Genomic DNA, 72089 nt, shown 5'->3' on the forward strand with positions numbered 1-72089 from the left:
TAAAGATTTCCTCAACCATCTTCTCATACAATTCTGGAACTCATGCTAGCCATCCCAAAAATAATCGATGAAGAAGACGATAGATTTATAGCTGTATACATCTAATGATCTGAAAAATATGCTTCCTATACAGTAAAACTCAAATAGACATTAAAGTAATACAAAAAGCTCAGAATTTACAAAGGAGGTAAGCACATGACCGATGTCAACCACGAAATTCGAACCCTACCCCCTCCTGCTAGCCAACCAATCTCAAATACTACCTAATACAGTATAACCCACATTCCCACATACCTCAGCAACCAATGCAGATTTAACCAAAAGTTTACGAATCACAACCTTCTTGCCAACTTCGATTCCGTTAAAGTCAATCTATTCAATAAGTCCACCCTCCTTTTCACCAAAAACTTAATTAACACTCCAGCTCTACAAAAACAACTTAAATCGTACCAGGAATAACATTACTGTCTCAAACCAATCCGATCAAACTACCTCAGCTAAAACCCCGGAAATAGTTCAAAAACGTACCCAAACCAAACCACTTCCTACAACAATCCAATTCTACCCTCAAACAACTGCAACGATAAATTCCACACCACAGAATTCAAATCCAAATACACCATATATCCAAACCACCCCTACAATCCAACAAAGTCCATGCAAATACAAAATAGAAAATGTCCCTCCTAGAATTGGCCAACAGAGGAAATTCTTTCTACTCATAAAATCTAACGAGCTCATATTAAACGATATCTATAAATTAGATCTCGTTCCTTTTTATCTGGTTACAACGAACGATATAAATATAATATAAGTAGAATAACTTACATATTTTTTTCCTCTATAATCACAGGTTCACTACTTAACTAGAAGGTGGCATATGCTTGTATGATATATCATTTGACCATTACGATGGGACTCTAAGTTAGAGAAAACTATATTCTTATCTAAAAAATTCCTTATAAAAGGTATATTAATATAAAAAAAGCTATCGGGCTATATCACAGATCGTTTTCAGAATAACTATTTCATCATTAGTGCGATCCTAAAATAAGTATAAGACTTTAATTAAAGCAAATATGAAAGTTAAAATTTTGACCAAGCTTATTACAAAAATGTGGTTAATACTTGCTGGATTTCCGAAGCCACTAAATATATCGGTAAAACCCCTTTAAATTTAATTTGAATTACACATTTGAATTTGATATTTAAAAACTTTAATGTTTAAGTTAAAAAAGAAATTGATCACGTGATAACGTAGGACTCCAATGGGGTTGCTAGTCCTTAGAAGAAGTGTCTGTGGGACATAGCAACTGAATAAAATGACATATCAGGACTGAAGTCATAACAAAGCAGTCAATGTAACCGGAGGTGTGTGTCTAAATATGACAGTAGCCTAGTTGGTATAGTTGGTTGCCTACCCGCATTCATAACTTTTATGAACCTTACTCATATATATCCTCTTCACTCACGTAACCAGGTAATTCCATAGTTCATCTAAAGCCAAGCCACACATCAAAATATATTTTTATTACTTACAATACTGCAGTAACGTCCACACCATTTTTAACAACTGCTTTAACTAAAACCATCCTTCCTCAATTTTCTTCTAAAATATGCTTCATTTCCCTTATCTACTCATAATTTCCTTAGGTTAGTGTTTTAGACCCTTGTGGATCTCGGTGTTTTATTCAGTCATTTTTTCCTCTCACAATAACAATAAAACATTACAAACTAGAACTTTAGCCAGAGTTACCCTTTACCCATCAATTTTGTTGGTTTGCCATATTTTGTTAACATACATTAATATTTATTTAACCCTCTCCTCCACCTAACGTTCATAAACTTATAACTTAGACACCTTATATTTCTCAGGTACCAAATGTTGATTTTTAACATATAGGGCCTTTTTCTACTTAAGTTGTAAGTAATATACCAGCAGTATATTACACCAATTATTCTGTTCACCTTCTACATCAAATACACACTCACATATATCAATTAACATTTCACTCTGTAATAATAAATAAAAAAAACTCAACCTGCACACATCTGCTTTCTATATTCCAGGTACCAAATGTTGAAAAAACATATAGAGCATTTTATAAAAATCTTTAGTTCTCCACCATTGAATCAGATATCTGTATAGTTGGTTGCCTACCTACATTCATACCTTTTATCAATCTTCAATCCACCCACAATACAAAATACAATAATAATTGATAAATGTCATCCAATTTATAAAAATATTAAATAATCTGTTTAAATTTTTATGACACTTCTCGTTTTAAAATACTTTCATATAAATACAATGTTGGATTTCTACAATCATTGACTATTTTATTAACATATAGCTTTTTAAGTAACAGCTGTCACAGTTAACATTTGAAAGAGTCCACTTGCATTATATAACATGCAAACTTTACCAATTATATTAAAATCTCTAAAATTAATAAACACATAATAAAATTGCGTTATACGAGGATAGATTGATATTAAACTAGCCTTTGATAGATGGCGCTACTTGATACCAAATTTGTTTCGGTGTTGACATTTGCCATTCATGACATGACGTCTGTCAAAATTTTAAGTTTTAAAAACTTTTAAGTTTGGTTTTTACAGCCGTCAAAACCAAACAAATTTGGTGTTTTCGGAGAAATGGAAAAAGTCGAGTATCGTTTGGTGATTAAGTTCCTCCCCAAAAAGAATAAAACGCATGTGCAACAGTAAAATTTTGGAAACCTAAATTTGTTCGTGGCCGTACGAGTGTTTTTGATGATGAGCGTCAAAGGAGGTCAAATGAAGTCACCACGCCGGAAATGATCAACAAAGTCCATGGCATAATTATGGCAGATCGTCGAATTAAGCTCCGCTAGTTAATAGAGGTCCTAAACATTTCCTACGAACGCGTACACAACATCATTCACAATCATTTGAACATGAAAAAGCTACCCGCGCGATGGGTGCCGCGTTTGCTGACAATCGATCAAATGCAAAAACGTGTGACTACTTCACCGATTTTTTTCACCGATTTATCACCATTGATGAAACCTGGGTGCAATATTACACACCGGAAATCAAAGAACAGTCGAAACTGTGGCGCAAACGGAGCGAAGGGCCGCCGAAGAAGGCTAAGAGTGCACATTCGGCCAGCAAAGTGATGGCGACTGTTTTCTGGGATGCGAAGGGCATCATCCACATCGACTACTTCGATCGATTCGATGCCGAATTGTGTCGAATACGCTCCGGTTTGGAAGGCAAAAAAAGTGATCTTTCGCCAAGACAATGCACCGGCTCACCGATCCGCCGTCGCCATGGCAAAATTACATGAATTGGGCTATGAACTGGTTGAACGCCCACTGTATTCAGCAGATCTTGCCGCCAGCGGTTTTTTCCTGTTTCCAAACCTAAAAAACTGGCTCGGAGGACGCCGTTTCGCAACGAATGATGAAGTCGTCGCTGAAACTTCGGCCTATTTTAATAAAAGGGGACTATGTTGAGAAATAAATCGATTTGATTCCAAAAAACTTGTTTTTTATATCAATCCACTACAATTTTAAAAATATTATTTAAATTTTACAAATACAGAAAAAATAGTACGAAGCTTCGTGCTAGTCTACTGTACTTTTTTTATTATTTTACAAAATACAGCACAACATTCGACATGTCAACACGTTTTGCAAAATTTTTGCAAACGTAAGGTACTTTAGCATGGTAAATGTTTTTATTATCAATAAAAACAATCAGCTATCTATTGACAAATTTTCATCCTTGATTAATTATTTTTTTGAATTGTGACAAAATTTTGTCTTCATTGACTGAACTATTTTAATTCTGCACGGTATTAAATGCCTTAAGTATTTAAATGATGGGTATAATCTTTTAACAGATTCTTCAATTTCATTCATACTTTAAAACTTTTGATTTTTCATTTTTTTATTTATAGCAGAAGATTGTTCTCACTTTTATACAATTACTAGTAACTTTGCAAGGATCCAATCGATTGTCATCTACAGTCAGTCATTAAATTTTTAAAACAATATTTTTGCATATAATTCAAATAAATATAAAATATGATCTGGTGCACTGATGTGTTATATGCTAGTATTAGGCTAGTTGTTTATTTTGTAATCAGTCAGAGACCTTTTTCAGGTCAATAAAGCAAATTTACCTTATAGCTCCCTTATTTTTTATATACAGTGTGACCCGTTTAGATTGGAAACACCTCTATAAAATTGGAAGTTGTTAACCGATTTTAACCAATTTTTTTTTTTAATGTCATGTAATAAAAGGTCTATTGCGGGACAAAATATGAAATATTTAGTTAAATTTTCAGGGCATTCTATGATACTTTTTTCTCGTCGAAAATGGAGAATTTGTATTAGCGATTTTTTTATTAAAAAAATTTCTACGCCACTGGATTTAGATTGGCTTGAAATAGCTATGACAAAAATTTCATTAAGATATATTTATTAATAACAAACTTATGACAACTTAAAATTTTAAAACTCACTAAGAAAAAAACACTCTGTATTAACGTTAAAAAAACACTCTGTATTAACAGAAACATGGAAACATAATTTTAGTTTAAATCCTAGTTACCTCTACCAATCCACCATCTAATTGGATACATTTGGCGCAGCGTTTATGAATATTTCTAATTACATTTCTTAATTGTTGGGGAGTAATTTCTGCACATGCCTGTCGAATTCTTGCACGAAGTTCGTTTACGTCTCTTGCACGGGTTTGGTTAATTTCTTTGTTTAATAACTCCCCTAGAGAGAGAAGTCTAAAATTGTGAGATCTGGAGATCTGGGTGGCCAATCTATCAACGGACTACCCCGGCCTATCCAACGGTTCGGATAATTTTCATTTAGCCATTGCTTCACGGTTCTGGCGTAATGAACAGAACACTCATCTAACTGGATATAAAATGTAATCGTTCATTAATTGGGAGCTCATGAATAGCATCCCACAAGTCGGTGTTTAAAAATTCTAAAAAGTTCTGTGAGTTCAAGTTTTCTTCAAAAAAGAAAGGACCAATAACTCATTCAATATACCACACCAGACATTTATTTTTTGAGAATACTGGCTTTTACAGTTTATTACCCAATGGGGATTATCTGCTGTCCCATAGCGACAATTTTGTGATGATACTACTCCATTTGTAGTGAAAGTGGCTTCGTCGGTGAACAACACGTTTTTTAGAAAATTTATATTGTTTAAATATTAACCTTGAGCCCATAAACAATATTCTAAACGTTTTGCTTCGTCGCCTTCTTGTAATGTGTGTAAGAATTTTGGTTTGAAAGGTTTAATATTATTTACCTTAAGACATCGCCGAATACTCTCTCGAGGCACATTCAAATATAAACCGGCATTCCTTAAACTGGCATTAGGGTTATTTCTGAAATGATCTAAAATGATTTGATCATTTCCTATTCTTCTTTGTAACGGGTTATTTTTTAAAATTAGTTTTGATACTGCACCATATTCATTAAATATTCTATTAATTTTGTTTACCGTACCGCATCTAATATTAGGACGATCCACATGTCTATCATTAAATATTGTAAAAACTTCCCTGGCACTTCTATCGTTATCTCCCAAAAGACGTATAATTTCAATTTTTTCTCTCAAACTTAATCTTGCAGCCATGACAGAAAATATTATTAAAAGAATTTGAAGTAAATATTGTTGCAGATATTATGCATAAATTTATGCTAGCACTGAAATTTGTATGACACAAATAATGTTAAACAGTAATATAGTTGTCATGGCAACTGAGATTTAAGTTGTAGCATGTAAAGTTAATAATAATGTAAGTGCGTTACTTGCTTTAAATTTTTATGCTATTTTAAACATTTTTTATCTAGTAGTGGTTTTTTTATTAAAATTATTTGAAAAATAATTAGTTTTATGGTTATCTGTTGATACAGGGTGTTCTTTTTTGACTCGTAGCTTAGTGAGTTTTAAAATTTTAAGTTGTCATAACTTCGTTATTAATAAACATATTTTAATGAAATTTTTGTCACAGCTATTTGAAGCCACTCTAAATCCAGTGGCGTAGAAATTTTTCTAATAAAAAAATCGCTTATACAAATTCTCCATTTTCGACGAAGAAAAAGTATCGTAGACTGCTCTGAAAATTTAACTAAATATTTCATATTTTGTCCCGCAATAGACCTTTTATTACATGACATTAAAAAAAAATTTGGTTAAAATCGGTTAACAAATTCAAATTTTATAGAGGTGTTTCCAATCTAAATGGGTCACACTGTATAAAGCAAATATGTGTATTATCATGCATAGTTTCATGTGATATGTCGTATGTCGCTGTACGTTCATTAATAACGAAGACGATGTGTAGTGTCCTTTTGGTAGTCTCTTGGTTTGTTTTTTCTATATGAATATATTCGGTATATCCTCCCCTTTTATTTGCTGTGTCGCAAGTTAGGATTCGATCATTTGTTTATTTTGTGCTCAGCCTGATTCCTACTGTAAGTTAATAAATCAAAATTTGTTTTATAGTAAATCTATTTTTATCTAAAGTGCCCCATGATATCTCGTATGTCACTATACGTTCATTAATAATGAAGATACTGTGAAGCGCCCTTTTGGTGGTCGCCTTGTTTGTTTTTTCCATCTGCATATATTCGTTGTATCCTCCCCTTTCATTTCCTATGCCGCATGTTATGATTCGTTTAGTTGTTTATTTGTATTCAGCCAGAGGCCTTCTTTAAGTCAATAATTTAAAATTTGTCTTTTAGTTAAACTAGTTTTATCCATAGTGCTCTTTGACATCTCGTATGTAAATATACTTTCATTAATAATGAAGACATTGTGTAGTACCCTTTTGGTAGCTGCCTTGTTTGTTTCTTTTATCTTATATATTTATGATATTTTCCCCTTTCATTTAACGTATCGCACCAATCGGATCAATAACAAAGGAGATGTGGGTTAATGTAATTTCATATCTGCTTATTACTGAACTGTTAATCTTTTTTTATAATAATACCACACTTTTAAGTTCCTTAAAGTTTGAAAAACCTGAATTTTTCCTTTGAAAATTTTATTTAATGATTTTAGTAGTTTTCAAAATTTAGTAAATATAAAAAAAATCGGTTGCCTGTAAAGTCGGTTTTACGGGCGAAGATTTTACGTGACAACGTCTCTTTTCTCGGTAGAATATTTATTGATATGAATATTATTAAATTGCACAATAGGAACAAGGAATTGAATGAAAATAAGAATTGCACAAATTTTAACTATAGAAATATATTTTGTTTACTAAAACATTGTACATGTAAACTTAAACTTAACGCCAAGAACGCTCGAGAAAGACAGAGACACAAGCACGGAAGCACGCACCGATTCAACGCGCCTAATTCTCTAGTGCTGCGCGCGCAGCGGACCGATCATGTTTGAGTGGGAGAGAGACTCAAGGCATTCGCCGGTCCGGCGGGCCTCTCTCTCGTTCGGTGACTCATCGTAACAGACGTGAGCGGGCGTTACACTTTTTCATGAGTGACTCCGAGCCACAACCTAATTTAAGACGTTGTCACGTCAATAGAATTTATTCATCATTTACATTTTCATTATTATTTTGTAAGTATTTATGTTTAATTACTTCATATTGATTATCATTATATTTTATTAAAACGGTTTTAAAAAATCAAAAATTGATGTACGAGGCATGTTTGTTAAGTAAGTACCGTTTTGCGATTCCGCCGACGCAGCGCTACGGTCGACGTTCCGCGCATGAGCGCTGGTTACCTACATCTCTTGTCTACGCACTGACGCCATTACAGTCTGATTCTTCATTGTATACTTGTTTACTCAAGTGTTTAAGATGCCTCCAACAATCGTGAGTCACGCTGATTGTGAAGTACGGGCTGTTATACGATTTCTTAGTGCTAAAGGCGTAAAACCGATCGATATTCATTGTGAGATCGTTGAAGTTTACGGACAAAACATTATGAGTGATGGAATGGTAAGGAAATGGGTGAGAGCATTTAAAGATGGCCGCACAAATGTGAATGATGAAGAACGGAGTGGGCGTCCTTCGGTCGTTAATGAAAATTTGGTGCAGAAAGTGGACGAAAAGGTAAGAGAAAACAGACGCTTTACAATTTCATCATTGTCCGACTGCTTTCCTTAGTATTCTCGTAGTGTTTTGTATCGCATTGTTACCGAGAACTTGAATTACCGGAAATTGTGTTCACGTTGGGTTCCAAAAATGTTGACGGATTTGCACAAAACCCAACGTTTAGGCAGTGCATTGACTTTCGTTGAGCAGTACCACAGTGAAGGTGAAGATTTTTTAGACCAAATTGTTACTGGTGACGAAACGTGGGTGGCCTACGTCACACCAGAATCGAAACAACAATCCATGGAATGGCGACATTCATCATCACCCAAAAGAGTGAAGTTTAAGCAAACAATTTCTGCCCGGAAAATCATGTGCACAATTTTTTTGGGACAGAAAAAGAGTATTGCTAGTGGAGTTTCTGCCTCGTAATGAGACAATCAATGCAGCGTCTTATTGTGAGACATTGAAAAATCTGAGTCTTGCAATCCAGAACAAAAGACGTGGCAAGTTGAGTAAGGGTATCGTTTTGCTGCATGACAATGCCCGTCCACATGTGTCTAATCAGACCAAAGATCTCATCAAATCATTTAAATGGGAAACTCTAGATCATCCTCCATACAGCCCTGATCTGGCGCCCAGCGACTACCATTTGTTCCAGCACTTGAAGAAACACCTGGGCGGTCAGCGTCTTCAAGACGATAACGAAGTCAAAACATTTGTGATGCAGTGGTTAACAAGTCAGGCGGCAGAATTTTATCAGGAGGGTATTCAAAAACTGGTGCCACGTTATGACAAGTGCCTCAATATTCACGGAAATTATGTAGAAAAATAAATTAAGGTACAGGCTTTCATGTAAAAATAAAATTATTGCCATATCTTTGCACGTCTTTTTTTAATTCCAAAACGGTACTTACTTAAAAAACACGCCTCGTATATGTAATTCTTTACATGCGTGGAAGTATAGCTTTCTTATCATCTACGCACGTGAAAATGGTTTTTAATTTAATTTATTTTATTTTATTCAATTCGATTTAACTTAATTTAATTTACTTAATTTTGGTCAATTTGATTTTATTTGATTATATTTTATACAACTATTTATACAAATATTTTAAAATTAAAATTACCCTAGTCGATCCGGTAATTTCTCGAGTTGTTATAAAAAAGTTAAAAAAAAAATTAAATGATGTCTTATGAAATCGATATATTATGTACAAAAACCAGCACGTACCTTCTTGCATATAAACCACATAAATATAAACATAAATAAAGCTTTAAAGTATTTTACAAAATAAATCTTACCTTTAAGTTACAGCAACCTAGATTTTTGTCAATTTTGCGAAAAAAAAAATAATAGATATTTTTATTATTAATTATCTATGTAATTAATATTGTTAGCATTTTTAATTAGAATTAAACGTATCGTTTCAAGAACAAAACATGATTGACTCATAGATTGAAATGTCAGTTGGTATTTCAGATTTCTTTCCTTGGTGCCGCTAGAATTTTAAATCAAAACTAACACAACTTTAAATTATTTTGTATTAAATCGCACCTTAAAAGTAATAATAATATTATTTATTAATTATATTAATATGTAATTAATATTTTTTGTATTATTAATTAAACGTATCAAGCACAAAATATGAATGAAATATCAGATGTTGGTAGTTCAGGTTACTTCCCTAGATGGCGCTAGGATTTTTAATCTAAACTAACGTAAAGCTTCAAATTAAATTATTTTGTATTAAATTCTACCTTAAAAATATTATTATAATTAATTATTAATTATATTAATATGTAATTAATATAGTATTATTAATTAAACCTATCATTTTAAGAACAAAATATGATTGAAATGTTAAATTTTAGTAGTACATATTTCTTTCGTAGATGGCTTTGTTACCTTACTGGACAAACGGTGTGACTTGTCATCATAGCCTTTTATATAAATAGATTATTAAATATTCTCTGCTAGATATATTTCATAACCTTTTGATCCCAAATTATCTCCTACATTAAACCATCAACTCTATATTATTATAACGACTACAATATTGATACTACACCCTGGATATACTGTTTTGCACGAAGTTCACGGTGTTTGTCTCAGTAAACTAAAAGCGTTGTGAAAGGCAAACTTTCCACCAGATACTCTAAACAACTTGTAGAAGTTAGCAGTTAATTCGAGATAGTTGTTAAATTTACGGAATAAGCTCATACTTGTTTTATATCTTATGTTAAAACAATATACTCCATTAAATAAGTTTAATACCGTTAGATGGTTTGTATGGTAGCCGTTGCTTTTTAGCTTCCGGATCGTTGTTAATTTTACGGCAATTTTTTTTTTCGGTAGACTTTATATGAAAGGTTAGATTTCTTTTAGTTTTATGGTTTTTACTTAAAAATTCAACATCACGAAAATTTTTTTCATAATTTACATCAAGCTACTTCAATAAATGCTGTCTTTCTTATTATTTAGTATTCATTTATTTTTTTATTTAATCTTTATACCGATAATGACATTGGTTTGTTGACCATAGAAATTAAGATTTATTGCAGTCCCATCTCTAGAGTATATTTATTATAATGCTCTAAATCTATTTTTTTTATTTTTTAGCCTTAATAGCAATACAAATAAATAAGTAAGTAAATAAGTAATATGCTTTATTGTCACTAGAAAATTGTACAAATTTTATGGACAAAGCTTATAATAATAAGACAAGAAAGAAGAAAAAAAATCAGAACCAGAATCGTTTGTACTTTTAAATAAAAAATAAACAATACAATTCTTCCAAACCTAAACATAAAAAATACTACCTAATTAAGAACCTACAAACTTCGTAAAATGTACCCGATTTCTCCTCATATTTTGGAGTAGGGCTGGTGTAATCAGAGAAATGAAGGATTTATGCCTTTAATTCGACTAGGTTTGTGGACCTTTCAAACTGATGCCTATAAATGTTTTCTTTGAGAAAACCCAAAAAAAAATCGTTAGGTGTTAAGTCACAGGATCTAGCGGGCCATTTGATTGTACCACGTGTACTTATCAGTTGATCAGGAAATGTTTGATTGAGAAAGTCAATATTTGCTCTAGAGTTGTGAGCCGAACACCCATCCTGTTGGAAATAAACCTCCTGAAAATTAACGGGAAGAGGTCGAACTGCCGGAATGATCTCGTTCTGTAAAAGTTGTAAATATTTGGGCCCGTTTAGGTTTCCATCGATAACAAATAAACAAGATTTGTCATACAATAATATATGACATACAATAACAATAAAATATTTTTTAAAAAGTGTACATTTTCATTCTGTTTATCTAACATAATTTCACAAAACTCCATCCGCCTAAAGTTATCTTCCGGAAACAGTTCTTGTGTTGGTTGTATCTTAAAACAGTGATACCCATTCCTTTTGAGAACTCGCTGGACAGTTCGAGCATTCACGTTAACTTCCCTAGCAATTTGTACACATCCCGAAGTAAGTTTGAAAATGTTTAATGGTATTTTTAACTGTTGTACCACTTGGTGGGGGTCTATTTTAAAAGGCAACAATAAATAAATCAATTACTTCGCGTATCGAATGACCCTGAAAGTACCATGTTACAAATTGCACTTTTTCTTGCACGGTATACAACATTTAGGCATTTTATTAATTATTTGTTTGTTCTTTCTGAACTTCGTTTGAAATTTTTAATGTCAATATGACAATTATGTCAATTCGTACCTACTGTGAAATGCATATAGAGGTGGAAACGTGTAACATGTTACAGTGATTGCCATTGTAAAGTATAGTTTCCACCAGAGGAACATGAAGGAACTTTTGTGTTTCTGTTGCTTGTTGCTTAAAAATGTTTCGCAAAGTTCCTCAAAGTTCCTAAGTGTTTCTTCTTGTTTCGACAACAAATGTTGCATGTTTGCGATTGTTGGTGGTTTCCAGTTTTAGCGGTAAACTTCAAAAGAAATACGGCACAACAGGCAACATAAACATATTGTTGTCTGAGTGGAAACAGATACAGCAACTTGTAGTGACTTGTTTTTGTCTAGTGCAGCTCGACGGCGAACGTGGAATAATTTATAGTCGGTCGGACGTGTGAAAAAATAGAAAAATGCCGTTCATGTGGACAAATGAGTTAGTACTCGAATTAATCGAAAACTATAAGCTTTGTGAGTGTTTATGGAATACAAAGCACGCCCAGTATAAATGTAGAAATGCGAAACACGATGCTTGGACAACATTGGCAGAAAAAACAGGCTCAAATATAGAAGAAGTGAAAAGAAAAATGAAAAATGTTATTGCACAATTCTATAGAGAAAGAAAAAAATATCGTACGTTAAAAAAGTCGGGAGCCGGCGCCGTATTTATTTCAAAATGGTTTGCTTATGAAGTCTTGTTGTTTCTTGCGGGCAGGAACAAAGTTAGAAAATGTACTGAAAAAGGAATAACTACAAGTGAGGTACGTATTTTTTTGGTTTTATTTGTAATTTTTATACAAAGTTAAAAATTATTTTGCCATGGAACCATTCCTTCGGGTGACATAAAATATTGAGCAAATTCATCTCGAACTTGTTTAGCTTCCAACGTTGAATTACGTGCTTGTTTTTGCAGTGATGCAAACATATTGTTCTTTATTTCGTTTCTCCAAGAACCTGGGATCCTTTCGCCCGTATCTTTGTCTTCTGAATCAAAGGTGCCAGGAGGTGAGTATGACTTTCGGGAATGTAAACTGCTTCTCAGAAAATTATGGAGATATACACATGCAGCAACAACTAATTCCACTCTGTCGGGTTCAAGTAGCATGGGTTTTCTTAATACCCTGAACCTAGCAGACATGATTCCAAAAACGTTCTCAGAAATACGCCTAGCGCGTGACAAGCGGTAATTAAAAATTCGTTTTGAGGAACCTTTCTCTTGAGTGCCAGGGTAAGGTTTCAATAAGTTTGGTGATAGGGGAAAAGCGTCATCTCCTAGAAAAACAAACGGAACAGCTTTTGTTCTTCCTGGCAATGGTTCTAATTCAGGCAAATTGAGCGTGTTTTGATATAACATTTTTTTGAAATGAGTACTGTCAAACACTCCACCGTCGGATATACGACCTTGGCTGCCCACATTAAGATACATCACCTCATAATTTGCGTTGGCCACAATAAATAACACCACACTGAAGAAGGACTTATAATTATAAAATTCACTGCCAGTATGTTTTGGTGCTTGTATCATAATGTGTTTGCCATCCATAACCCCGGCACATTTAGGAAAATTCCAAAGATTAGCGAATTGATGTCCCGTAATAAGCCACTCCTCTCTACTCTAAGGCATCTGAAAAATTAAAAACCGGTAAATTTGTTTAATCAAAACTTCTCTCGCTTTAAATATAATTTGTATTTCATATTAAAAGAGTAAGAAGTAAAAATATATTTTTAATTTTCAGGGTGAAGATGATGGGTCAGACAGCAGTGCAACGGACAGCGGGGAAGTTGAATCGCAAGATTCCAATATAGCAGACGAGGCAGATGCAGTAACTGATTCTTCTTTTATTGTTGGAGAGGCGAACAATGACGTCGATACTCTGAACAAAACTGTTGCTGCTATTACTGAAACACCTACAAAGCCTAATGAAAACAGAACCAGATCTCCAACGCCTTCCACAAGCAGCACTACAAAAAGTAAACAGGGACCTAGGCTCTTTAAAAGTCCAAAAACAATGAAGAAAAGACAAGCTGATGTGAAAACTGACGAACGACAGGAAGAGGCATATGTATTGCTGAAGCAGCTACAAAATAAAAAGCCACGTAATCGGTTCCAAATTTTCGGCGAACTAGTTGCTTGTAAAATCGAAAATCTTCAAAATGAAAACGCTAAAAACACGGTAGAGCATTTGATCTCTAATATTTTGTATGACACATCTATGGGTAAATACGATCAGCCATTTCCATGTTATCAAAGTTGGCATACACCTTCGGCCAATAACAACACAGCAAGATATTATTCAGATAACCAGAACTATTACTCATCCAGTACCAATGATTCTGTAACATCACCAGCCTCAACAACACACACACCTATGCCATCCCCAAATAGCTCTTGTTATGAAACTAACTATCTTCCCCAAACAGAGACAAACAATTCGACACTCTCAAAAGAAAAGCAACCTTGTAGAAATCTTCAAGAATCATCTATATCTGATGCGATACGTCTGGCCATGTCAGATGCAGGACTTGATGTAAATTACTGATAAAATATTATTTGTTAAAAAGAATATCTCTTTAATTTTTTAATTAGATTTTTTAAATTTTTTATTTAGAATTTAAATAGAATATCTTGTTAATTTTTTTCTCACACTTCAAAAAATTGGTTTTTATTAAAATTTAATAAAATGTCTACTACTAATTACATTATGTCATTTGATTGAAAAGCTGTATATCTACCGAGGTATCTACTTACCTTAAGTTTATCCTTCAGAACTTCAGCGATTACTTTACATACTTCTGGTATAATTCTACTAATTGATGATACCGAAATTTTGAACAAGTACATCAAGGAATGGTAAGAATCGCCTGTTGCAAGGAATCGCAGTGTGAGCAGTAGTCGTTCCATTGGTGAAATGGCTTGTCTATAATTTGTATCTTCTTTCTGTATTTTGGGGAATAACCATTCAAAATCGGTGCTGGACATTCGTAAAAAATTTTTGACACTACCATTATTTTTATTATTTCCTATGTATACATCGTCTTTTTTTAATACATTGAGTAGATGCATGCCACCATATTCACTTCTATCACAGAGACTTGGTTTCACCCAACATTTGTGCTTTCTTTTTTTCTTTTTTGCCGACAACACTATATAGGCCGCCGCTGCTGCAGCTATTTCATCATCTTGATCCATGTTTACCAACCGCGGTGGAAACACTAAGTTGCTCTCTCTCAGTTATCAGAAACGACCGGAAACAAAAAGTTCTGTCAGTGGAAATAAAAAGTTTACATTTGTTGCTAATAAGTTCCTAAATTTACAAACAAGAAGAAACACAGGCAACAAAAATGTTGCTACATGTTGCTATTTGTTCCTCCGGTGGAAGCAATTTTTAATGTATGGTCAATAAAACAATGTCGTGATCTGTATATAAAAATCTCGTGGTACGGTGTTTGTCCAAGCTTATATTCAAAAACCACTGAATCGATTGCCATAAAATTGTATGAAAGTGTATTTCTTGTTCCTACTTAGGAGATGGGATATTTTTTATCTCGATAAAAAAAATCTCGGTAAATTTAAAATGTTTAATACGACTTCACATCGGGTAGACGTGTTTATTGATAAAGTCATTAAGCTCCCAGTTTTTGTGACAATTAGAATATTTTAATTTCGTCGTGTTTAAAAATATTTACATATTATAGTAAAATAGTGATAAAAAAGTGAAAATATTCTCCCCTGATGGGGGAGAATACCAATAAGACGCCAATGCGCGAACTAAATACTTCTGAAGTTGTTAGTGTTAGTGAACAAGATATGGATACAGGAATTAATACCACCGTTTCTCCTGCTACAAGGGAAGTAAAACTTTTTAATATTAATTCTAGTAATTACGATTTTCAAAATTGTTGTGTATATATTGAAAAGACCAATGATCAGAATATAGGCCGATTGCACCCTATGGTTGTGGGTAATATTTTACATCAAAAATTAAAGATCAACAATATTAAGGAAATTAAAAGTGTCGGAAGAAACCGTGTTAAAGTAATCCTCAAATCTATTTTGGATGCAAATAAATTAGTCACTAATAGTCATTTAAAAGACGACAATTTAAAGGCGTATATTCCCAATCACCTCTTAGAAATCAAAGGGCTGATACGTGATGTCGATACCAAATATAACATTGAATATTTGAAAAAATATATGACCTCTAATTCACAAATTATTGATATTAAAAGAATGCACAGGAAAATAGAAAAGGATGGAAATACAGAATATGTACCTAGACGTAATGTTATAATTACATTTGAAGGCAATTGTTTACCAAACTATGTTGTAATTAATTATGTATATTTTCAAGTTGAAAAATTGTTAGGTAAAGTTACACAATGTTATAAATGCCTCAAATTTGGACACATTTCTAGACAATGTAAAGGTACACAGGAATACTGCATACGATGTGGAGAAACTAAAACTGATACACATACATGTGATGAAAAAAAAATGTATTGCATACACTGTAAAAGTGATAAGCATATATCGATCTCTAAAAACTGTCCTTTTTTCGAACATCAAAAAAAAATAAAAAATATCATGATTGAACATAAAATTTCATATTTGGAGGCCAAAAATTTAAACGATTCTTCTTTTTCTGGTCTTATTTGTAATAACAGATTTGAAATATTGTCAAATTCAGATAGAGAATTTCCAAAATTAACTAACACATCTGAAGTTAATAAACCTGCTTATTCCAACCTATTGAGGCCTCATTTACAGAAAACCAAAAATATTAGTCAACCAAGTTGTAGTAAATCAAGCACTGATTATAGAGAAAATAAAAAAAGAAAAGTATCATCTCCAACTTCCGAATATCCTACATCTCCTCACATCCCTTTCAGATTTGGACCATCTCAACCTTTACCACCCTTAAACAAGGAAAGTTTTTCAACTATAGACAATGATAAAAATAAATTAGTAGATTCTTTAGTAATTCTTTTCTCAGATTTTATTCAAAATATTAATTGTTTAGAACAGGCAAAATCACTTGATATTAATATGTTAGCCAAAGGTATTAATAATGTTCTAGATAATATTTTTAAAAAATAACTAATCTAATTACTTTCAAAGCTAAACTCAAAATAATACAATGGAATGCTCGATCAGCTGTTGCTAACAAAAACAGCCTTCTCAACTTTTTAATAACCGAAGATATTGATATAGCTTTAATAAGTGAAACCTGGTTTAAACGGGATGTTGTTTATAGTTATAAAGGTTATAATGTAATTCGCGAAGATCGGGATGACGGCTATTCCGGAGTTGCTATTTTAATTAAAACTGGTATTCCCTTTGAAAACATAAAAATTAAAAAAAATTATAATAAAGAATTGCTTGCTTGTGGTATTAAAATCAACTATAACAAAAGTCATTTAACTTTACTCTCTGTATATAGGTGTCCGAAAGCTAAAACTAACACCGAAGATTGGGATAAGTTATTTTCTCAATTAAAACACCCTTGTATCATTGGAGGAGATATGAACGCACATAATTCTCTGTGGGGCTCATCTAAAAATGATAAAACAGGCCATCAAATTGTGGAGACAATTCAGAATCTAGATTATGTGGTAATGAATAATGGACAACCAACTTGCCAAACGAGACCAGGAAACACAGATTCCATGATTGATGTCACATTTTGCTCACCTTCTCTCTTTGATAAAATTTCGTGGTCTGTAGATACTGATACTTTGGGATCAAATCACTTCGTTATAAGGGTTGTAATCGATATCTTGGGAACTGATGCGAATATCATTTATCCCAGCAGTAAGTGGAACATTAAAAAAGCCAATTGGTCAGTATACTCTCAGTTTATTGAAACCTTATTAACTAACAACCCTCACGCCTCCTCAGACATGCAAGAAAAATATAATTTCCTTATTGACTGTATTAATGAAGCTTCTAAACAATCAATTTGTCAATATAAATCATTTAAATGTAAACGTACTCCCGCTCCGTGGTGGGATTCGGAATGTGATGAATCCGTGTCGGAAAGAAAGAAAGCATTAGTAAACTACAAAAAAAATCCTTCTCTTGAAAATTTTTGTAAATGCAAAGAAGTGAATGCTCGTGTCAAAAAATTCCTGAAATTGAAGGCCAAACAAAGTTGGGTTGAATGGTGTTCAAAATTAAATAAACAAACTTCATCTAGTCTTATTTGGAACCAAGCAAGGAAAATGAACAGGAAAAAAGTTAACTTTCCACTGCCTCTAAATAACACATGGGTAGACGACTTTTTTGATAAAATAGCTCCACCTTACGTAAATAACCAGATAGATGTAATACCATCTGAAACTCTCTCATCTGATCAGAATCATTTTCTCTTAACACCTTTTTCAAGAGCTGAATTAGAGTTTGCCCTTGATAATCGCGTCAGTACCTCACCGGGATATGATGCAGTCAAATATCCTATGATACAAAATTTGCCAGATAACGCAAAAGAATTACTTTTGAATATATTTAACCAGATAATTATTGAGGGTAAAGGCATAATCGATTTTAAGCGTATTATAGTTGTCCCTATTCCCAAACCGGGAAAAAACCCTAAATTAGCTGAAGCTTACCGACCTATATCATTATTATCATGTATATTGAAGACCCTTGAACGGATGATTAAAATTAGGTTAGATTGGTGGCTAAGGGATCAAAGTCCCTTACCCGCTAACCAACATGGCTTTAAGAAAGGTTATGGAACCTTAGATTCCTTAACAACACTTGTTGTAGACATTCAGAATAGTTTTTCCAGGAACAGTTATGTACCTGCTTTATTTTTAGACATCGAAGGTGCTTACGACTTGGTATCTCTTACAATTCTCCAAGAAAAAATGATTAAATTTTTTCATATTCCAGCGCAGTTTGCTTCTAACGTTGTGAACTTGTACACAAATAGGATAATTTATTTAAAAGACAATCATACTCTTATAGGACCTAGACTTAATAACAAAGGATTACCTCAGGGCTCCGTTTTGAGTCCTATTTTGTTTAACATTTACACAGCAGATCTACACAACATCACTATTACTAATATTGCATTTAATATTGTACAATATGCTGATGATTTCTGTTTGTACACAGAACACAAAAAATATCAGCAATCCATTGAAAACCTGAATGAAGTGTACGGATTCCATAAAAAATGGTTTACAGAAAATGGTTTCGAATTATCCTGCAGTAAATCACAAGTTTGTTTATTTACCAGACATAACTTTCCTAATGCTAGTACAATAAATTTAGGTGGGCACCAATTTTCCCTTAAAAACACAATTAAATATCTGGGAATGATACTCGACCAGAAATTGACCTGGAAGTTACATATTGATGACATGTTGAACAGATGCAATAAGGGATTAAACTTTCTTAAATCAATTAATAAAACTTGGTGGGGATCGGATGTTGAAGTAAGTTTATTATTTTACAAAGCTTACATACGATCTATTTTGGATTACGGAAGTGTTTTGTATGGATCAGCAAGTAATGTACTACTAAACAAAATCAACGTTTTACAGAAATCAGCCTTACGAATATGTTTAGGAGCCATGAGATCCACTCCAGTACAAGCTTTATATTTGGAAGCCTTAGAACCTCCTTTAAATATAAGACGAAGGTTTTTGTCCAAAAAATATTTAATGAAAGTATACTTACTGAACTCATCTCTATACGAAAAGATAGTCACTTTGAATTGCCATGACCTGACAAATAAATATTGGCAAAAAAAGAAATCTCCCTTACTTTGTGAAGCGTATAATCAAAATATAGCACTTTTAAAAAATATAGATAGAACGAACTATATATTCAAAAATTACTCTTCTTTCTTTTTACATACAGATATTATTGTACCAAATTATAGTGAAAATATATATTTAAATAAAAATATTGTTCTATCTTTAACAAGCAAATACAAAGAGGCAATAACTCTATATACAGATGCGTCTAAATCTCCAGATGGAACCGGATGCGCTTTTTTTATACCATTGGAACATATAGAAAAGAAATTCAAACTGAACCCGGAAACTTCGATTTATACAGCAGAGTCTATTGCAATATATGAAGCTTTATTATATGTAGCTGAAGTTGAGTTTGCCCATATTCTAATTCTGTCGGACTCCTTAGCAGTGTTAAAATCCATTGGTAAATATGGACCACCTAACTTACAAGACTGCCCATACATTTATAGAATTAAACATATTATTCAAACTCTTTTAACTAAAGGAATCAATGTACATTTTCTCTGGATTAAAGCACATGCAGGATTTGAACATAATGAATATGTCGACTTATTAGCCAAAGAAAGCATTTTATCCGATACTGGTATTCTACATAAAGTAACGCTTTCTGACAGTATTGTTTCTTGCAAGTTAACATTGCTTCGAGAGTGGAGCTACCAGTGGAAGGAATACTCTTTTGTGAACCAAAATAGATACTCGATAATTCAGCCAGATATTCCCAAATTTCCTTGGTACAAGTCTTTTAGAGCTTCCAGGAGGCACATAACCTCCATTATTAGAATACGTTTCGGACACGCATTAGTTTATTTGATCCAAGTAGTTATAGAATATTTTAAAATGACGTTTAACAAACATCATTTTATGTTTTTATAACTTTTTTTATGATAAATCGAGAACGACTAAATCGATTTGGCCAATTTTGGTTTTAATATATTTAAAATCCTAGCAAGGTCTAATATCTGAAAAACTATGATGAAATTATTAGGAAAATAGTAGAAGCAACGGCTTTATTTTTCCATATAAACAGTTACATTATACTCTTATACAAAATGTTTTATACGATGTACCTCTATGGTAGTTCATTTAAACATAAAGTGACGTTTAACAAACTTAAAAGTGACGTCTATTTACTTTTTTCGTTTCGCTTAAACTTAAGAATATATATGATGAAATTGTAATGAAAATAGTAAAACAGTTTTAAATTACCATACAAATAGTTATATATACTGATTTATACCATATACCATCAGATATCAACTTTTATTAGTTGTATATGAAGTGTTTATCAAAATCTCCAAATATATATGCGAAAAAATTCATTTTCCATATTTGTCTACGTCTAGTTAGCACTAAATACTTGCTCCTTTAAAATTGAACATAAGGTCATAGTTTCCAATATTTTGTCCAACACTACCTTGCGCTCCTTCGCATTAAAGTTCTTCATTATGACCGTAATATTTTAAACCTTCGTCGCTCTCATCGCCTCTTTTAAGGTACTATAAAACTCATCGATTTCATTTTCGTCGTTGCCTGCTGTTGGGGCGTAGACTTCTATAAGGTTTAAGATATTGCGTTTACGTTTTACTTACATTAACATTACTTAATCTGAAAGGGGAATGTAGTTAAGAATGAAATCTTTCAATTTCTTGGATACTATAATTCTAACTCCGTGAAGATGAGCTTCACTATGGTTTCCGGCATAGTAAAATATTCCGCAGTTTCGTGTCATTTTCCAGATCATGGCCATTGTGTGTCGCTTGTAACGAGTCCGTTACTTAAATAATCGTTTACCTTCTTTTTGTGACTGGAATCTTTTAATTTAGTTCTAAATTAAATTCATATTAAAATATTCTTAAACTAAATATTTAAATAACTCCCAGTGAATATTATTTTCTGAGGTTGGCATTAAACTGCGCCCTCAGCGGCGAAATTCTGAAAGTACATTTATTCTGCGACGTGTAAAATCTCAACTTGTCACTTGTTAACTGGATGTGAGTGAATAAACATCTCAGAGTAGAGCGGCTGGGAGTCCATTTTTTTTCCCGAATTTAGTTTAAGTTTATTTTTTATGTGAAGAGCTGTTATTTTAGAAGAAACCATTTGAGTTATTTTGTTGTTTTGTACGAGGATATTTTCAGTTGGATCACCCTAGCCGGTAAGATAACATTACAAATAAATTATAAGGAAAAATCCTTCATACCATCCGCCATTGTTAGTAAAATTCTGACTTATTTTAATTTCGTCTTTGATAGGTATCTCATATATTTGATACATGTTATATTTCACCTTATTTCATTAAGGAAAAGTTTTATACCTAAATAAATTATAAGTATTAGATTCTATATCTATCTCAAATTTTTATTTCCTTTCAAGAGTTAAAGTAAACAATTATGTATTTCAATTTCATACCATTTAAACCGGCTAATATTTCTTTTTTTTTTCTATTCTATTTAATATAAAGATCATGTTTTCCGTTAAAATTATCTATTTAATATATCCATACATTATAAAAACATTGTCACACCATTCGAAGGTCACTATTTACCGAAAACCATTAAGGTTTTTATTTCAATTTAAGGTCACTTGCTGACATTTTTTGTATCGCCTTCCAAGGTTGATAACCCTTGTGTTTTTCCTTAACTTTTGTATGTACAAAAACTTGGAGTAACACAACTGTTTTTTTAGCCTACTCAAGAATCCAGTTACAAGTCAGGGGAAGAATTATTTTTTAGTTGGGGTTATACTTAATAAGGATAAGGGGAAGGAGTTTCAAGTTGGTTTTTTTATGGGAAATTAAGAAGCAGTTTAAAGGGACGTATTTGTCCAATAGTACCTGATCCAGGGAATACAGGTTTGGTATCTTGTTACCACCTGAGTCCAGTTCTCCACTCTTCGAGGGAAACCGACAGGAAGAACTGACTTATTTTTTTTTTTTTATCATTCAATTACTTTAAATAATTTTTTTATGTCCTCTTCAAGGTTTAACTTTTGGTTCAATTTTTAATAACAAAAACTATCCTTAATAATAAATATTTTCAATTTTTCCTAAAAAAAAACATTTTATCATTGTAATTTAATTTAATTATTTATTGTTTACCAAGGGATGAGGTTATAACTCTCCCTTGAATTTCTCTTTGTTAGGTTATTGTGTGCACACATATCCCAGAGAATTTTTTACTTAAAAACCTAAACAATTTTTGAACGAAAACTAACTATTAGTGAGTAGTATATAATTATATTTATTATTTATACATTATTATTGGATCTAACTTTTGTCACAATTTGAAATTTTTAAGGGGTATATCAGGGGTAAATTGTTTTATAATTATTCAGGGATTTTACTGTAAATATAGATAAGTTAATTGTATATAAGAGGTGATGGGTCATATATAAGTGTTTAAAATAGTCTGTACATAAAATTGGTATTTATTAAAGTTGGGTTAAAATTTAATATTTCAATTAGTACCTATCTTTCTTATTTTCAGCAATACAAGATATCTCGGAAGAAAACATTTAACTTCCTGGCGCCCAAGCATTCACTAGAGCAACTTTTACTTTTCATCTGTTTATTTCTTGGTGGTTTTCTTGTCATTAATTCTTATATCTTACGGTCTCTGTAGGGCATGCAAATTGGCCGAATCCTTCTTTGAGTGTCAAGTGGTCATTCTCCTGCATAGTCGCTAGCCAACACTTAATTCTGTTATATTTTAAAATTCATATTTACTTCATAAAATTCATATTTATTTCTTTTACATAATTTATTTCTATCTAATCCCTTCCATCTTCCGTTATTCCCCATATTAGTTCGTTGGTGTATCAAGGTACATTTTAGAGTTTACCCTTTTGCTACACTGGATAGCGTCACCCAGACTCCCCTAGCACAATTTTTGCTACATAAACATCATTTTTGTTACATTGGCGCCCAACGTGGGGCCTTTTCTCAGTTCAGACCGTACATTCTGTAGTATATTTCTCTTTGCAAAATATTCTTTATTATTTCTAATTTGTTCCTGTTGCTCTCTGTTCATTTTTTTTAACTTCCTTATTTATTTATCTTTTCTTATTAGATTTACATTTATAGGTATACTTGTATTGCTGCAGTTTACTTATATTCATATTTAAACCCTCACCTTCTTAATCATTGTGTACAGTTAACAATCTATTTTACTAATTATTGAACTATATATATATATGTGGCTAAACACCCCTTTAGGGGTTACGCCGCTTACGCTCTCTAGATCTATGTTTTGAGGTAGATCAGTCCTCATGTTCCTTATTTAATTTTCTCAGTTATTTTTCTCCATTGTGTCCTATCTCTGGTTTTTCCTTTCCACTGTCGTATGCCCGCCTTGTTGAGATCATTTACAACTTCTTGTAACCATGTAGATCTTGGTCTTCCACGTCTTCTTTTGCCAGCTGGTGTCCATTCCAATATTGAGAATATCGTCGTAGTTGATCCTGATCTCCATACGTGTCCTAGCCATTTTGCTCTTTGTTGTTTTATTTTACACACTATATCTTCCTTAATTTCTTCCAGTAGCTCAAGGTTCGTTCTTTGTCTAAATTCATTTTCATTTATTTTTATTGGTCCCAGTATTGCTCTTAGTATTTTTCTTTCTTGTATTCTAAGGTTTTCCTCTTGTTTTTTTGTCATGCTGAGGGTTTCGGCTGCATACATCATCGTCGGTCGAATTATTGTTTTGTATACCTTCATTTTCGATTTCTTACTCAATAGTTTATTTTTTAGTAATTTCTTATTTGCATGGAAGGTCTTATTTGCTGTAATAATCCTTTCTTTGATTTCTGTTTCTCTTTCTCCATTGTTTGTTATTAATATTCCCAAGTACTTAAATTTTTCGACTTCTTCAAAAATGTATTCGCCTAGTCTAACCTTTTTGTTTTCGAAGTTTTTATCAAATCTCATTATTTTTGTTTTTTCTTGGTTTATTTTTAATCCCATTACTTTTCCTTCTGTTACCATTTCATTTAACATTTTTTCCATTGTTTTTCTATTTTTTGTTATTAGCACAATATCGTCAGCGTATGCTATTATTTGTCCTTCTCTAGTTCTAAGGGTACCTTTGTTTATTTTCCTGACGATGTATTCCAGGGCAAGATTAAACAGGGTTGCTGATAACGAATCTCCTTGTCTAACCCCTTTATTTATGACAAATTCTTCTGTGTCTCCTACTTGAGTTTTTATACTCACTACAGTTCTACTCATTGTCATTTTTATTAATCGTCTTAATTTGTTTTGTATTCCCATTTCTTTCAGAGCTACCATTAATTTTGATCTTTTTATTGTATCAAATGCTTGCTGAAAATCTATAAAAAGCAGTTCAATTTCTATTTTATATCCATGAGCTTTTTCCATAATTTGTTTAACTGTATGTATGGCATCTGTTGTAGACTTTCCCTTAATAAATCCGCATTGATAGTGTCCTATGATATTCGTCATAGCGTTGGTCAGTCTTCGATGTATTAAGGTCGACATAATTTTATATGCTGTGTTTAATAGCGTCAGTCCTCTGTAGTTATTACACATTTGTTGGTCTCCTTTTTTATGAATCGTGATAATTTGTCCTTTGTTCCATTCTTCTTCACATCTTTTCATGGTGTGTTTTGACTGATCCATAGAGAACAGAAAAAAAAACAAAAATAGTGTCATTAACAAGTAATTAGGAGTTCTTGCTATTATATTAATGGAAGTAGTATATTAAACCTGTCTTGGTAGTATGCAACATGTTTTGTACGCAGGTGTATTACGGTGTGTAAAAGTAAATCTTTATTTTATTTTTGATGTTTTGTCAGTAAGTAACAATAAATGTTGCTCAATTTATCTATGTCTGACTTTTTATTTATACAAGACGTATTAGATTTTATGAAACACATTTCCAAGAAAACACGTTTTGAATGGTTTTTTTCCTTTGCCAAAATACAGGAATCTTCGAAATTAAATTCATGTTTTAAAGTTAATGCATGTTCTGTGAGCGCACATGCGTTTATCTTTTTGGTTTTTATGTCGCTGCGAAGTGATATTACTCTATTGTGAAAATTACGAGATGATTCTCCGATATACACGTTTTTACAATTGGCACACGGTATAGAATAAACAACATTCGGTGAATCCTGTATTGTGAAAGGTGTGTCTTTGTGTACAACTTCGATGCCGTTTTCACATTCTTAGTTGCAATTTTTAAGCCACTAACATTTTTGAAAATGTTCAATAGCTTAGGTGTGAGAACTGGAATATAGGGTAGGCAACCATACGTTATTTTAGATTGTGGTAGTTCTGATGTGTTCTGTGTCAATGTCTGTGTCAGTTGTCGGACCTGTCGGGTTGTTGGATCTAACTTTTGTCACAATTTGAAATTTTTAAGGGGTATATCAGGGGTAAATTGTTTTATAATTATTCAGGGATTTTACTGTAAATATAGATAAGTTAATTGTATATAAGAGGTGATGGGTCATATATAAGTGTTTAAAATAGTCTGTACATAAAATTGGTATTTATTAAAGTTGGGTTAAAATTTAATATTTCAATTAGTACCTATCTTTCTTATTTTCAGCAATACAAGATATCTCGGAAGAAAACATTTAACTTCCTGGCGCCCAAGCATTCACTAGAGCAACTTTTACTTTTCATCTGTTTATTTCTTGGTGGTTTTCTTGTCATTAATTCTTATATCTTACGGTCTCTGTAGGGCATGCAAATTGGCCGAATCCTTCTTTGAGTGTCAAGTGGTCATTCTCCTGCATAGTCGCTAGCCAACACTTAATTCTGTTATATTTTAAAATTCATATTTACTTCATAAAATTCATATTTATTTCTTTTACATAATTTATTTCTATCTAATCCCTTCCATCTTCCGTTATTCCCCATATTAGTTCGTTGGTGTATCAAGGTACATTTTAGAGTTTACCCTTTTGCTACACTGGATAGCGTCACCCAGACTCCCCTAGCACAATTTTTGCTACATAAACATCATTTTTGTTACATTGGCGCCCAACGTGGGGCCTTTTCTCAGTTCAGACCGTACATTCTGTAGTATATTTCTCTTTGCAAAATATTCTTTATTATTTCTAATTTGTTCCTGTTGCTCTCTGTTCATTTTTTTTAACTTCCTTATTTATTTATCTTTTCTTATTAGATTTACATTTATAGGTATACTTGTATTGCTGCAGTTTACTTATATTCATATTTAAACCCTCACCTTCTTAATCATTGTGTACAGTTAACAATCTATTTTACTAATTATTGAACTATAAGAATTTAATAATTTAGATATTACTATTTTTATATATATATTAGCCAATATTGGTGGGTTTTTTATATTCAATTATTTGTTAATCATATACTTGTTGAAACCATTGTGTGTTGCTTCAAGGATTGTGTTATATTTACTTAACTTTACTTAACCATTTTAAAATTTTTGTGAATAACTTTAGATTATTCTTGGATTGATTTTGTGGTGTGTTGGTACATATATATTCATATTTTTTTTTGAAAACTTTAGATTATTCTTCGATTGATTTTGTGGAGGGGTAATACATTATTTCCTTTGTCTATTCCTTTATTCATCTATTTTTTTTCACAATGTCTGCATTCAAGGTAGAACATTTATTAGTCAAGGAATTAGATTATGAGTTGAGAATTAGGGACATCAATATTGATGAGTCTTCCAATGTGGATTTAAAACGCAAACTATTGCGTGGAGCTTTAAGGCAAGAAGAAGGAAACAGAAGCTTTCGACAAATTTCTGCCACAAGTATTCCTTTTCTAGAACAGCAAGAAGAGATTGATGAGACTGTGGATGATTTGGCTAAAAGGATATCCGATTTTAGAGGGACTGTCCAAGATAGCCTATACTCCAGGCTGATATCACGTCTAGCTCATGTCTCAGGCCGTGTTCATTTATTGTCGTGTTCGAATGAGGATCAGCAATCTTATAAACGCTCAATTTCAATCCGAATTCTTAGCCTAGAGGGTGAACTTGATTCACGAGTAAATCCAATTGCTACTTCAACTCCTATTTCTTCTGTCCAAGCAGCTAACTCATTTCTACACCCCAAACCTGTTCAGGTACATAAATGGGGCATTACATTTTCTGGTGAAGGTCATTATGACCAAGTAATTTCTTTTTTGGATAGGGTGGAATGTCTTCGAGTATCGAGAGGAGTAAGTGAAGATGATCTTTTTGCAGCTTCTGCTGAATTGTTTACAGGCGCAGCTTTTACGTGGTTTAGAAACAACCGCAATAATTTTTCTAATTGGTCTGATTTGGCTCAGAAACTTAAATCTGATTTTCTTCCATATTCATTTCAGGATGACCTTCTAGACCAAATCAAAAATCGTAAACAGAAGCCAAATGAGTCTGTTACGATGTTTATCAATAACATTTTGGGTATGTGTAGTCGCCTTGAGACTCCTCTAACAGATTCTGCAAAAATTAAGATTATTCTAAAATGTCTATTGCCTTTTTATCACCAGCAATTAGCTTTAGTAGACATCACCAGTATAGCAGACATCACCGAGAAATGTAAACGTTTGGAGGAAACTTTATCTTGGTCTTCTCAACCTCCCACCACTTCCAAACACTCTTCTGACTCTTTCGGTCACCAAAATCCTTTTAGGCACCGTTCTTGGCAATCTAAGGGCCCTGAGCGTAATATCTCAGTTGTAAGTTCTGTAGTGTGCTGGAATTGTCGTGAGTCTGGCCACACTTTTTATGATTGCGGCATCCCTCGTACCCGTATTTTCTGCCACGGTTGTGGTAGGGAAAATACCCTCAAACGAAATTGCTTTAAGTGTTCGGGAAACGAACGATCGGAGGTCCGTCCCCAGAGCGTTTCTCCGTCCACACCCCCATCAGGGAATCAAACCGTTACATCAAACGAAATCACTGGTCCAACCACGTCAAACCACCCAAACCCACCTTCCAGTCGGAAAGGGAAAGGGGTTGTTCCAAAAAAACCAACACACACCACACCAAGTCATTCCAAGAAGTAACTTCTCAATATAATACATTTGATTCGCATAGATTATCTTCCCCAAATATCTTCCCAAATTTTAGTAATAAACATAATAGTAGCAGTGTAGTAGTTCCAGTATCTATACCAGAGTCTACCACAATTCAGGAGGATTCTTTTATTTCTGATTCTTCTTGTTTGCCTATTGCATCCTCTGATTGTGTAGGTAGAGATAATAAGTTTAGTTTAGTACCACTTAAAATTTTTGATCAATCAGATAATAATTGTTTTGATTTGAATTCGTTATTAGTGAGAAAACATAATGATAATCGACCTTATCTTCCTATTAAGATTTTAGGACAATCTTGTTTAGCTCTTTTAGATAGTGGCTCGAACATTTCTGTGATAGGTTCATATTCATTAGCTTTACTGAAAAATGCTGAGATCTCTATTATGCCCATTTCTTCTCTGCAAGTGTCTACTGCAGATGGTACAGTTCAGTCTATTACAGGCAAATTTGAAACTGAAATCACAGTAGCAGATTTATGTAAACAAATTACATTCTATATTATTCCTTCAGTTCAGAATTCTATAATTTTAGGTATGGACTTCTTAAATGCTTTTAATAGCACACTAAATTGTTCTAATTTTTCCTTTTCTATTTCTCAATTTAATCTGTCCTTACTTAGTGCTATTCAGGATTTTACTAGTTTATCTAGTTCAGAACAAAGTCAATTAGAGAATATGATCTCTAAATTTACAACCCTTTCGTCAAAAGACAAATTAGGTCGTACATCCTTAATATCTCACACTATCGAAGTGGGAGATACCACACCTTTTAGACAATATCAGTATCCTATTCCTCAGGCTTGGCAAGTTGACTTGGAAAAGGAAATTGATTCCATGTTAGAGTTGAAGATCATTGAACCTTCCACGTCTTCTTACTGTAGTCCTTTGTGGTTAACCAAGAAAAAAGATGGATCTTTTAGGGTTTGCTTCGATGGTCGAAAGTTGAATAATATTACTACAAATCGGGATGCTTATCCTATTCCCCGAATAGACGTCATTCTAAGTAAACTCCAGAATGCTAGGTATATTTCTTCTATCGATCTATCTAAAGCTTTTTTACAGATTCCTTTGAGTGAGGAAAGTAAAAAGTATACAGCTTTTGCAGTTAGTGGGAAAGGATTATTTCAGTTTGTCACTATGCCTTTTGGTCTTGTTTCAGCTCCTCAGACAATGTGTCGTCTGATGGACTTAGTCATTGGTCCTCAGTTAGAGCCCTATGTTTTTTATTATTTGGATGACATTTTGGTTGTCACTCCTGATTTTTCTCTTCATATGGAAATTTTGGATAAGTTTTTTTTACGTCTCAAAGAGGCTAATTTAACTATTAATTTAGATAAATGTCAGTTTTGTCGTCCTAGTCTTAAATTTTTAGGATATGTAGTCGATAGTAAAGGTTTAAGGACTGACCCTGATAAAGTTACAGCTATCAAAGATTTTCCTATACCTAAGACTACTACTCAAGTCCGTAGGATATTAGGCATGTGTGGATATTATCGTCGGTTTGTGCCGTCTTATTCTACTTTGTTATCTCCACTTACAGATCTCCTTAAAAATAGGAAAAAAGGCCAAACTATTACATGGACTTCAGAAGCCGATGATGCTTTCCGGCGTATAAAAGAAGCTCTTACTAGTGCACCTGTCATGACATCTCCGAATTTTAAAGAGCATTTCTATCTCATGACAGATTGTTCCAACACTGCTTCAGGTGGTGTACTATTTCAAATGAAGGATGGTTCGGAACATCCAATAGCTTATACCAGCAAAAAGCTCAATAAAGCACAGAAAAATTATTCCACCACAGAGAGAGAACTTCTTGCAATTATCCATGGTCTTGATGCCTTTCGGTACTATCTTGAGGGTCGTAAGTTTACTATCATCACCGATCATAGTTCTTTATTATGGTTACATTCCATGAAAAATCCGTCACAACGTTTATCCCGTTGGATTTGTAGGCTTCCTGTCTTTGATTATAATATTGTTCATCGCAAAGCCAATGGTGTTGTGGTTGCAGATGCGTTGTCACGTACATTCGATATCAATCTTTTAGATCTGTCCACTTTATCTCCAGATAATTGGTATCGAAAGATGATTCATAATGTCACCCAAGAACCTACTAGATATCCTGATTTCAAGGTAGAGAATAATATCCTGTATAAACATGTAATCAGTCCAGTTGAGTCTTTATCGAATATGTCTGATTGGAAAATAGTAGTCCCAACAGCAAATAGGGATGAAGTCTTGAGAACTTTTCATGATGATGTGACATCAGGTCACTTTGGTTTTTATAAAACATTTAGTAAAATAGCTGAGTTATATTACTGGCCTGGTCTGCGCAACTCAGTTAAGAAATACATCTCTAGATGTAGAGTTTGTGCAACATGCAAGCCGAGTAACCTACCTCAAGCTGGATTAATGGGTTCGTTTAGGAACATTAATTTTCCTTGGCAAATGATCTCTTTAGACCTTATTGGACCGTATCCACGTAGTTATTCAGGTAATACGTATTGTTTGGTGGTTGTAGATTACTTCACCAAATTTCCTTTAGTTTGCCCTCTTCGTAAGGCTACAACTCCAGCTATTTTGAAGTTCTTAGAGGAGCAAGTGTTCTTACTATTTGGTATTCCCCAGATAGTATCATGTGATAATGGTCCACAATTTATTTCTAAAGCCTTTAAAGATCTTTTAAGTAAATATAAGGTCCAAAAGATATTCTACAATGCAGCTTATCATCCGCAAGCTAACCACACTGAACGTGTAAATCGTAGCATTGTTACTGCTCTTCGATCTTACACTTACACTGATCATAGAGCTTGGGATCAGTACATTCATTCAGTTGCTCAAGCCATTCGAACTTCTGTTCATGAAACCACTCAGTGCTCTCCAGCTTATGTTAATTTTGGTAGGCATGTTCCATTGTCAGGTGATTATTTCGGTTTAATTTCTGAAAATTCAACAACTCTTCCTCAAATTTCTGAGAAACTTCACCGTATGGAAGATCTCCAAAACTTACCTCCAATATTCGCTGACATTAGGAAGAAATTGAAAGCTTCTTACCATAGAAATCAGCATCAGTATAATTTGAGGAAACGAGATTTGCGATTTTTTGTGGGCGATCGAGTTTTGAAACGGAATTTTGTAAAATCAAATAAAGGTGATGCCATTTCTGCTAAGTTTTGTCAGAAATATGTTCCCTGTACTGTCGTTAGGGTAATATCTCCTTTAGTATATGAATTAAAAGACAATTCGACAAATAGACGAATTGGTCAATTTCATATAAAGGATTTACTCCCTGATAATACAACAGATGAGGCAACATCTTCATCTTCAGAGGAAGATTAACTTAATGTCTATTAAGAACTTATTCCTATGAGTGTTATTGTTTTGGCTCGGTTTGGTTACGATTTGATATTTTCTTAGATTTTTGTTATTAATCACCAGATTTGATATATCTACAGCTTATACTTTGATTAGTATCTGTTTATAATTAGTTAAAATTATTAAGGCCATTAGAGTGTTTACGTATATTAGATGTTGCATTGGTATGGAACTAAATATTGTAATGCTACTATACTGTGCTATATGTTTATGTGTTGTATAACCTATGTTCTCATTTTACTTACTTGTTTTACTTACTTGTTTAGTTGGAAAGAATGTTGTATTTTTTTTATGGATTTGATTCAGTTATTGGTCATAATCAAGTTATATAGTAACATGTACCTGAATTTGCTATGTGGGATGTTTTAGTCATTAGGAATTTTTATAGACAATCATTATGCATAATTTTAGGACACTCCTATATTATATAGACTATTCTGCCTGTGTATAGGTGAATGAATACGTGGGTTCGAAGTTTTAGTTCAATTGTTGGCCTCAGTTGTGCAATGAATTTCGGAATTCACCATTTTCATGACAAGTTGTACAGTTATCTAGGCAGTAGAACGTCTTAGGATTTGAACATTTAGCTTTAATCCTTAATATTTTCAGACTTTGGTCTAATATAAGAATTGTTGTTCCTTAGCTGATTTATTATTCTTACTTATAAAATAGTTTATTCAAGTCATGGATTGCTCCCTTTACAGCTAACATGTTTAGATTACAGTTATGGATAGTGATTCCATATTTTGGCAACAAATGACCATTTATAGTTATTTTCACTTCTTTCCTCAGGCACTTATCTATATTTTGGTATATTGAATTAGGAATTATCTTGTTCTCTTTTATTAATATCAGAACGAATTATAAATCTGCAGTTTCTTCAGAAATTGGTCTACTCGTTCTTGATGTTCTGTTTTGTTATTACTCCTACCTTAACCCTTACTGTTTTGCTATGGTTGTTAGAGTTACTGGCACATTAAACTCTTTTTAGTGCTCTTATGTTAGATATTCTTATAAATTTGTTGTAGCTACCTGCTATAGTTATCGAGTATCAGCATAAGTTAATTTTGTTGTTTTTTCTAGTTTTTATTTTTGGTCTTTATTTTGGATCCCAAATGTACTGATGGCAGATCATCAGGATGGAATCGATTTTATGGCTGTCCTTTTGTTTAAGCCGTTAGTCCCACATTTTGATCCAATAATTTATTTGATGAATTTTAAGGTTAGGCACATATTACCGGATGTGGGTATATGTGGACCTACCATATTTGGTTTATTTGGTTATAGTGTGAATTGGGTCATTATTTGCCTGATTGATTATCTTTGGATATGCTACTTTATAAATCTGTTGTCCACTGTATGGTCAATTTTGGATTTACCATCCAATTCGACACTTATATTGTTGTCTATACATTTGGTATTTTTTATTGTTACTTATATTGTTTTATATAAGTATGTTGGTACTTTTATTATTACTTATTATTGTGTATCGGTCCACCCATTTGCCTGATTGATTATTCCTTGGATATGCTCTTCTATAAATCTGTTGTCCATTGATGAGTCAATTTTGGAACCAGGGTCCGATTGCACATTATTTTGGATTATTTGCATTGAGTATTTGTAGTACTAGTCTATACTATGCTATGTTAAAGCTTTACTTTAATTTTACTCTAGATAGTATGTGACTTTGTACTTAGTTACATGTGGGTATCTTTATATGAAACCATATCTTTGTTTCTACATCACTCATAATCTGTGGTTAATGATAATCGTGTGAATCGATGTAGATTGTTTTGGAAGTATTTTAGTGAGTTAATATAGTTTAAAGCTGTACTTGGCAAATTGTTGCCATGGTTATAATTTTTATATATAAGTTTATTTTTTTTCTCGATTCTTGATTGCTCCACATATGGTTGAAGTATTGGTTAACCTACATCTAGCCAATCAGTCAAGTAAAAAAAAAAAAAAAAATTTTTTTTCACTAAAAATTTTTTTTCTCCAAGTAAGAGGGGAATGTAACGAGTCCGTTACTTAAATAATCGTTTACCTTCTTTTTGTGACTGGAATCTTTTAATTTAGTTCTAAATTAAATTCATATTAAAATATTCTTAAACTAAATATTTAAATAACTCCCAGTGAATATTATTTTCTGAGGTTGGCATTAAACTGCGCCCTCAGCGGCGAAATTCTGAAAGTACATTTATTCTGCGACGTGTAAAATCTCAACTTGTCACTTGTTAACTGGATGTGAGTGAATAAACATCTCAGAGTAGAGCGGCTGGGAGTCCATTTTTTTTCCCGAATTTAGTTTAAGTTTATTTTTTATGTGAAGAGCTGTTATTTTAGAAGAAACCATTTGAGTTATTTTGTTGTTTTGTACGAGGATATTTTCAGTTGGATCACCCTAGCCGGTAAGATAACATTACAAATAAATTATAAGGAAAAATCCTTCATACCATCCGCCATTGTTAGTAAAATTCTGACTTATTTTAATTTCGTCTTTGATAGGTATCTCATATATTTGATACATGTTATATTTCACCTTATTTCATTAAGGAAAAGTTTTATACCTAAATAAATTATAAGTATTAGATTCTATATCTATCTCAAATTTTTATTTCCTTTCAAGAGTTAAAGTAAACAATTATGTATTTCAATTTCATACCATTTAAACCGGCTAATATTTCTTTTTTTTTCTATTCTATTTAATATAAAGATCATGTTTTCCGTTAAAATTATCTATTTATTATATCCATACATTATAAAAACATTGTCACACCATTCGAAGGTCACTATTTACCGAAAACCATTAAGGTTTTTATTTCAATTTAAGGTCACTTGCTGACATTTTTTGTATCGCCTTCCAAGGTTGATAACCCTTGTGTTTTTCCTTAACTTTTGTATGTACAAAAACTTGGAGTAACACAACTGTTTTTTTAGCCTACTCAAGAATCCAGTTACAAGTCAGGGGAAGAATTATTTTTTAGTTGGGGTTATACTTAATAAGGATAAGGGGAAGGAGTTTCAAGTTGGTTTTTTTATGGGAAATTAAGAAGCAGTTTAAAGGGACGTATTTGTCCAATAGTACCTGATCCAGGGAATACAGGTTTGGTATCTTGTTACCACCTGAGTCCAGTTCTCCACTCTTCGAGGGAAACCGACAGGAAGAACTGACTTATTTTTTTTTTTTATCATTCAATTACTTTAAATAATTTTTTTATGTCCTCTTCAAGGTTTAACTTTTGGTTCAATTTTTAATAACAAAAACTATCCTTAATAATAAATATTTTCAATTTTTCCTAAAAAAAAACATTTTATCATTGTAATTTAATTTAATTATTTATTGTTTACCAAGGGATGAGGTTATAACTCTCCCTTGAATTTCTCTTTGTTAGGTTATTGTGTGCACACATATCCCAGAGAATTTTTTACTTAAAAACCTAAACAATTTTTGAACGAAAACTAACTATTAGTGAGTAGTATATAATTATATTTATTATTTATACATTATTATTGGATCTAACTTTTGTCACAATTTGAAATTTTTAAGGGGTATATCAGGGGTAAATTGTTTTATAATTATTCAGGGATTTTACTGTAAATATAGATAAGTTAATTGTATATAAGAGGTGATGGGTCATATATAAGTGTTTAAAATAGTCTGTACATAAAATTGGTATTTATTAAAGTTGGGTTAAAATTTAATATTTCAATTAGTACCTATCTTTCTTATTTTCAGCAATACAAGATATCTCGGAAGAAAACATTTAACTTCCTGGCGCCCAAGCATTCACTAGAGCAACTTTTACTTTTCATCTGTTTATTTCTTGGTGGTTTTCTTGTCATTAATTCTTATATCTTACGGTCTCTGTAGGGCATGCAAATTGGCCGAATCCTTCTTTGAGTGTCAAGTGGTCATTCTCCTGCATAGTCGCTAGCCAACACTTAATTCTGTTATATTTTAAAATTCATATTTACTTCATAAAATTCATATTTATTTCTTTTACATAATTTATTTCTATCTAATCCCTTCCATCTTCCGTTATTCCCCATATTAGTTCGTTGGTGTATCAAGGTACATTTTAGAGTTTACCCTTTTGCTACACTGGATAGCGTCACCCAGACTCCCCTAGCACAATTTTTGCTACATAAACATCATTTTTGTTACACGCTGATTCCCAATATATCTATCTGGAGTCTCTCCATTCCTTGTATGGCGTTGTCTACATTTCCAGCAGAATATCAGCTTTTCACATTGCATATAGCAATTTTTAATACCAGAATTTTTCATGGTTACGCAGTAGTACTCAAATATATTCTCTCAAATTGCGATCTCAAAATGACAATGTTTCTAGATATCATCTTTATTATATTTTCATTTCACTTTCGAGTATTATGAAATTTCTCGTAGATTTATTAAGAAAGTAGCAACTCTTATGAGCCATATTGTACAACATATAATTTGACACTATACTTTTATGATTAAAAAGTTCTTAATAATGATGTAACTTATTAAAAAAATTAGACAGTTGAAGGCAGTTAATTTCACTGTTGAACACAGAGGCAAACAATTTCAAACAAGAGATAATTTTATTTACTAGACTGTAGCACTTTGGAGAAGTATAAAATATAATTGATTTAACAAGTTAAAGTAGCAAGTGAAAACCCCACGTATAAAGTAAAATTAATTAACAAAGTCAAAGTGTTTTCGAACATAGCCGAACACAAAAATTTCGGATAGTTTAAATTTTAGTGATACTGCAAATGTTAGAGGTATATTATTCGATTAATTTTTTGTAGAGAGACTTTGAATGCTGTTGGACGTTCAAAAAAGATGTGATCAAGATCACCCAGTTTTCTGTAATGTTTGCAATTATCATCTTCAATCACATTTATTTTATATAAATGACTTGGATAACACGCATGTCCAAAGCGTAGTCTATTTATGGTGGTTATATATTTACGTGGAGATTTAAAATTCTTAAACCAAGTAGTTGGTCGAATAACTGGTGGTAAAGTGGTGTATCTTGTATGGTTTGTAAAGCAGTAAAGATTCCATTGATCTTTCCATGTCGATAGCTGTTTTTTGAAGTTATACTTCTATACGCGCGCTCCACATTGGAAATTTGTATGGGAGTGAATCTGTGAAATCATTACATATGTAAGATAATGAGTAAGAGAGAGACAGAAGATATATTTTCTTTCTCTTCCTCTCTCGAATATAAAAATGTTCCTTTTGTATATATAATTTAATATTATATATATTATATAAAGATATATATTGTTGTGATCTGCTTTATGATGTTTTATTATTAATTAACACTAATTTAATTAATCCAATTATTTAATTAATTAATTCACTAATTTATGCAGAGTCATACAAATCAATTACTATTAAAATTTCTCAGGGTGCCTTTTTAATTTTACTTTAATCAGTTTACTTTATATATCTCTTCTAGTGGGTTCAGTATCTCTTAGTTGCTCATAATCGGGATAGAACAGGAAACGGAACTAACATTAAAACAACATAAATATGCACACAAATTATTATTTATTTTCAATAAGCAATACGATGAATATTAATAAATAACTTTTGTGGGCAATTATCTTTCCCAACAATCTCCTATACTCTAAATTTAATTTTAATTACAAACTATCTATTGATTTGTTTTATAATAATATCTACTAAAAAAATGACCATATAAAAATATAATTTATTCACAAAAAAAATAGCTCTTTGAAACTTGGAATCTTAGTTCGTATGCTTATATTTGATTTTATCTTTAGAATATCTTAGATTTTTCTTTCATTCAAATTATTTGACTGACCTTTTTTTTTACACCAATGATGTCTCTTCTCGATCAAACCACAGTTCTTTCCTTGATTGATTATGTCCGGCTACCATCAAATCTTTCCCGTTCTCAGCATCGATCCAAACCGCATACCAGCAAACTACTCCTCCGAAAAAACACAAGCCCAAGCCTCTTTTGACCGGTACTCTTTACTCACAAATTCTCCTTTCTTTCTCAATTATATCTCGTGGACTATGCAGACTCAAAAGAGGTATTAATCTTCTCGATTTTGATCTGCTCTCAGCTTCCACCTTTTTCACTAACAAACGAAAACACTGGCACTCAGATTGACTACACGAAAACACGTCTTCTCTTCTGGTCTGCCGGTAACATAATAATCTTTTCAATCTCTCCAGACAACCTTCTCAACTCTCTCATTTCCAACATAAAATTTTTAACCAATCATAAGCATTCATCTTTCCCACTTATTTTCGATTTAGAAAATTTCCAACATGATATTTAAAACAAATAAACTACTTTCACTCAAATTACTTTTCAGAAACCATTAACAATTTTACCTTTTTCAACAGAAATAAGTTTCCAAATTCTTGTTATCTCATATCTAAATCTAATTCTTATTTACTTTCGAAAAATGTCCACCGCAAAATACAATTACAAAGTTTATTCCTTAAATCTATAATTATACGGGTTCCATTGTCCTTTCACTATTCACTCAGTCTTTCACGGAACAATGTTTTCTCTTATGGTCTATTACAAATAAGTACAGGGTTGTATTTTAACTTATATGCCCGCGGTATATTAAAATAATAAAAAAAACTCTTTATTCTATTTCTGATCGATAAACTGATCCATAACAATATATACATATAATATTATACATATAATAAAATATTTATTAATATTATTATTTATGTCATATGTTTTGTATTATTTATTAAATTTTCATAATTATATTAGTCTTTTGTATTTCAAAATAATAATCTCAATAAATCACTGTATGATCCAGAACTGTCAATTTTGAAATATATTTGTGTCATGTCCTCGGTAGTATAGTAGTCAGTACCCCGCCTGTCACGCTGGAGACCGGGGTTCGATTCCCACTTGGGGAGGACTTTTTATTAATTATTACATTATTGTCATTTTTAAATTCTTATGGATATTGCATTTTAATTTGTATTGTATTATTATATGGAATTATGTTGCACTGTATTGTAGTGTATTTTTTTATGTATATTATTGTCATTTTTAAATACATATGAAGATTGCAGTTTAATTTGTATTGTATTATTATATTAATAACAAAATAAACAATGAATTTTACTGCAGAGTATGTGTAAAAAAATTTTTGCATTAAACTCCTTTAATACATATATGAAAATAAAAATATACATTTTCATCAAAATATTGATTCAATCCTTCATTGTTAGTAAGTTGTTATTAATTCTGTTTCTCTTTCTGCTATAGAATTACATATGTAATGATTGTGCAGATTGACTCCCAAATAAATTTGTAACGGCGAATGCGTGTATAGAAGTGTAACTTCCACCGGCAGTCCCACTGGACTGCCACACCCGTTTTTTTAATCGTAATGACATCTGATACACATAAAGAATATGACAATAAAGTGCCTGATATTATACTGGTTTTAGCTAAGTAATCTACATATGCATTATCTTTGTGTCCAATATGTGCCTTAACCAAAATAAATTTTATATTAAAGCCAGAGTCTGCTAAGTGCTTTAATTGATCTTTTATTTAAAAAATATAAGGATTACTAAATCTTTTCGGCAAAAAAGTGTTTTTTTATGTTTCAACATCGCAACCCCACCACACTCTAGTTGTCATTCTAAGAAAATTACTACCTTTGTTGCATTTTTTATACCGGATAAGACCCAGATATTTGACATGGTTTTTAAATGTAAAAGATCGATTATGAACAAGTATATTTTAATTTAGAGAAAGGTTGTGTCTTGTAAAGACAGATACACCTGATTTGGCAATTGATAAATTTAAGCCGTTTTCTAAGTACCCGTGGGAAAAGAGAACTACATACTCTGTTTAGGTTTTGCATACCGTTTTTATATTTCTTACTTTGTCTATAGACAAAAAAGTCATCTGCATATTGTATTATTTTGAATGAGATGTTTATTTGCATATTATGTATGTCAGAGGTGTACATATTAAATTAAATTGGAGATAATACTGAGCCTTGTAGTATGCCGTGATAGTTGTGTCAAGGTCCAATTAGTTTGTTATTATGGTCTCTGACATAGATTACCCTGTCTGTATAGAATCTAGATAATTGTGTTAACGAAAGCAATTTGCAAATGAAAGAAATTTACCATTTTGAATTTCAAGATTGACAAACAAACTGATTCATATGCTCCTTCAATATCCAATAATAGGGCTGTTAAATAGTTATTCCTAGTTAAGTTATTTGTACATCTACAACACATCTACATCTACAACAAGTGTTAAAGCGTCTAGAGTTCCAAAACCTCTTTTGTAGCCAAACTGGTTTACTGGGAGTAAATTCTCTTTTTGTATCCACCAATCTAATCTAAATTTTATACGGTTTTATACGGACTTTCTACGGTTTTGAATACGCAAGAGAGTAAGAATATTGGTCTATATGAACTCACAATATTTGGATCCTTTCCGGGTTTAAGGATAGGAACGACTAAGATATTTTTGAAGGAATCCTTAACTATGTTATTTTGGATGATGTCATTGAAGATATGTAAAATATGGTTTTTTGCAACCTTTGGTAGGTTGATTAACATGGGGTATTTTACATGATCAATTCCATGAGTAGTATTAATGTGGTTTTTAAGGGCGAAGCCTTATTCAGTTTTAGAAAAAGGTTTTAACACAAAGTGATTATTTGAATGATGACTTTGTGTAGGTTGTGTAGGCGATTGTTGAACCCATGGAGAAGATACTCTATTAAAGAAGTCGTCTAATAAAGTATTATTGAAGGGTTTTGTACTATTATGTGATTTTCGGTTCATTTTGTTGATTTGTGACCATATTTCTTTAGAAGAAGTATTTTTGCTTAAATTAGAACACCATTTGATCCAACTAGCTTTGGCTTTTTGTTTCAGCTGCTTTTTAGTATGAGCAGTAATTTTCTGACATTATAGATAATTATCAAGGCTTGGTGAACGTTTATAAACTGCTAATGCTTCTTTTCTGTTATTAATTATCAGATCACATTCTGGGTCCCACCATGGCGAAGGGGAACGATTTTTGAATTTAAACATTTTGTATCGAGGAATAGATTTAATAGCAGCATCATTAATGCAATCTATTAGAAAGTTATAATTTTCATAAGTATTGAGGGAGCTACTTTTATTGGAAAACATGTTTTTAATTAAGAATGTATACAGGGATCAATTGGCCTTTTTAATATTCCATTTGCTTTTTGGATAAATTGTTTCCTGCGATGTGTTGCTTATTGAAAAATTTATAGTTATAGCAAAATGATTGGAGCCTAAGGTGTCAGATAAAACTGACCAGGTGATTTTACTAGCTATATTAGTTATGCAGAGGGAAATTTCAATCATCGATTTTTGCGTACCGTATCTAGGAAGATATGTAGGTTCTCCATTATTCAAAATTACAAGATGTAGATCCTCAACACTACTAAATGCCCAGGCGAAGAGTAAATATAAATAAAAACTTAGTATCTCCGTGCACACTGGTAAAAAATATATTGCTTTATTCTAGAAGATATGCATATACAAACAAGTCAAATAATTAATTAACAAAAGAATTTACACAGTTTTTAGATTTTAGGAAGTGACTGACTTATTGGTACGTTTCAATCATATTATATAACTGACAAGTGATAAAATTCGGTTTTTGCAGATCTGCCAACAGGTGGCTGGGATTTTTGTTACAGTAATTTTTTTTATTGTTACATTACATGTTTGCAATCCTTTTTTTTTTTCGTCTTTTGTGAGGGGGGTGATCCAAATGTTCGAAACATACCTCGGTCCTAGAAGGTGGGCAGAACCGCCTTTCAGCCTCGGTTATGCAGAACTCCCCCAGCGTGGCCACCATCGGCACGGCATTCACCCGATCTCTAATTCACGCACTATTCTCACGCATTTTAACACTTTCTCACTACGACTGAATTCTTCTCTCCATCTGGTCCTCCCTGTTCATGTTCAATCTCATTCCTTCTCGTTCTGCCTTATCTTCTTGCACCCTTTGCCTTGCCTTTCTTCTTGTTTCTTTCTCTCCAACGTTCTCCTCACATATCTTTGAACTGCTCTCCACCCATCTGACGGCTTCTCCTCCTCCACCAGTTCCGTGACTGATTAAACCCTACTTCCTAGCTCTCTCTCACGTAGACTCCTAACACCTATCCATCTATAGCATACCAATAAAGTGTGTGAGACAGTGTCCGGTATTTCACAGTTCAGGCATTTGTCATTTTCTGCCTGTCCAAATCCGTAAAAGTATGCCCTGAAGCAACCATGTCCTGTGAGCATTTGCATCTAAGCGCTGGTGCCCACAGTCTATCCATCTTCTCACATTAGGAATCAGCGACTTCGACCAATGCGCCACCCTTCTCTTCTCGTCCCATTCCTCTTACCACACCATTATAGATTTCTTCCTTTCTTATTTTTTTAAACGTTCTGTTGCTATGTCCTCATTTCCTTTCTCGTATATTACTCATCTTTCCTTTACTAGAACGTGCATCGGAATACACCCGGTGATAACTCCGAACGCCCCGGCAGAGACTGTTCTGTATGTACATGCCACTCTCAATAGACTTTTCCTATCTGCTCCTTCTGTACGCCTTTTTTAAGTTAAAACCATTACTCGAGACAAGCGCAGCGTAGAGGACGATCGATTGCACAACAGAATAAAGGGCCCTCCTCTTAGTTTTAGGCCCTCCGATGTTGGGCATAGTCCCCCCATCCAACGCGGCGAATCTTACCTCAGCTCTTTAAGTCACCGCCTTTACGTGCTCCCCCACTTTGCGTTTTAACTCAGAGTCACCCCTAAATGCCTCACACATTTCTTTGGAACAACTCTCTTTCCTGCACATTCGAATGTTATTTCGTCCCTTGAGAACTATAGCCTCGGTCTTACCCGCAGCCAGTTCTAGCTTATTCATTTTCATCCATTCCTCGACTTGGACGCATGTACGCTGTGCACCAAAAATAAGTTCTTCCCTGTCCCGCGCTACTACCAACATAGCAAGGTCTTCCGAAAATACGAAAGTTGAGAAAAAAACGTCATATGCCAAGTTCCCTTAGTGAGAGCGCCCACCAAACTGGCATGGCAAGTGGCTAGTAGCAAGTAGCACGGTCTAGCATGTTACTTAAAATGTAACCAATGCAAACGAATGATTAGAATGAATGACGTCACTGTCATTTTGGTGTGCGCTGAATCATTTGTTTTCATTGGTTACATTTTAAGTAACATGCTAGACGCGTGCTACTTGCTACTTGCCACTTGCCATACCAGTTTGGTGGGCGCTCTCCCTTACAGTTTAATTTTATGCCGTATCTGTCACAGGCTTCCACTACACGGTCTATTAATGTTTGCAGATCCTCCGCATTATTAGCAATCAAATCCGTATCGTCCGCATATCTTAAATTGTTTATGATTTCACCATTGATTTTTATACCTTCTCTTAAACCATCATTAGCTTTCCTGAACAGCATTTCCGAGTAAGTATTGACCAACGTCGGTTATAAAATGCAGACCTGACATACTCCCCGTTTTATCGTGAAGTTTTGTGAGGTTTCGTTGTTTACTCGTACAGTTACCCTTTGCTGTAAGTATAAATTTTTAATTAGGTGTAAATCTCTGTTATCAATATTAGATTCTTTCAGTATCTGAAATAATTTTTGATGTTGCACCTTGTCAAATCCTTTTTCAAAGTTTATAAAGCATGCGTAGTCTTCGCAATTTACGTCTCGAGCTCTTTGTATCAATACTTGTATGTAAAATAGGGCCTCTCGCGTTCCCAGTTCGCTTCTAAACCCAAACTGAACACTGCTAATGTTTTCTTCAAGTTTTCTTTATATGCGAGAGTGAATAACAGAAAGAAGGATTTGAGTGCATGGAAACAGAAGAAATACTAGACTTTTACTAATACTACTACTAAATATTGTGAATATTAAAACTTTTGGGAACAAAGAAGCAACAAGAAGCAAAAAATATGGGTGGCTGAAGAGAAGTGGAGGGAGAATAGATGTTCGAAAACGAAAGCACTCAAAAGCAATATGCACAAAAAAGTTGCTGGTTTGTATAATACGAACATCACTAATATGCTACGAGAAAATCTATTATTGATGAGCAGAACATTCTGGAAATATGGACTAACGATGCCACTGAATGGTTTAAAGCTGATAGGCCAAACATACAGGGTATGTAAATCAAGATGAAAGCTCAGAATCCTAAAGTTTATCCTGCTATAAAATTAGTCAAAACTAAGAAGTGCAAAACAGTATGCCTCTATTGATAAGGGTACATCATAAGAAATATGCGAGACTATTAAATATTATGTAAGAACACAAAATAATCGCCCGAAGGTAAATAATCCATTGAAACAAAAGCACTGAATAACAGATGAAATCCTTAAAATAATAGAGAAAAGAAGAAATCTTTGTTAAGCTGGTGTACATAATGAAAGAAAAAAGGCTAAACACTAAGCCAAGAGATCTATTTAGAAAAATACGATACATAACAAGAGACTTAAAAGCCAGAACTTAAGACTTTAAAGACAACATAGGAACCCTGAAAACCAACAGAAAAGATATAGCAGGGATATAAAGATTATATTGCCGGGATCTATATAAAGATTATCAACGCCAGGAACTTGTTTACCAAACTTCTAAGAAATCGAAAAAGAATCCAACATACTCGAGAATAAAATAAGACTGGTGATCAGTAAACTCAAGTATAACAAAGCACCAGATTCAGATATGATAACAGCAAAAATGCTCAAAGCTACAGAAGAAATCGGAATAAAATTGCTTCTCTTGCTCTGTAACACACTATGGCATTTCAAGTAATGGCCTTACGACTGCACTAAATCTACAATAACATCAATACATAAAAAGGCAGCTTCCATATATGCGATAACTATAGAATAATCTCTCTTATCTCATATCCCAGCAAATTTCGATACACATAATCAATGAGAGCCTAAAAACTTTCCTACAAATAGAAACACCTTAAGTGCAGCTTAAGCAGTTAAAGTGCTTGACACACTCTCAAATAAATTACATCCAAAACAAGATCTCAGATAAGGATGTATACTGTCTCTACATTTGTACTGTTATTTAATATATATGGGGAGCACATTATAAGAAGAGCGCTTGAAGGATGGGAAAATGCATCTCAATAAATGGCCGATAAATAAGTAACCTAAGTCTTGCATCAAAAGATGATAAACATTTTAAAAGAAGCAGACCTGGATGACAAAGACCTCAGAATAATTACAGAACTATACTGGAATCAGACCGCATACATAAAAATTAACGGAGAAGAAACAGATCACATAAAAATACTACGTGGAGTTAGACAGGGATGTATCCTATCGCCGTTGATATTTAATATGTACTCAGAGAAAATTTTTAATGAGGCTCTTTACGGAATAGACGAAGGCATCCTTCTAAATGGTGAAAGAGTAAACAATGTTAGATATGCCGACGACACCATGGTAATAGCAGATAGTTTAGAGGAACTTCAGAGGCTAATGGACAGAATAAACGAGTACAGTCAACAGCACGGACTAAACATTAATACCCACAAAACGAAACAAATGATTATTAGCAAGGAGAATATAAATGGGGCTCATCTATACATTAATGGGACGCAGATAGAGCGAGTAAAACAGTATTGCTACCTGGGAACTATTATAAACGAACAGTGGAGCAATGTACAGGAAATAAAGTGCCGCATAGGAAAGGCAAGAACGGTCTTTAACAAAATGAGCGCCATCTTCAAAAGTCACAACATATCCCTAGATACAAAAATGAGACATTTGAGATGCTATGTTTTCTCTGTGTTGTTGTACGGGGCGGAGGCATGGACGCTTACAGACACCACTATTAAAAACTTGAAGCATTTGAGATGTGGCTTTATAGAAGAATGCTGAGAATATCATGGACAGCAAGGATCACGAACAAGGAAGTTCTAGAAAAAATGAAGAAGGAACCAGAGATTGTGTTTACGATCAAACGCATAAAATTGCAATATCTGGGACACGTCATGAGAAATCAGCACCGTTACTCCCTGCTGCAGTCTATATTACAAGGTAAAGTCAAAGGTAAGCGAGGACCCGGTAGAATGAGATTATCGTGGCTGCGGAATTTAAGAACATGGTTTAAGAAAACCTCAACGGAGCTGTTTCGAGCCGCAGCGAGCAAGGTCATGATTGCCAATATGATTTCCAACATCCGAAACGGATAGGAACCAGAAGAAGAAGAAGAAGAAGTCTTGCAAATGGCCAAGAAGAGGTAATCGATCTCATACGACTGGTTGAAAACGAAAGTCAAATATTTAGTCTGCAGTTAAACATATCAAAGACAAAGATCATGATAGTGGATAAAGTACATAACAATCATTCACACATTACCACGATTAACCGGTTTGGGGTTGTGAACTCCCATTAATATCTGGGATAATTGATCTCTAACACAGGATGTTGGAAACTGGAAACGTGTCTGGACACTGGAAACGTGTCTGAAATGTTCTGTTAGAAAAAAAGTTGCGAATTCCGTAGACCTATCACAGGACAAATAATTCAATTCTAAATTAGCTTAAACGGCTATTCAGCAAAATCCATCTCCAACAATTAATATACTTTGAATATGTTATAAGAGCCAACACAGACAAAATATAAAGACTTAAAGCTCACGTGGAAGATCCCTAACAAAATGGATTGATCAAATTACAGGAATATACAAAAAACCTATGTATGACTTAAAAGAAATGACCACAGAAAGAGATCTTTGGAGACTGACAATACACGACATCAAGATGACTACTACACTCCCTCCGGGAGTCAGAGGATTAAAGAGAGAGATACTAATAATGAAACAGCTGAGAATAGCTATTCCAAACTTACAAAAAAAATGTCGGGCGACAAGATTCAACGAATACAAATTAATTAGTCTGATGAGACTTGTTTTTCTTCTTCAGTGAGTTTTCCGTTCCGACTATTAGCGATCATCAAGGCTATCATGGTTTTGTTGACCGCTTTTGGAAACAGTTCAGAAGAGGTTATTTCAAACCATTATCATAGATTTTTCAGTTACGAGATATGACGGCGTTCTAGTCCTCTTTTACCAAATACTTTTCTTTGCATGATGAATGTAGAATTCAATATCTTTCTTCAAAACATGGCCGAAGTACTCAAGCTTACGTTATTTAACTAAATTAAGCAGTATTTTTTCTTTTCTGATGCTCTGTGGGACTTCGACATTGATGACATGAGGATATGAGATTATATCTGATGACTTCTGATCACATCTGATGACATCTGATAACTTCTAATAACATCTGTTGATATCTAATGACATCTGATGACATCTGATGACATCTGATGACATTTGGTGACATCTGATTACATCTAATGAGTAGAAAGGTATGCGCTTCGCTCCACTTTTTGTCCCCAGATCTAGGGAAAAACTGTTCCGGCCTTATGGAGAATAGGGAAAATTTCCCCAGCCCCGTATCTCAAATTTCCCCAGATTCCGACCGCAAACTCGGCAGTTTTTAATCAAAGTATTATTTATTAAATAAATAAAAAATTCTACCATGTGTAGGACTCGAACCCGCGACCCATACGTTGATGACTAGACGTTCAGACTACTAGACCAATCGGTCATTTGAAGTAGGTAGGCGTCAATAGGTATAAAAAAAAAACAAAGTCAAAGGTCGTGGTCATGACGAAGCAACCCGTGTACAAACCGCAGAGGATAATGCAAAAGCGAATAGTTTGACGATATGAATATTGCAATTATATTTTTAAACTTGTATGTTAAATATGAAATGCCGCAAACTCAAAGTACGATAAAGAGAAACTATTTTTAACAAAAACAGTTTTTATTTGTAAAGAATTATGTTTTGAATCGAGTATCTAATTCGGTTATTTACAAATTAGTAAAGATTAGGTTAAATATCCGTATTGCAGAAAACCGCAAAAGTTCTGTGGTATTGTAAGCGTAATATAAACAAATAGTTCATATCCCAATATTCGGAATGCAATACTTTTATTTATGAAAAGTAGAAAATTATAGGTGACGTGTTATTTAAGAAAGAGTTCAAAATAAATCGTAATAACTAAAGTAAATAATATACTTAATGGTAAAAACTTACGATATATACATCTGTGAGGGTGTTTTAAAAAATTCAGCCATAGCGTCAAAGGTTCCAGTAACAGGTCATGCTCTTTTAAAATTTTCAAATGCAGCGCAAAGAATCCATTAGCGACAGACAATTCACACCTTTCCATGCCTAAAACTGAAGTGTCTTGTGAGCAAGACTCAGCCATGTTCAAGCAACCAATAAAAATAAAAGAATATCAAAGACTGTTACATTTTCAGGTCGAAATTCGAAATTTATATCTTTGTGTAGAAAACAAACAAGAAACCACAATCATTTTGTAAAGGATATCAGATAAGAATGGTATTGTTTAAAAGAAAAATCATAAAAGAGAATCAAATAAAGTGTTAATAGGCCAATGTCTATATACTAACAGATGGATGCAGACTTACACAGACACACACAGTGTAACAGAGGTTTGCAGAACATAGCAGGCGCCATCAGTGGCACGCTAACAGTTCAGACGCCATCAGCGACATGCAAGCAGAGGGTAGAAGAGGGTAACAGAGGGTAACAGAGCGTACCAGAGGGTAGCAGAGGGTAACAGAGGGTAGCAGAGGGTAACAGAGGGTAACAGAGCGTACCAGAGGGTAGCAGAGGGTAACAGAGGGTAACAGAGCGTACCAGAGGGTAGCAGAGGTTAACAGAGGGTAACAGAACGTACCAGAGGGTAACAGAGCGTACCAGTGGGTAGCAGAGGGTAGCAGAGAGTAACAGAGACACACCGAGGGTAGCAGAGACCATATAACAGAGCGTAACAGAGGGTAGCAGAGGGTACCAGAGGATAGCAGAGGGTAGCAGAGAGTAACAGAGACACACCGAGGGTAGCAGAGACCATATAACAGAGCGTAACAGAGCGTAACAGAGGGTAGCAGAGGGTACCAGAGGGTAGCAGAGGGTAGCAAAGGGTACCAGAGGGTAGCAGAGGGTATAAATACAGGAGATGAAAACTATGACATCATTTGTTAAGATGTCGTCAAACAGAGCAGTTCAAGTAAAAAGACTCGCCGCAATTGTGAGGGCAAAGTATAATGCTCTCAAAAGGATGCAAATTGATCAAAAAGAGCTACTAGAATCGACGTTAAAACCAGTAACTACACCTCTTAATGAAATACTCAACTACACAAATGAAACCAACACTAATAAAACACCAGATCTCGAAGAAGACGAAGCACAAAATATTCAAACAAAACACCTCACTTCCGAGGAAGTTCGACGTACTCAAGCCGTGAAGGGTAATGATGCCTACCCTTATCTTAAAAAATATATCCAAGATGTGGGGAACATCGACCAAGTATACGGTCCGAGATTTAATTGGTCTACCGGTGACTGGAAGTTTGGAACTCATCCCATTGATTTTGATAAAGATAACATTCAAATGGATTCACACATTTTTAAAGCTACACCTGGTTTATACGAATTGCTTTTTTCCAAAAACCCTCTACAATACACACTAGCCGATCAAAAAATCTACAAATCTCTGCTAGATATATCAGGTGCCCACAAGGACGGACGAGGCAGGCTACGTCACCAATCTCATACCGTTAAATACGAAAAAATTATTAAGCCCATGTATCCAGCTAAAAGAAAAAAACCACAGACTTTACATTCTAACGTAAGAAATGACGAATCACGTGACCACGCTGCATCGGAACACCTGTGTAAAAGAAGACCACAGACCGTAAATGGTATTACAAGAAAGGTCGAAATACATGACCACGATGCGTCAATGTCAGTACATCAAAAGTCTAAAAGACACAACAATGTTCAAGATACACCAGACATACAGCAGGAAAATAAAATTCGTATTGAGGATCTGAGTGCTGTCGACAAACAGTTACTTGACGAAGTGGAAAAAATATGGACCCTCTATGACGAAAATAACGATCCAAAAGACAAAAAGTAAACGCAAAGACAATGCAAAAATGGCATTACGTCATCTCTCCGCTGTTATGGGTCAGATCGTGACGTGCGAGGTATCGTTGAAAAGGGGTAACCAATACGTTAACACAAAAACAAACGCAAAAGACATTGCCAAACGGCACTAAGATGCAACGTCCAAACGGCTCAACGTACAACAACGTGCAAGGTATCGGTGGAAAGGGAAGGCTGTAACGAATATGTTAAGATAAAAATAAAGCGCAAAGGCATTGCCAAAACGGTACTAAGCTTGTAACGTTCAAATGAATCAACGTACAACAATGTGCAAGGTATTGATGGAAAGAGGAAGTGGTAATGAATATGCTAAGATAAAAAGCAAACTTAAAAATATTGCCAAAAGGATACTAAGCTTGAAACGTCTAAACAACTCAACGTACACCAACATGCTAGGTATCGATGGATAGGAGAAGTGGTAATGAATGTGTTAAAATAAAAAAACGCAAAGACAATGCCAAAATGGCACTAAGCTTAAAACGTCTAAACAACTCAACGTACGAAAACGTGCAAGGTATCGATGGAAAGGGGAGGTGGTAATGAATATGTTAAGAGAATAGCAAACGTAAAGACACTGCCAAAAGAACATTAAACTTAAAACGTCTAAACAGCTTAACGTACGACAACGTACAAGGTATCAATGGAAAGTGGCGGTGAGAACGAATATGTTAAGATAAAAAGCAAACGCAAAAAACAATGCCAAAACGGCAATAAGCTTGAAACGTCTAAACAACTCAAAGTACGACAACGTGCAAGGTATCGATGGAAAGGGGAGGCGGTAATGATTATGTTAAGATAAAAATCAAACGAAAAGACATTGCTAAAAGGACACTAAGTTTAAAACGTCAGAACAACTCAACGTACGACAACGTGCAAGATATTGATGGAAAGGGTAGGTGATTATGAATGTGGTAAAATAAAAAAAAAAGGCAAAGACAATGCCAAAACTGCATTAAGCTTGAAACGTCCAAACGGCTCAATGTGCAAGGTATTGATGGATAAGGGAGGTTGTAACGAATATGTTAAGATAAAAATAAAGCGTAAAGACATTGCCCAAAGGACACTAAGCTTGAAACGTCTAAACAACTTAACGTACGACAACGTGTAAGGTATCGATGGAAAGGGAAGGTGAGAAGGAATATGTTAAGATAAAAAGCAAAAGCAAAGACAAAGGTACTAAGCTCGAAACGTTTGAACAACTCAACGTACGACAACGTGGAAGGTATCGATAGAAAGGGGAGGTGATAATGAATATGTTAAGGTAAAAATCAAACGTCAAGACATTGTCAAAAAGGAGACTAAGCTTCAAACGTTCAAACGGCTCAACGTACAACAACAACGTGCAGGATATCGATAGAAAGGGGTGGTGAGAACGAATATGTTAAGATAAAAATAAAACGCAACGACATTGACAAAAGTACATTAAGTTTGAAATGTCTAAACAACTCAACGTACGGCAATGTGCAAGGTATCGATGGAAAGGGTAGGTGTTATTAAATATGTTAAGATAAAAAGCAAAAGCAAAAAACAATACCAAAACGGCAATAAGCTTGAAACGTCTAAACAACTTAACGTACGACAACGTGGAAGGTATAGATAGAAAGTGGAGGTGGTAATGAATATGTTAGGTAAAAATCAACCGTAAAGATATTGTCAAAAAGACACTAAGCTTAAAATATCTAAACAACTTAACGTGCGACAACATGAAAAGTTTCGATGAAAAGGGGAAGTGGTAATGAATACGTTAACACAAAAAACAAAGATGACGGTATTGTCAAAAGGACACTAAGCTTGTAAGTCTAAGCGGCTCAACGTACAATAGCGTGCAAGATATCGATAGAAAGGGGGGTGGTCACGAACATGCTAAAACAAAACACAAATGCATAAACATAGCCAAAACGGCACTACAGCAAATCTCTGTTGTTATTAATCAGATTACTACGTGTAACACGTTAACTGAAAGAGGAGCGATATTTAATACGTAAACACAAAAAACAAAAGACAAAGACATTGTCAAAACGGCACTATATCGTATCTTTGTTGCTACTAATCGGATATAGAAAATAATGATCAAAGCAGTCTACATGCAAACATTAAAAACATCGAAAATCCTGAGAGGCAGCACGTAATAAAAACTTTAAAAAACATCAAAAATCATGAAAGGCAACACGCAAAAAGTAATAAACACATACAGCCAAAAAAAAATAATATTCACAAGCAGTACACATCAAAGAAAATACGGTTAAAATAATATTCAATTATGTAAACGGGACATGAACCTGTAAATTAACAACAAAGAATTGTAAAAACGTAGCGGGTACATACCCAGACAGGCGTAATCTTTGGAAAAAAAAACGAGAGACAACCGAACAAAAATTTGTGAAATATGCTCAAATACAACAAAACTATGTTAAATACTGTCAAAATAAATAACTGCAAAGAAAAATGAACAAAATTTGGCGTAAACAATGGTAAAATATAATAAACTATGTAAATTACAGTCAAAAAAAACAGTCTACAAAGAAAGAAGAAGCAACAAAAAATAACAAAAAACATAACAGAAGATGTACTAATGTGTACAACAAGTAAAAAAGTAATAAACACGTACTGATGAAGTAATAAAACACTTATCGATGGATAGATACTAATGATCAAAGCAGTCGACATACAATGAAAAATACATTTAAAAAACATCAAACTTATAAGAGGCGACACGCAAAAAGTAATAAGCACCAATCGACTAATAGGAAATAATGATCAAAGCAGGTGACATGCAATGAAAATACATTAAATAATATCAAAATTATAAGAGGAAACATACAAAACAGTAATAAACACCTATCCGTCGGAAAGGTAATAAAATACAGTTAATACAATAAAAATTGAATTATGCTAAAAACGAGACATGAGACAGACAATTAGCGACAAATAGCAAAGAACATCAAAAAACGTTTACAAATACCTGAATACATATCCGATAGATGTAATCTTTGGAAAAACGAGACAAAAAGACGGAACTTCTGCGAAATATGATAAAATACAATAAAACTATGTAAAATACAGTTAAAAAATAATTACCTACGAAGAAATAAACGAAAAAATATATATAACGAACAAACATATCTTAAAACAGAAGAGGTGCTAATATGTAAAACAAGAGGGTTTACAACCCCACGGCAAAATACCGTCTAATAAAAAAAGCAAAGGGCAAGCCGCCTAAACACAATAACAATAAAATAAATTATTAAAAATAATTATTTCTAGCAGTCGTAAAAAGAAATAATGCATAAAGTCAACGACATACCGTGAAAAATACATGAAAAACATCAAAAACATACACACAAAATGTAAAAAAAATAGAAAAAAGCAATCTAGCATTTAACATGTAATTGTAGCAATAAAAACATCAAAAAGGACAAGAGGTGTTATACATAAACAAAAATTACTTGTCACCATCCGACGGCAAAAGAAATTAGTGCATAAGTCGTCGAAATACAGTGAAAACACAGAAATATCTACCAAAATACTGCTAAGGTTAAAGATAAAAACAGTGCCAAAATACTAGAGTAGAACTAGACGTTCTTTGGAAAAAATGAGACAACCGAGCGAAAATCTGTGAACTATGCTCAAATACAATAAACTTATGTAAACTGCTGTCACAAATAAAGAACTGCAAAAAAATAAACAAATATACAGGGGTGATATAAAAAACTACATGTAAATTATTGTCAAAAATAAACACCTGCAAGGAAAAGAAGCAAAATCTAAAGTGAAAAAAAAATGCTGAAATATAATAAAAATATTTAAAATACAGTCACAAAACACTATTTGCGAAAATACTCACACTACGGTTGCAGAAGCTTGGATATTGTCTATATACAGAACACATCGACCCCAGTGTTCTCAGAAAATAACACAGAAACAGTAGACATACTAACAGTGGATGTATGTCGCAGATGCTACAGACTCTGTCACTGTAGTGTCACACGCCGTTTGTACCGTTAAATATCACAGAATACTAGCGGTGTGTAACAATATAGTTTCTGAAGGATACGACGTTTAATTTTGATGACTGAACACTTACATACTGATTTGAAAACTGTACAACCAAGTGCTTCCTGCCCATGCATTGATAACAAAAAACCGATAACTTGAAAAAACACATAAACATGTTTACTATTTTGGCGAATTTTCTAGGCTGGGATTATAAACAAATAATGGATCACACAATATTCTTTTAATCTAAATCAAAAATAGTCTCAATACAAGCAAAAATAAGATTGTATAAAATAATAATTCGTCCCACAATAACGTATGGAAGCGAGACATGGACTCTGAACCAGCGGGAAACGGCAAAATTACTGGTACTGGAAAGAAAGATACTACGGACTATCTATGGGCCTTGCAGAGAAGAGACAACAGGAGAATGGAGAAGAAGACACAATGATGAATTCCAGACAGTTTGTGGAGATGAAAATATAGTACGCTACATTAAAGTAAACCGAATAAGATGGGTGGGCTATGTACTGAGATCGAGTGACGAAAGACTCCTGAACGCCACATTCTGGGAAAGGCCCGATGGCAGAAGGTCAGTTGGTCGTCCAAGAAAGAGATGGAGTAGCCAGTGATCTACGCAAAATGGGAATACAGCAATGGGAAATAGCTACTCAGGACCGACAACAATGAAGGGAAATAGTAAACGCGGCCAAGACTTACATAGAGTTGTAGAGCCAAATGATGATGATGATTATGACAATATTCTTTCAGGAATTGCGGTTTTCGATCTAACCACGAGACTGTAAGAAAACGATAACTAGTAATGTACTACACAAAAACAATTAAATTTATCATCTATAGTTTTAAATGAAATTAGGAAATAACAATTACCTAAATATGCCAAATAGCCAATAAGGCCTGTCGTTCGATAGATCCAATAATATGTTATTTTTATTGGCAAAAGAAAAATCAACCGAATCGACTGCTTTGACAAAACACAAAAAATATGTGTAATAGAACCACCGAAAGACCAAAAAACCGATATTATCAATCAACAAAACCAATAGTGATCGATAGGGTCTGTGACAAGCAAACGCAAGGACAATACCCAAACGGCACTAAGCTTGAAACGTCCAAACGGCTCAACACCCAACAATGTGCAAGGTATCGATGGAACGGGGAGGTGGTAACGAATATGTTAAGATAAAAATAAAACGCAAAGATATTGAAAAAACGGTACTAAGCTTGTAAATTCCAAATGACTCAACGTACAACAATCTGCTACTAAATGACATCGACAAATAGAATACCATTTTACGTTAGGAGCATATACTAGAAGAGCAAAGTCACTCTCATTTAAGATTAAATGATACCATTCTCTTGGTGACTCTTCGTAATCATTTACCATCTAAATAGATGGTAAATGTATTAGGTTAGATGGTCTCTGCGTACCTCTGTCTACGTGTTACAGATGGTTCTGTGTGCCTCTGCATGTCTCTGCGTACCTCTGTCTACGTATCACAGATGGCTCTGTGTGTCTCTGCGTCGAATATCACATCATTCATATCATTTCACGTGAAATGTCACGTCCTGCGTCGAATGTCACGTGATTCATGTAAACGTCAAATGTCACGTTATAAACGTCACATTTTTACGTGAAGACGTCACGCGTCACGTCAAAACGTCACGCATCACGTCAAAAACGTCACGTTTTAAAGTCAACACGTCACACCTTACATATGGATAACATGAGAGTAAAGCGTCTTTTCGTCTCTTGAGTAAAGTTAGCGACGGTTGAGCGATGGTTAATTTATTAGGTTAGGTCGGGTCGCTTCACGGCACCACCTAACCTAATAAATTTGTGAATATTATTTTTTTTTGGCTGTATGTGTTTATTACTTTTTGCGTGTTGCCTTTCATGATTTTTGATGTTTTTTAAAGTTTTTATTACGTGCTGCCTCTCAGGATTTTCGATGTTTTTAATGTTTGCATGTAGACTGCTTTGATCATTATTTTCTATATCCGATTAGTAGCAACAAAGATACGATATAGTGCCGTTTTGACAATGTCTTTGTCTTTTGTTTTTTGTGTTTACGTATTAAATATCGCTCCTCTTTCAGTTAACGTGTTACACGTAGTAATCTGATTAATAACAACAGAGATTTGCTGTAGTGCCGTTTTGGCTATGTTTATGCATTTGTGTTTTGTTTTAGCATGTTCGTGACCACCCCCCTTTCTATCGATATCTTGCACGCTATTGTACGTTGAGCCGCTTAGACTTACAAGCTTAGTGTCCTTTTGACAATACCGTCATCTTTGTTTTTTGTGTTAACGTATTCATTACCACTTCCCCTTTTCATCGAAACTTTTCATGTTGTCGCACGTTAAGTTGTTTAGATGTTTTAAGCTTAGTGTCTTTTTGACAATATCTTTACGGTTGATTTTTACCTAACATATTCATTACCACCTCCACTTTCTATCTATACCTTCCACGTTGTCGTACGTTGAGTTGTTTAGACGTTTCAAGCTTATTGCCGTTTTGGTATTGTTTTTTGCTTTTGCTTTTTATCTTAACATATTTAATAACACCTACCCTTTCCATCGATACCTTGCACATTGCCGTACGTTGAGTTGTTTAGACATTTCAAACTTAATGTACTTTTGTCAATGTCGTTGCGTTTTATTTTTATCTTAACATATTCGTTCTCACCACCCCTTTCTATCGATATCCTGCACGTTGTTGTTGTACGTTGAGCCGTTTGAACGTTTGAAGCTTAGTCTCCTTTTTGACAATGTCTTGACGTTTGATTTTTACCTTAACATATTCATTATCACCTCCCCTTTCTATCGATACCTTCCACGTTGTCGTACGTTGAGTTGTTCAAACGTTTCGAGCTTAGTACCTTTGTCTTTGCTTTTGCTTTTTATCTTAACATATTCCTTCTCACCTTCCCTTTCCATCGATACCTTACACGTTGTCGTACGTTGTTGTTTAGACGTTTCAAGCTTAGTGTCCTTTGGGCAATGTCTTTACGCTTTATTTTTATCTTAACATATTCGTTACAACCTCCCTTATCCATCAATACCTTGCACATTGAGCCGTTTGGACGTTTCAAGCTTAATGCAGTTTTGGCATTGTCTTTGCCTTTTTTTTTTATTTTACCACATTCATAATCACCTACCCTTTCCATCAATATCTTGCACGTTGTCGTACGTTGAGTTGTTCTGACGTTTTAAACTTAGTGTCCTTTTAGCAATGTCTTTTCGTTTGATTTTTATCTTAACATAATCATTACCGCCTCCCCTTTCCATCGATACCTTGCACGTTGTCGTACTTTGAGTTGTTTAGACGTTTCAAGCTTATTGCCGTTTTGGCATGGTTTTTTGCGTTTGCTTTTTATCTTAACATATTCGTTCTCACCGCCACTTTCCATCGATACCTTGTACGTTGTCGTACGTTAAGCTGTTTAGACGTTTTAAGTTTAATGTTCTTTTGGCAGTGTCTTTACGTTTGCTATTCTCTTAACATATTCATTACCACCTCCCCTTTCCATCGATACCTTGCACGTTTTCGTACGTTGAGTTGTTTAGACGTTTTAAGCTTAGTGCCATTTTGGCATTGTCTTTGCGTTTTTTTATTTTAACACATTCATTACCACTTCTCCTATCCATCGATACCTAGCATGTTGGTGTACGTTGAGTTGTTTAGACGTTTCAAGCTTAGTATCCTTTTGGCAATATTTTTAAGTTTGCTTTTTATCTTAGCATATTCATTACCACTTCCTCTTTCCATCAATACCTTGCACATTGTTGTACGTTGATTCATTTGAACGTTACAAGCTTAGTACCGTTTTGGCAATGCCTTTGCGCTTTATTTTTATCTTAACATATTCGTTACAGCCTTCCCTTTCCACCGATACCTTGCACGTTGTTGTACGTTGAGCCGTTTGGACGTTGCATCTTAGTGCCGTTTGGCAATGTCTTTTGCGTTTGTTTTTGTGTTAACGTATTGGTTACCCCTTTTCAACGATACCTCGCACGTCACGATCTGACCCATAACAGCGGAGAGATGACGTAATGCCATTTTTGCATTGTCTTTGCGTTTACTTTTTGTCTTTTGGATCGTTATTTTCGTCATAGAGGGTCCATATTTTTTCCACTTCGTCAAGTAACTGTTTGTCGACAGCACTCAGATCCTCAATACGAATTTTATTTTCCTGCTGTATGTCTGGTGTATCTTGAACATTGTTGTGTCTTTTAGACTTTTGATGTACTGACATTGACGCATCGTGGTCATGTATTTCGACCTTTCTTGTAATACCATTTACGATCTGTGGTCTTCTTTTACACAGGTGTTCCGATGCAGCGTGGTCACGTGATTCGTCATTTCTTACGTTAGAATGTAAAGTCTGTGGTTTTTTTCTTTTAGCTGGATACATGGGCTTAATAATTTTTTCGTATTTAACGGTATGAGATTGGTGACGTAGCCTGCCTCGTCCGTCCTTGTGGGCACCTGATATATCTAGCAGAGATTTGTAGATTTTTTGATCGGCTAGTGTGTATTGTAGAGGGTTTTTGGAAAAAAGCAATTCGTATAAACCAGGTGTAGCTTTAAAAATGTGTGAATCCATTTGAATGTTATCTTTATCAAAATCAATGGGATGAGTTCCAAACTTCCAGTCACCGGTAGACCAATTAAATCTCGGACCGTATACTTGGTCGATGTTCCCCACATCTTGGATATATTTTTTAAGATAAGGGTAGGCATCATTACCCTTCACGGCTTGAGTACGTCGAACTTCCTCGGAAGTGAGGTGTTTTGTTTGAATATTTTGTGCTTCGTCTTCTTCGAGATCTGGTGTTTTATTAGTGTTGGTTTCATTTGTGTAGTTGAGTATTTCATTAAGAGGTGTAGTTACTGGTTTTAACGTCGATTCTAGTAGCTCTTTTTGATCAATTTGCATCCTTTTGAGAGCATTATACTTTGCCCTCACAATTGCGGCGAGTCTTTTTACTTGAACTGCTCTGTTTGACGACATCTTAACAAATGATGTCATAGTTTTCATCTCCTGTATTTATACCCTCTGCTACCCTCTGGTACCCTTTGCTACCCTCTGCTACCCTCTGGTACCCTCTGCTACCCTCTGTTACGCTCTGTTATATGGTCTCTGCTACCCTCGGTGTGTCTCTGTTACTCTCTGCTACCCTCTGCTATCCTCTGGTACCCTCTGCTACCCTCTGTTACGCTCTGTTATATGGTCTCTGCTACCCTCGGTGTGTCTCTGTTACTCTCTGCTACCCTCTGCTACCCACTGGTACGCTCTGTTACCCTCTGTTAACCTCTGCTACCCTCTGGTACGCTCTGTTACCCTCTGTTACCCTCTGCTACCCTCTGGTACGCTCTGTTACCCTCTGTTACCCTCTGCTACCCTCTGTTACCCTCTGCTACCCTCTGGTACGCTCTGTTACCCTCTGTTACCCTCTTCTACCCTCTGCTTGCATGTCGCTGATGGCGTCTGAACTGTTAGCGTGCCACTGATGGCGCCTGCTATGTTCTGCAAACCTCTGTTACACTCTGTGTGTCTCTGTGTAAGTCTGCATCCATCTGTTAGTATATAGACATTGGCCTATTAACACTTTATTTGATTCTCTTTTATGATTTTTCTTTTAAACAATACCATTCTTATCTGATATCCTTTACAAAATGATTGTGGTTTCTTGTTTGTTTTCTACACAAAGATATAAATTTCGAATTTCGACCTGAAAATGTAACAGTCTTTGATATTCTTTTATTTTTATTGGTTGCTTGAACATGGCTGAGTCTTGCTCACAAGACACTTCAGTTTTAGGCATGGAAAGGTGTGAATTGTCTGTCGCTAATGGATTCTTTGCGCTGCATTTGAAAATTTTAAAAGAGCATGACCTGTTACTGGAACCTTTGACGCTATGGCTGAATTTTTTAAAACACCCTCACAGATGTATATATCGTAAGTTTTTACCATTAAGTATATTATTTACTTTAGTTATTACGATTTATTTTGAACTCTTTCTTAAATAACACGTCACCTATAATTTTCTACTTTTCATAAATAAAAGTATTGCATTCCGAATATTGGGATATGAACTATTTGTTTATATTACGCTTACAATACCACAGAACTTTTGCGGTTTTCTGCAACACGGATATTTAACCTAATCTTTACTAATTTGTAAATAACCGAATTAGATACTCGATTCAAAACATAATTCTTTACAAATAAAAACTGTTTTTGTTAAAAATAGTTTCTCTTTATCGTACTTTGAATTTGCGGCATTTCATATTTAACACACAAGTTTAAAAATATAATTGCAATATTCATATCGTCAAACTATTTGCTTTTGCATTATCCTCTGCGGTTTGTACACGGGTTGCTTCGTCATGACCACGACCTTGACTTTGTTTTTTTTTATACCTATTGACGCCTACCTACTTCAAATGACCGATTGGTCTAGTAGTCTGAACGTCTAGTCATCAACGTATGGGTCGCGGGTTCGAGTCCTACACATGGTAGAATTTTTTATTTATTTAATAAATAATACTTTGATTAAAAACAGCCGAGTTTGCGGTCGGAATCTGGGGAAATTTGAGATACGGGGCTGGGGAAATTTTCCCTATTCTCCATAAGGCCGGAACAGTTTTTCCCTAGATCTGGGGACAAAAAGTGGAGCGAAGCGCATACCTTTCTACTCTAATGACATCTAATGACATCTGATGATATCTGATTACATCTAATTACATCTGATGGTATATGGTGACATATGATGACATCTGATGACATCTGATGACATTTGATGACATCTGATTACATCTGATGACATCTGATAATATCTGATGAGACACACATTGATTATTTTTCTATGCATCGTATTCTCAAGAGTAAAAAATCGATGCGAGAGGGAACAGCATAAAACCATTTGACTTTAGCAATACAATTAGCAATCGTGAGGTATTTTTGTCTTAGATATACTTCTTCAAATATATCGATAGCTAATTAAACTGTACTAGTACCTGCTGTGCTGACAGACCAACCCGTGGAACTTAATAGACCTGATTTTATACTAGTTAATGTTCTAATACTACAAGACTTTAATATATCGATCAAGTAATCTAGGTCTCGATAACACGCAAAGAGCCCCCAGAGATGAGTTCCTTTGATATCGTAAATATCTGGGATAAGTAAATTTTTCTGGATTTTTCTGTCCATATATTAATATTACCAGTGTTTTGTATAAAACTTAATGAGGTCGCTGGTTAAATGATAATCGATAAATAATAATAACGAAAAAATGAAATAATTTGTTTGTAAGTAAATTAGCGAAAAATAGCAAATGTTCGTAAATAGATATGTAAAATAAAATGCAATTCAAATAACAATTGGCAGATTTAATATCTTATTGTCAATTCTATATGAGAGTCACTTACCTTTTGTCTGTGGTTGGGCCTCGCTCGGAGTCTAAGGTCTAAGGGTAAAAATGGGATGCACACACAATGCTAGTTTGCTTGCTTCTGTCCACGATGGGAGGTTGTTGTAGAGTGGCCGATCATACGAAACAAAATATGTATGTACGCGAATCCATTGGGGTGGTTCTTCTGTTCTTAGGACCTCCGTGAATAGCCGTAAATTAAGCTTAAAGTGGCATTTTAAATTTTCTACACAAAGAATGGGTACGTTTCCTTAAGGACTCTGACGTGTTTGGGTTGATAAATGTTTCCCAAAAACATATTGTTTTCAGACAAGTGAATTCTCAGAACTTGACAATAATTAATCAGCCAACTTGAGTTCGAGAATTTAAAGGATGAACTAAAGCCATATTATACTTAGCTAATATACTATGATTGAATAAAAGATTTAAAACTAAATAAGGTCATATTCTGAATATTAAAAATAAAATATTTAAATCAGTCTTGATACTTTTCCAAACAACCAGTTTGGTTTTTTTTTTATTTTGTTGAGTTTTATTTTTCTTGAAACATAATGGCTTGCAACTCGGTGCAAATGTTTCTCTTGGTAGAGGGAAGAACAATATTGAACAAAAGTACTAAGCCCTTCAATCACCAAAGAGGAGATAGAAAAGGCAATATTAAATTCAAAAAACAATAAGGCACCTGGACCAGATGAAATCCCGTCAGAAATACTCAAATTACTGGATGAAAGGGGTATTTCAGCACTACACAAAATATTTAACTTAATTTATGAAACTGGCTACTATCCTCAACAGTGGTTACGCTCTACCTTTATTCCCCTGCCCAAGAAAGTCAATGCAAGAAGATGTGAGGATCACAGACTCATTAGCCGGATGAGTCACACTTTAAAGATATTCTTAAAAATACTACATCAAAGATTATACAAAAAATGTGAATGGGAGATCAGTGACTCCCAGTTCGGGTTTAGGCAAGGTTTAGGAACACGAGAAGCAATAGTAGCAACACAGGTGCTGGTCCAAAATTGTTACGATCAGAAGAAGGATGTGTTCCTATGCTTTTTAGATTACCAAAAAGCGTTTGATCGTGTCCAACACCACAAGTTAATGCAGATCCTCAAGAAAGTTGATATGGACCAAAAAGACATAAGATGCATTGAAAACTTGTACTGGCATCAAACGGCACAGTTAAAAATAGACAATTCTATATTCAAACCCATACATATAAGAAGGAGCGTTCGACAGGGATGTGTGCTTTCCTCTCTTTTATTTAACATTTATTCGGAAGCCATATTTCAAGAGTCTTTGGAGGATGCAAAGATGGGAATCAAAGTGAATGGAGTATTGATCAACAATATACGATATGCTGATGATGGTGTCTTAATTTGTGACAACATAGTCGATCTTCAACAACTGGTCACTATAATCGGAGAATACAGTAAGCGAATGGGATTAGAGATTAATACCAAAAAAACCAAATTTATGATTATCTCCAGAAACTTGGATGCACTTGAAAACTCCACCATAACACTGAATACTAAGTCCATTGAAAGAGTGAGTAAATTTAAATACCTGGGATCGTGGCTTTTTGAAGACTGGGCATCGGACAGGGAAGTAAAATGTCGCATTGAGCAAGCTCGACAAGCTTTCGTAAAATTCAAGAAGGTACTGACTTGTTCCGAGTTCGATCTTCAACTGAGACTAAGGTTTACTAAGCGCTACGTGTGATCAGTGCTGCTATATGGCGTAGAGGGCTGGACACTCAAAACGAGGGATATAAACGGATTAGAAGCTTTCGAAATGTGGCTCTATCGCCGTATCCTAAAAATACCATGGACAGCGGGAATCACAAATATAGATGTCCTTAAAGTAATAAACCAAGAACGCCAACTTTTCGAAACCATCAAGAAAAGAAAAACGGCGTATCTAGGTCACATCATGCGAAATGAAAAATACCAGTTTGTCCAACTTATAATCCAGGGTAAAATTGAAGGCAAGAGAGGAATGGGACGCAAGAAAATGTCCTGGCTCCGAAACATAAGGCATTGGACCGGGATTAACGACATACAATCTCTGATACATATTGCAAGAAATAGAGAATTAATGGAAAATGTGATCGCTAACATCCATTAGTGGATTTGCATCTGAAGAAGAAGAAGTACTAAGCGATACAAGTGCATTTAAAATAATTAAGTTGCAATATCATCTCATTTAAAATAATTTTACCCAACTTTTGAAATCAACCAAATCGAAGTAAAATTATTTTGCAAATTCTAAAAGGAATATTCATACAGAAAATGAAAGTTAATTTACATTGAATTTATATAAACTAATAATTTAATCTATTCTATTCTATTCTAAAGTATAAATTTATTTAAAGAAAGAGCCGGAAATCACAAAAATCGGATTGAATTCAATTATCCACTCTCCGTACAGCGACCTGATTATCCTTTGTGACTCACTATTCTATTAACACTCTAGAATGCCGATACTTGAGAAGTTAACTAGTTTTCTAGGGGTTGGATTGTTTGTACAAGTAAGTATAAAAGATATTTTTTTATATTTTATCTGTTTGCAGAATTATGCTACAAATTGGCATTGGATTTTGTTAAAATTTAGTGCAAACTTAACCATGTCATTATTTGAAAGAAGGATACTTGAATAAATCAAAATACTACAAGATCAAATGAATATCGGAGATAATTTTTAATATACAGGAATAAAGAAAGAATCTTTTAAATGGTGCGAGTGCATACATAATATATGTGAACAAATATATTATGTGACAGTGTCGTAGCGATGGTTCTCCTAAAATGCTGGGTATAGGGGAAGTTGCAAAAGCACCTATGATCAATATTTTATTATGAATAATATCTAATGATTTAAATGCTGCGTATAGCGGAAGTTGGAAAAGCTTCCGAAAAAAAAAAAAAATTAAAATCCACGATAATAGAGTCAAAAAAATCGAAGCTGAGAGAGAAAATGTCAGGAATTAGATACGTACATTGGCGGCCGCAAATCAAGAAAATCCTGGAGGTTTATAAAAAACATTAGATCCAACAAAACAGACCAAATAGCCTTTCACTCCATAGGACCCGAAAAATGGGGAAAACACTATAAAACACTGTTAGTAGAAGAAAGACCGGTATACAAAAGGATTCAAGAAAAAAAAGTCCTGATTCAAGGAGAGCCACTAACAATTAACATCGAAGAAACTGCTGTATCATTGTTGAAAAATGGACGTGCTCCGGGTCCAGAGGGGATATATGCAGAGTTAATAAAAAATGAAACCAACAAACTAATTGAGATACTAACAGAAGTTTTCAATAGGTACTTGCACGGAGAACCAGTTCCACAAAGTTGAAAAGAAGGATGGATTACATCTATCCATAAAAAGGGAAATAAGGAAGATTGCAATAACTATCGGGGTATAGCTGTTACGAGCATGCTTAGCAGATTATATGGGAGAATTATTAAAGAACGCATATGCGAAGAATACCGTTCTTTTGAATCAAAAGAACAAAACGGATTCAGAGCAGAAATTGTGGAAAGTATTGGAGAAAACCAGTATCAGCGTTCCATTAATCGACGCTATTAAAGATCTATATAACAACACAATATCAAAAGTTAAAATAGGAAATAAGGTTTCTAATGGTTTTCAGGTAACAAAAGGACTGAAGCAAGGTTGTTGTTTATCTCCCATACTATTCAATATATATATATATATATATATATATATATATATATATATATATATATATATATATATATATATATATATATATCGACGAAGCACTCAGGCACTGGAAAAAGAAGTGTAAAGGGATGGAGCTGTCTATTGGGGATGAAACGTTATACACGTTGCACTGCAGATGACCAGGTAGTTATTGCCCAAGACAAGAAAGACCTGGAGTATATGGCTAGAAAACTAATGGAAGAGAACAAAAAATGGGGCCCCGAAGTAAATTTACAAAAAACACAATATCTTTGCATAGGAGCAAATACTGCAGATGACCTCGACTTAGAAGACGGGAAAATTAAGAAATACGATCAATGTATATATTTGGGGGTAAAACTAACAAAGACAGGAAGAACTGATGAAGCCATAAAAGACAGAATAACCAAAGGAAAACGAGTTATAGGTGCATTGAATTCAGTACTATGGCAGAAAAATATAAGACCGAAAACGAAAAAAAGAATATATAATACCATATTGAAACAAGTAATCGTCTATGGCTCAGAAGTATGGCAGTTATCACAAAAACTTAAAGGTAACCTCTTGGCAGTTGAAGAGGAGAGCAGCGGGAAAGTCTAGATTAGAACATATGAGAAATAAGGACATAAGGAATCAAATAAATGTACAAAGTTCAATTATAGAAGACATCGAAAAACAACAATTAACGTGGTACGGACATGTTAGACGTATGTGGGAAGAAATACTACCAGAAAAATATTAGAATGGATACCACCAGAGAAAGGAAAACGAGGACGACCACCAACAACATGGATGCAAGGAATTTTAAAAGCAATGTCAGTAAGAAATCTATCTGAAGAAAACTGGCAGAATAGACAGGCTTGGCGAACGGGAACCCAAAGGCGGATTACGCTATAAACGGAATTATATTCAATGGTTGAATAGAAGATGTCATAATTTTTACATTGGCTTATTGTCGTATAAGCCAAAGTAGGTGGCACTTCTCTGCTCGAACCACTAACATTAATTTTGGGCATTTCGGACATTTTGGTTTGAATCGGAATCATAATATATATATATATATATATATATATATATATATATATATATATATATATATATATATATATATATATATATATATATATATATTAATATATATATATATATATATATATATATACATATATAGTACACTTACAAATATATTATTATGCTGAATATATTAGCTGAATTATATTACTGTCAACTCTATATATATATATTAATATATATATATATATATATATATATATATATATATATATATATATATATATATACATATATAGTACACTTACAAATATATTATTATGCTGAATATATTAGCTGAATTATATTACTGTCAACTCTACAAATTAAAATATCCAAAGAAGTATTTCTTTCATTTTGGAAGCGGGTTTGGTATGCGGAAATGCCACTGTATATGGCTTAATACGTGTAATTCAATAAGTAGCCTTTTCTGTGACCCTTTTTAAAGAGAGCTGCTGAAAGGGCTAGTCCCCAAATATTTTTCTTTTTTCTTTATAGTCTATGTCCTTTTATGGGGTAGTAATTCTTTTTATTGTATGGCCAGTATGCCAGGAAAAATAAGGGACAAAATAATTTTTATTATAAGAAAGGAGCTTCTTTAATAGAATATCATCAATTTCAAGGCCAACAGTGTGTAGGAGATTAGTTTATTATTTTCAAAATAAGCCAAGAATAAGTTGAGTACTTAAAAAAATCGATTCTGTGAGTATTTTTATAAGAATACGTTCTTGCTTGTAATTTTACAAAATAATTTGTAAACTTAATTTTGTCTTGTTTTCTTTGGGTATTGCATTTGGTTTATTTAGTAATTTTCTATATCTTCTAATATATCTGCGTATAGTGGGAATACGCACACAAAGTGCTACTTTTCAGGAGGAAGTAAAAACTGGTTTATTTAGAAATAAGACAACATAAAATTAACACTTCTTCATGAACTAAACATTTTTACATTTTACACCGAATACACTAGATTAAAATAAAATAAACAGTATAAATATTGATTTTTAAGTGACTTGTTACATTTGGCACTAGAAACAAATTATAATATTCACTTATGTGATCTACCACACAGTAAGAAACAAAAATGCCTTCTACTTTTCTTAAAATTAACCACAAAAAAGTAAGTTATTTTAGTGATAAGAACTAAAACAATAAAAGACTTAAACAAAAATCCCAAATTTTTAATTGAGAATGTCAAAAGTTGGAGTTTTTGAAATTTTTCAATATTGATTATTGTCAGCATCGATTTCATTCAAATCTGGATCTGTCGATACAGTTGAGTCGGATAAAGGTAAGCTCCTATAAAATTGATGAAAAACAGTTGAAATAAATTCTAGTAGAGATAACAGATAAGCCTTCTTTTTTTTGATATTGGCAATAACGTGTTTTTTATTTTTTGGGCTAACCATTTTTCGGATGTTTTCTGTCGCAAAAACGACACCTTCTGGTATGCCACTTAAAATCGTTCTGTGCAACGTCTTTTTTCTTTTTACCAAAGGACCTTTCAGCATATTTGAAAAGTCTAAAAAGTCGTTATCTCGATAACCAAAAATCTAGGACCGCAAGATCTGACGAGCTGATACCAATCATGAGGATGGACTATCAAAATACTGCTTTTTTGTTTTTTCTGGTTTTCACTGGTTTCACCAAATGTGTTGAAAAAACAAGTTTTGCACGTTTGTATTCATTTACCATCAATTTCTAAGAAATATCTGTTGGTTGTAAGTTTATATTTATGGCGATTAGGGTCTTCTGTTTGAGGTCTACTGACGGCTTTATCAACAACCTCTACCAGTGGTTCAATGTACGCTGCTTTTTTATTGTAGGAATTTAATTTCCCATATTCCTTAAAATTCCTTGATATTGCCAATAACGTGTTTTTTATTTTTTGGGCTAACCATTTTTCGGATGTTTTCTGTCGCAAAAACGACACCTTCTGGTATGGTTCATAATCATCCATTGCTGTACTTTAAGGTGTGCACAGGTTGCCACTTAAAATCGTTCTGTGCAACGTCTTTTTTTTTACCAAAGGACCTTTCAGCATATTTGAAAAGTCTAAAAAGTCGTTATCTTGATAACCAAAAATCTAGGACCACAAGATCTGACAAGCTGATACCAATCATGAGGATGGACTATCAAAATACTGCTTTTTTGTTTTTTCTGGTTTTCACTGGTTTCACCAAATGTGAGCCGAATGGGGGACGAAAGATTGCCTAAAAAAACGATGATGTGGCAACCCCCAGAGAAGAGGAAACGAGGAAGACCACCACAGACCTGGAACCTGGGAGTTAGGAAAGCGATTAGCGCTCGAAATCTGGACGAAGACCTAACTCAAGACAGAATACAGTGGCGTTTGGGAGTCGGACAACGTCGTAAGAAGTTATAAAAAACCGAATATATATATGTATTCCTTAAAAAGAATAAGTCTCTTTTCATCAAGAATTTTAACTCGGCACTGTGGTCTACAGTTTGGCAAAGGCAACATATTTCTTTCTCTTTGTCTCTTTCCACTTTTAGTGGTGTAAGGCAGTCCAGCATTCCGTTTTTTCGTTTTTTCGCGCGAATTTATCTAGAATCATTTTTAATTCCACCTGTTCTAATTCGTCGCTTAAATGCAACAGACGGTCCTGCTGTATCTTGAAAACCAGTTTGGAGAAGAGGTCCACTATTTCCATCGTCTGGCTTAATCTGTCTAATGGACTTATTTTTATGCTGGTTTGTTACCTCATCAAGTGCTGTAGACGGCCCTGCCTCACAATCAAAATCAACCATTTGGAAACGATGCTCCTTGTTTTTACTAATGAGATCAAATGTAGGGTCTTTATCAGAATCATCATCACTTTCGATCTATTTATACAACTCGTTTTCTAAAACAATATTACTCTGTCACTCTCCTAGTCAAAATGTAACCATTAGAAAATATGCGTAAACTTATTACTGATAATAAATTTTAAGTATTTCAAAAAAAGCTTACCCTCATTTAAAACGTTTCCTTTTTTACTTCTAGTACTCATAGTTGCACCTTCTGAAAAAATTAATAAATACGTTCCAATACAAACTCTGATAAACAACTGATGAACGTCGTCGACACAATGGCCGTCAGTTCCAACCATTCTAGAAACACAACGCAAACAATATTGGCGCCGACATACAAGAGGTACTCCTACAATACACACGCAACACACGTTAAGCATAGTCTGACTTATGCGATTTTTCACTGCAAAATTGACACAATGCAAGTCTGACTTATAATATTTTACCCACCCCATACTTATTAAATCCTTTCGACTAATGTCTATATATAAAATCATTTTTAACCTATTTACGTTTCGTTATTGACTTATATGACTTTACACAATCATGCATTTGTAGTCATTTTCGACGAATATGACTTAAAAAAGGGTTTTTTTTTGACTTATGTGCTTATTCCCAGTTCCCACTATACGCAGATATAGTGTGTCTAACACCAGCGCCTCCGCCAATATATTGCCTATAATTTCGTTAAAACTGTTGGTCATACTTAAATTTAATTTAAAAATAAAATAAATTTTTTTAACAAAATCAAAATCGTGGAATAAAATAGAATAAAGAACAAATAACAAATTTAACTTTTGCAAAAACAAGAATTAACCAACTGTTGTTTTAAATGTTCAATTTCCGTATCAGTATTTTCTGTTATGTCTTTTTAATTTAAGACCATTTGACAAAATTTTTAATTGCCTTGCTGGCGAATTCGGTAAATCACAAATTTACCGAATTAAAATTAAAATAAAATATTTAGAATTAAAATAAATCACAATCCAGTACCTCATCTTGTTAAAACAAGTTCAAATGGTAGTGGAGTTAGCTACTCGATCCTTAAAAACCCAAAAAGGTGCCGTAACAAAAAGTTAGTTAATTAGAGAATTGTTTCCTTACACTTTCAGCAAACTCTATTTAAGCCATAAGTCAAGCAAGTAAAATTAGTTAGATTTGAGAAACCACTTTCAAGTTTAAAGCTTTGGTAGACTTCAAGCTACCACAAGTGCTCCTGACGAGAGGTGAATATTTCGAAACAGGTGTAGAGCAAACTTGAAGCTTGAATTAAAAATAAATGTAATCGTCTCCTTTCATATCAACGTCGCTTCTCTACGTAAAGAGTACAGAGATATATTTTTTAACGGTAGTGTTACGATATATATTATGACGCATAAAGCTGTAAACAGATTATTTCTAACTCATTCGTCTTTTCTAGATCATAAATATACCTGCCGGCAGAAATCTCTAGAGCCATGGGTCTCCCTACGATATAAAAAACCTGCGTTTTTAAAACGTAACTCACGTATTGTAATAAATGTAGATAAATTATATAATTACTAGTGTGAAATAAATTAGTTATATTGTACAAATAAAGACTTTAAATAAACTTGTAAGTGTTATAAGTGTAGAACCTTTGATAATAAATAAAAACAATAAATTAGATTAATAAAAATACAACAGTAGATATATTGTCTGAATACAAAAAATGATTATTAACATCGTCCAATAGCTTCCAGTAAGCTTAGAATTACAGTTCACCTAATTCGCTAACGAAGAGAAGTCTCCTGACTACTCTTTGCTTCATATAGAGGTTTTAAGCTACCAACAAGTTTAAGTGCTCCTGATGAGAGATGGTTACTTCAAAACGCTATATTGCATCTTATTTCAATTTCACCATTCCTCCATTTTTTAAGTTAATATTCAACTCTCAGGAACATTTGTGAAAGTTCAAAACTGAAATGAAATTGTCGCCAAGGTAACAAATCACGACAAAGATTGTTACTTTGGCCGGCCAACCACAGCGCTCGTTATTAACTGCGCCGTCATTGGCCTCTCGGCGGAAGTGAGCACTCAGCACATCTTCCGATCGGGATCCAGTCGTCATACACTACTAGCCCCGTAAGACCTTGTTGGTTCGGTGTGCTACCAAGCTACCTTTGAGTTTTATTAATTAACCAATATCCTGCTATGGTCGAAGACGTCAAAAATTGAAGAATAGTTATCCAATAATGCTTCCAATTTAGAAGTTAAATCATCAAGTGTACAAGAACCGGCGTGTCGACTACAAAACGCTTCCTGACAGTAGAACACGACTTTCTGAGATAGAAAAGACATTGGTCTTAGAACTATTTCAAATCGTGTCGAACTGACCATAGTGTTATTTGGGCCTGTCACGGTAAAGAGCGAATGAAAGCCCAGACGGGGACTTATAATTGCTTTTCCGATCAGGTTGAGCTGCAATAACACTTCGTCTCCCAAAACCTTATGTAAATAGTAACTATAAGAATTACTGTTAACAAAAAGGTAGCTAGACGAAGCGACTGGCAGCAGGAAGAGTCGACATTGCCGGCATTCTTGTACCTCTCTCGAGGAGAGGGAACGCGGCTATACGAAGTGAGAAGGCCGACAGTTCTGTGGAACTTGAGGTATACACCACGCATCAGATTTCTAACACATATTAAGTCATTGTAAGAATATTTTGTCCGTAAAAAAGCTCGAACTGTTAGAGAATTCTGATTGCCGGTGTCCCCTCACCTACCACAAAGCCTCGGCGGAACTTCTTGCCCGTAGAGGCCGGTATCTCAATTTAACTCCTTAAAACGAAGATGGACTCTCGAAACTTGAGATCCTCTTCGAGAGCGGCGGTCGTAGATCGTCCAGAAACCCCTGAAAACCAGGAGGGCGCTACGGCCGTACGACAAAATGTAGTCTAGTATTTGGCCGTTATAGTATATACGCCGAGTACGCTATCAGCTACACCTACACGAAGCA

This window comes from Diabrotica undecimpunctata, chromosome 6 (genome assembly GCF_040954645.1).
Source record: "Diabrotica undecimpunctata isolate CICGRU chromosome 6, icDiaUnde3, whole genome shotgun sequence".
Classification (NCBI taxonomy): domain Eukaryota; kingdom Metazoa; phylum Arthropoda; class Insecta; order Coleoptera; family Chrysomelidae; genus Diabrotica; species Diabrotica undecimpunctata.